Source organism: Schistocerca americana, chromosome 5, assembly GCF_021461395.2.
Source record: "Schistocerca americana isolate TAMUIC-IGC-003095 chromosome 5, iqSchAmer2.1, whole genome shotgun sequence".
Classification (NCBI taxonomy): Eukaryota; Metazoa; Arthropoda; class Insecta; order Orthoptera; family Acrididae; genus Schistocerca; species Schistocerca americana.
In genome coordinates, this window is record NC_060123.1 from 322216553 (window position 1) to 322288641 (window position 72089).

At 41.8% G+C, this 72089-nt stretch overlaps 1 non-coding gene across 1 annotated transcript; it reads left to right on the top strand.

The window, feature by feature from the left end:
- The first annotated feature begins 36693 nt into the window (after window positions 1-36693).
- Window positions 36694-36768, top strand: Trnat-ugu. The gene has a single exon. It is a non-coding gene; the product is annotated as a tRNA-Thr (tRNA).
- The last annotated feature ends 35321 nt before the right edge of the window (window positions 36769-72089 follow it).

Consider the following 72089-nt stretch of genomic DNA (forward strand, 5'->3'; position numbering starts at 1 on the left):
GATGCAGATGGCATTCGACAAGATCAAAACCTGTCGACGTCAGGCAATAATGTTGGCACATCCGGTTCCTCAAGCTCGACTGGCAATTGTTGTGGATGTGAGCCAGCAGTCAATAGGTGCAGCTCTACACCAGAAGATGGGAAACAATTGGCAGCCCCTAGGTTTCTTCTCCCGCAAGCTTACATCATCACTAGTAAAATGGAGTGCCTATTATAGGGAGTTACTGGCAATTTATGAAGTTATCACACATTTCCGACCGCAAGTAGAAGGCAAACCATTCACTGATTTCACAGACCACAAGCCAATTACCTTCGCCTTCAGTAAGAACAAGGGTGGTTGCTCACCACGACAATTTAGACAACTCGAGTTTATCGCCCAGTTTACAAAACCCCTGCAGCACATAAAAGGAACTGAGAACGTCGTAGCAGATTTCATGTCTAGGTTGGAAACAATCTCTCAGACTATTGACTACAAGGAATCAGCTGCAGCACAGGAAACAGACCAGCAACTTGCTAAATTCTCTCGTGATAGTACGTCCGGGTTACACTTGCAGCAAATACAACCTACGGGCGAATACTTCCGTGTTTAGTGTGACGTATCACAAGGGAAACCGAGACCCTTCGTACCTGAGAGATTGCGACGACAGTTATTTGATAGCATCCATGGACTGGCTCATCCGGGAATAAACGCCAGCGTCAAACTAATGACGGACAGATTCGTGTGGCCCGGTATAAATAGAGACTGCCGTAATTGGGCCATACCGTGCCTGGACTGTCAGGGGGCCGAAGTGGGACGACACGTTGCATGGGGGCTTAATTACATAAATATGAAATGCAAATACTTTTAATTTCTAGTAGTTGTCTGTCCGATTACGAAGCATCGTAACCGGTTGGCCCTGACAAGTTTTTGTACGCAATCTGGCTGCATAGAATAACAACAAGAATGAAAGAAAATTTTCGTTAACACAATTAATTAATTAAGTCCCCAGAAACTATAAAACCAACGAAACCAAAAATCAAGTGTAATTGTTCTGTGTGTGGGAGTGTGATTCAACGTACACATCTGGCACGGTTCGTCTTCAACAAGACAAGAAATTTTAAATACCATTTATACTGAAGTAATTAAAAAGAAGAAATACTATAATTGCGTAAGGAAACCAGAATCACTCTAATACAAGAACACAAGCCAGGTGCTTTGTTGACTGAACCTGTAATGACGCATTATTTAAGACAATGAAATAATGAAAAAAACAGGGAATATTTTACCTTCATATATATTGACGAAAAGCACTCTGATCATTACAATATCTCCATTCGAGCAACATCTGCTGTCTATCCCATCAAACAACTGCATAAAACATGGAACAAGCACTCTCCACTACGACTTCTCGACCAGCACCTTTCACTACGACATCTCAGCAAGCACTGTTCACTACGACATCTCGACAAGCACTTTTCACTACGACATCTCAACAAGCACTGACTACTACGAGTTCTCGACAAGCACTGCCAGTGGAGGCGGCGGAATAATACTCTTTGGCGCAATCTCTGGCGCTGTGGCTCAGTGTAGCCACCTTTCATATGCCCTTCCTCCACGGGCCAGAATTTGATGGTATTTTTGCCAGCATTGGTGGTGAAAATACCACCAAATTCGTCCACAAAAATACAGACAAAAATAAAAGATAATATTAATACGTAAATATCACATAATTAGATAAAATTTTGGCTTTTGAATGACCTTTCAATAACCTAATATATGAAATACAGTAAGCAATACAAATTCATTCATACATGTGACTTTACATAATAGTTTACACAATACACAAAAAATCAGTTTATACAAATGTTCACATAAAATGCTTTGAATGATACAAAAAAAAAAAAACAAGTAGTTGATAGTTCCAGCAGTAGCACCCAGCAATGGTCAACAGGTGCAGACACCAACAAGTGACATCATTTCAATAGATGCAGTCCATCAGTGGCACCCAGCAATGTTGAGTAGGTGCAGACACCAACAAGTGACATTATTTCAGTAGAAGTAGTTCCATCTGTGGCACCCGGCAATGTTGAACAGGTACACACAGTAACAAGTCACATTATTTCAGTAAAAACAGTCCATCAGTGGCACCCAGTAATGTTGAGCAGGTGCAGACACCAACAAGTGACATTATTTCAGTAGAAGCAGTTCCATCTGTGGCACCCAGCAATGTTGAGTAGGTGCAGAAACCAACAAGTGACATTATCTCAGTAGAAGCAGTACATTAGTGGCACTTGTCAATGTTGAACAGGTGCAGACACCAACAAGTCACATTATGTCAGTAGAAGCAGTTCATCAGTGGCACCTAGCAATGATGAGCAGGTCCAGACAGCAGTCCATAACATTCACTATCACTAATCACACTGTTCATCAGAGTTTATAAGCAGAAATTAAACATGTCCTAGTGGCACCAATCATGTAGAAAAAGTGCAAGTAACAGTCCATAATATTCACTATCACTAATCACACAGTTCATCAGCAGAAATTAAACATTTCTAAGTGGCACGCATTATGTTGAACAAGTGCAGGTAACAGTCCATAATATTCACCATCACTAATCAGACAGTTCAGGCATGAACAATAGTTTGAATGCACACACAATTGCTTTTACAAAATTATTCTCAATGCTCTTACACTAAACATACAAATTATAATAAACACACAAATCATATCAGATAATTGTGATATTAAGTATTACAAATACACAAATATCAGTAAACCTATAATATTTATGGGTGTCAGTGCAAGCCACAACAAGCAAGTAAAATAATATTTAGGAGGTAAGTCTGTACCACTTTTCTGGGATTAGGAAGGGAAAACACACAAAACAGACTCACTCATCTTTCATCCACATTAAGTACTACAGTGTATTTAAATAGTGTTAACTGTGTAAATGCAATTCTGTCAAAATTTGATGTTCATCATGTGTATCAAGTAGTAGTGGCAGCAATGTGTAACAGTCAATAATAGTACTTCCCACTTACCACACAACGTTTCACACATGTGCACCTGGACACCGTGGGACGCTTTTCCGTCGGAAGGATACCGTTATCTCCTCACTGCGGAGGACCGCTTCACCAGATGGGCTGAGGCGATTCCGTTATCAGATATTTCAGCAGAAACGGTGGCACGCGAATTTCTTTCATCTTGGATCGCATGTTTCGGCTGACCAGGGGCGTCACTTTGAATCGACGTTATTGTCAGAACTGGCCAACCTCTGCGGGTTCCAACATCATCGCACCACAGCGTACCACCCAGCAAGCAATGGGGTGGTGGAACGCTGGCGTGGATCATTAAAAGACGCATTATTGTGCCATGCACAATCTTGGTCGTCAGCGTTACAACTAGTGTTGGGACTACGCACAGCATTGGAAACGGATTTAGGTGAATCCACCACAGAATTGGGTTATGGTGAACCCTTACGACTGCCTGCAGAACTCTTCACCGATAAGGAAGGGGCACGACATTTACATTGGAAATGGTACGCGAGCATATGGCCAGACTTCGCCCATCTCCTGTCTCGAGACCTGGAGCGGTAAATACGTTCGTGCACAAAGATCTACGCTCATGTTCACATGTGATGCTACGGACGGACGCTGTCAAGTCACCGCTGCACCCTCCATATTCTGGACCTTACAGAGTGCTCTCACAGGATGAACATACCATGCAGATAGATATAAATGGAAAGAGTCAAGTGGTATCATTGAAACGGCTCAAACCTGCACATATGTTACCGACTGAAGAGGACACAGAGGTCAGGCACCAAGCGCCACCTTCCACACCGCTGGACCAGGATGACACCACCTCACCACCACAAGTGGAAGCGGTACCGTCTCTACCAGCAACAGCAGAAGTTCAACCAAGGCCTACAGTACACACAAGAGCTGGGCGTCGGAGCTCCGCTCTATCGGAGCGGGGCTGTGTGGGAGTCGCCAGCAGAACATCCGTAGACGCACAGTGAAGATAGCATTATTCTGTGGCGGCGCGAACAAGGGACAGATTGTTTATTCTTTGATTATATATAATAGTTCTGTTGTTATTGAATCAATGTTAATATGAGCTTTTCGTTGCAATAAAAAATAAAATATTACAGCCTAACTACTTCGTGAGTCTTTCTGAAGATTGTAGTAAGTAGTACGTGGTTAAACATTCTTTGGCACAATGCCTCACAATATGGGACAGAACTCAACGTCTCCCATATTTACCTGACCAACATCTGCGAAAATTGTTTTAAAATGGGCGACTTTAATTCAAGTTATACATTGTATTTGAGCAATTAATGCATTAAATTCACGTTTCTATCACGTCTCTTTACCCGGCCTCTGAACGTATGTGGTAACTGAAAGATTTCGTTGCTAAAAACATCGTTGTATGAAGAAAGTCCCTAGGATTATTGCGGATTTTGCTACATAATGTCTTCAAAAATGATGGTGGGAAATGATAGCTGTTTTAAGAAATATCTCGCTTTAATGGAAACACGAGTCTTTCGTAAATTTTACTTTATTCCAGTTCTTACGAGACGCGGATCCGAAAACGCTTCACTGCTCACAGTCTGTTGAAAAATCGTACCACTGGTGCGTAAGTGGCGGAATGGCGTGTAGACAGCTCTGGCGTGAATTATGTGAATATCGTTTTATAGGATTTGGGCATCGTAAAGAGTCACCGTGAAATGTTACGCAATGGCTCACCATGCTCAGCGCAGCCGCTTGGCATGGGACACGTCCTAAAGACATCTGTGGCCTCTCATGGTGCACCACGTCCAACACATATAAACGTGAGGGTCTTATAAGCCCATACAGCATCCAACCATAATCCAGCTGGTGCTGCACAAAGGCGCTGTGAGCTATGACCAATGAATTCTACAATACCAAAGCTTATTAGAGGTGACGTTTTCACCTCCCTAATCTCTAGCTATACAATAAGACTTAAGTGAAATATGAGGACCAGGCACCTCACCGCTTCTTTAAAATCCGCAAACTGAACTCGGTTAATCAGAACAATCAGTTAAAGTTTTGAGATGGAAAAATGAATCCTATACTCTCTACCCATTATTCCAGTCGGTTAGCTACAGTTAACGAGTTTTTGTGCAGTTTTGGAGGAGCAGTAAAAGACAGAAAAGTAGCCTATAAGCAAATTTATGTAATCCTCCGGTCCGAAACGTGACTAGAACCAGACAATTTATGCATTAAAGTCCTAGGTCAAGATCTGAAAAATATCTTCGTTGATAACTAGTTTTATCTCACGTATGTGCCATATTCAGAATAATCTGAAATTATTATTTTGTAAAGCGTATATCAGCCTTCAGGTATTATACAATGTCATAATCTGTTGAGCTTATTAAATTGAAATATATGTGTTGCCATAGGTTACCAGAATTTTTACCACACTGGCCATTTATATTATATAGGTCCAGTGTTCATACTGCCACACTTATGTAGTAATACAGAATGACTGACAGCTGTCCGAATGTGTGTGTGTGTGTGTGTGTGTGTGTGTGTGTGTGCGAACGTGCTGTAGTACGTCTGTCCACATGTCTTCGATAGGTTTTAAGTAGTGGAAACTGGCAGGCCAATCCATTCGCCGAATATCAGGTCGTTCCAACAGCTCCTCCAACTGCCCTGTTCGATGCGGTCGCGCTTTGTCATCCACGATAATTATGTCAGGACCGAACACACCCCTGAAAAGACGCACGTGGGGACGAGTATAGTGTCAGAATAGCGCTGAGTGGTTAGTCTGCCGTGGTAAAAGATCTGGAGGTCTTACGCCTTCCCACTCCGTAACAGCTGTCATCTTGGACAATGTTCCTGGGTGCATTACGTGTTCACACCTCTCACCATATGAGGGTACGTCCAGATCACTACTCAGACAGTATCATCTCTCATCCGAGAATACAGAGGGACCCCAATCCTCGTTGGTCCGGTCACTATGCTCTTGGCATCATTGCAAAGGGGCCGCAGGTGTGTGGGTGTCAACATAACACAATATACTGGTTGTCGGGCATAGAGACCACTCGTTTATACTCGCCGTGCCACCGCGAACCTGTTAAATGTGGTTGCAACTACGCATGGTGTTTAACGTCGATCCATACTTGACTGCTGCACAACGTAGTGGTCGTCTGCTGTTGCAGTTGGCTGTGGTTGACCACTTATTCGCTTTCACCCAGCATTACCTGTGACTCGGAACTCTTCCCATAGACGTGAAACAATGATGTCACCAATACCAAACTCCTGGGCTTCACTTATCACACTTCGTCCTCCTTCGTTTCCCGCTAATTGTTTCCCACGTGACGTCATCCAAATGTTGTCTCCAGGCCATGTTGAAACGAAGTACACCACCACAGCATATCATAATATCTTGTTGATTGAAACACTCTGCCTTTTCTCGTCCCTTCAACTGTCACGTGTTTCGTAGCCAGCCCCATTTGCCTTCATGGTCATGTTAATGTCACACCATGTGGCATCCAACTTTCTGTCCACTACTGCGATACCTCTGGTAACATGCTCCCGCAACTTCATTCATTTCCACAGAGTAGTTCATATGTCATGTTTGTTATGTTACGAGTACTTTATCTGTCTCATTCTAAAATTTTACAGAGTAGAGCGAAACGCCTGCTTAGATGTAAGAGAAGGCTTAATGTCCCAGTCATTCCAGCTCAAATAAATCAGTAAATAAAGTAATTAACCATAACGCTGGAGCTCTTGGTACTCTCTTTGTACTATTAAATCACAGGCCGACCTTCGAACATCTGAGTGCCGTTGGGTATACTGCCCTATTTTTTAAAATTTGTTCTTGTTGTTTGTACTTGTATAGCTTCTAGCCAATTTTTTAAAATTAGAGTTGTTTTGCTCTTAAGGCCTTCTGCCTAGTTTAAAGAACTGTTTCACGTAAGGCCTTTGGTATTGAAAAAAATTAATGTTATGGAGTTTTAAGTGTTAGGACATCAGTCGATTTGAATACTACTTGTTCACTTCAGCCTAACTAAAGAACTGTTTTAAGATAAGGATTGCCTTTTAAATTTATGATTATGCTTGTGTCTGTAAGTTATTGGCCCTCAGCCGTTTTTAAATTAAAGTGGGTTTCAGCCAGTAATTAAGTCCCAAAGATTAAAGCTGTGTGTTAGATATTTCTTTTTGGGCTCTTGTAATGTTTGATCAAGTAATAAAGTTGTAAGTTCGAGTGTAGCTGACAGCCCCTTATTTTGGTCCCTTTCCGCAATATATACTATATGTCCTATCCTGCGCTATTAGCAAGGCGTGTCATTGCCACATAGCATTAGAAAATAACACGAGAAATGCAGTAGAAAATTATGTAACCTAATCTTCAAAGAAAAAATCACACACCTCTCTTCTCTCCCCAAATCATTGTCTATTGTTAAAATGAAAGAGTTAACTACAATGGAGCGTAGTACGGGATGTAGTAGGAAGTATCATAGATGACTGTTTATAAAGAAATGCATCGTACACTTGTTTATCCTCTCCTCCAATCAGAGCATAGAATTACTATAACAGCGAAGTTCAATCTGCGACGTGCTCAACAGTATCGGAATTATTCATGAAAAACTGCAGCAAGTATCTGAATTACCTGAAAAACCGAATATGTTGTCAGCTACGTTTGCATTATAGACTTTTATGCACCAGTTCATCAATCACATCAGTAAATTTCATTTCAAGCTGTGCAGTATTGGAATATACATTAAAAACCATCATTTGCTTATAGCGTATAGTTAATGATTTAGCAATACACAGTAGCTAAATACGAGTTTTACATTGAATATGATTCTACGAAAACTGAAAAAGGAGAAATAGAATCAGCTGTTATTGTATGTCCCAGTTGCGTACTGTCACCAACAGATGGTTGTACTCTTATAATGTCAATTTTCGTATTTTCTACGATGAGCTGCTCGCTGACACCTACAGATGTCTCCACAGGTAAAAATGTTAAGTGTTCGATCTTCATACAACACTTCGAATAAAGACAACTGAGTTTTAAACCAGTTGTTTTCCATCTCTATGATGGTTATCAAATATTCTAAAATGTCATCAAAATAAGGACAGTCAAAAAGTTCCCGGAATTTCGATGTATCTACTTATTACTACAATACAGGTACACATTTACTTAATCTCTTTCAAAATGGTTCCTTAGGCACACACACACACACACACACACACACACACACATGCAAACACTGGAACGGGTATATTGGGGCATATGTGTATAAGACCGCAGACCCAGAGATACTGTTACTGGTCTGCGATTAATGTAGTGTCGGAATAAGACAGCGCTTGGCGCTCAGTTGTAGGTAGCTCTCTGTGAGGGAAAGACTATGAAGTAGGTAGTTTTTGGCTGTGCAGTGTGAAGCCAGCAAGTGTTAGATTATTAGGTATGGCAATATTGTTCAACTTGGGACCAGAAGTCTACATGCCAGCAACATAAATATGTTAAATAATTATGATTTTTGTTTCTGCCAGCGTGTTACTACAGATGAGCTGGCTGATAATTTGTAATTGTTGAGTAACCCCAGAATGTACGTAAACTGTTATGATAAAAATGCTAGATAGCTATTTCACCTTTGTAATGCTTCTAAGATTTGTTAACGATGCTGTATGTAATTTGATGATTTGCATTTATCTTGGATTAGTGAGGTTAGATAATACTTGCTGTTTAAATCTCATTGTTTGTGACGCAACTGTGAGTAATGTAACTTCAATAGTCAGATGTTTTTGAAAAGCCGAACTTACCTTGCAATATAATTTTGCTAAAGGAACTCAGTGTTAGTAATTCACCATAACCAGTACCGACTCCCTGTCCGGGTCATATATTTTTTAAAGAATTAGGAGTTTCTAAGATGTTGTCTTTTATAAGCCAAATGAATTTCATGTGCTTTTCAAAGTATTATGGCCAGCATTGCACACTGCTGAGCTTGTAGCTAGCATTTATATTTTTTTATGAGAGACGAGAATATATCGTCGTCCACCGTTGCTGCTCTTGAGGTAAGACAATTTAATTTATTTGTTATATGGACAGGGACCAAAGTTATCAGATTTGAACAGGGCCAGATGATTCAGTGCCTAAGGGGCTGAATGTATTTTATAGTGACTGTATTTCTTTATTGGAACTGGGAGTTGCATTGCCCAATCAATTCGTGTAAAGTTTTGCTAACAGTAACACAGAGTAAGCACAGCACTAGCAGTTACAAACCGCTACGTGATAATTTGAGTTCAGTATCCATACCGCAGTCCAGACATTCATTCAAAGTAATCGTAAAGTTTATAATTTCATTTTTTAAAGGAGTTACACTTGGCGACAGCTCTGACAGTCGTTCGCTTTGTGAAAACTTTGATATTAAAATAGTCAGATATATATATTCTGTTGTCTCAATCTCTCTGTAGCGATTATAGTAGCTAGATTTTTTTGGCGCACCGCAGTTTACTAACTTGTACAAAATTTTTCTACAGTTCATCAGCATTCTTATGTTCCGCCTAGGTTTTCTTCTTTTTTTATTGAATTGAGTTTGAATTCTTGTCTTTGGATTTGTACTCTGTATTTGATACGATGCCGTGCAAAAGTGTCAAGGTTCCGGCTCGTAATCAGACAATTAGAGATACCGAAATAGACAATTTTGCTGTTATTGACTACAATGTTGAGGATGACAGTAACCACTTTGCGGTGCAACAGTTGCAAAGCACCACAGAAAACGTGAGGTCCACTTCCCAGAGTAATGTTCAGTTTCCTGACAGTATGATTTCGCCTTATTTGCCATCTGTTCAGACTGTCGATTCCGATATAGCGGAATACGCTGAGGTAGATATCGCTAACACGCAGATGTCAGATCACGATTCTTTACCGAATCTGGTCAGTGAACTTCCCAATTATTGTACAGTCAATCAAAATGCCAACAGTATGTCAGAGCACACAGTCGTGCAAAGTACTCAACCTGTTTTCAAAAATCCGTCAGATTATGCAGACAGTGCAACAAACGTGACGTCCATGATTGTATAACGTCTCCACACCACAAAGCACGCTACAGATGACACCCGCCGCATCAGTTCAAAGCAAGATGGACGCGATGTTCCAAACTTTCATCCAGATGTTGAATGAACGGTTTAATAAAAATGATGAGCCATTTCCCATCATACGAGAAATACAAGTTGACACCACCACTAAGTTCAATGAACGATTTAATAAAAATGATGAAAAATTTTCCATCATACGAGACGAGCTTAAATCGTACACAGAAATGACTGATTACCGTTTCAAACAGGTAGATACAGACATTAAGGCCAGTGAAAAATTTCTTTGCGATAAAATTGAAGCCATAACCAGGCAATGCACAGACAGCACCAAACCTTTGAGACAAGACATTAATGCTTTAAGACCACAATGTAGTGGAACATATAAAAAGCTTGGAGGAGAAATACAATCAATGAAGGAATAGATCAACAAGACAGTGAATTAGATGCATGTCTTAAATTTCACACAGAGGCCTCAGAAAAGAGAGACGAAGACTTCTCCGTAAACACAGAGAGGAGAACAATCAGCTTTTACAATCATTAGCAGCACAAAGGCAAGAAATGGAACAACAGTTGCTCACTAGTCTTACAACCCATGTTGACGCTTGTATAGATTCCGTTACAGACGTTGCCACGTCGCAAACCTCATACTCTATTGAAAATTCCATCGACAATACTGAGCAATATTTTACTGAAGAATTAACCATGGTCTTTATTAAGCGGAATCAAATTGAAGTTTTTCCTCCAACGCTATCGTCAGCAACATCAGTTTGATAATCTCTGAAAACATTAATGTACCAATTGTGTCAACCAAATCTGATAAAAAAAAGATAAGTTTCCCTCGTCAGAAATTTCATTCCATTCCATTGTAACGACATTTTCGTCTGCAGTGACACGCATGACCGCTCTGTTGAGCCATCCATGCAGTCTGAAACGGTTGATAGTGAAGTTATCAGGTCCTTCATTAAGTATCAGTAGATACGTTTTCTGTCAACCCAAAAATGGTACACACAACGGCGCCTTTTGTCATCAAAACCTTTCATTCACACTACACCTTACCGCTTCATAGTGTGCAAACATTTTTGCTTCACTCAACCTATGTGCTGATAAATGCTGTTCCTCACCAATCGATTTGCAGACCAGATTCATACAACAACATCATTCTTCAACAAATAACGCTTATTCTCCTCAGATTAATGATGCGAACAATGAAACATCAGACGCCACATTCAGCCTCAACAAAGAACACAGTTGGTTTCCTTCCATGAGGCATACCAGAAATTTTAGATTGTCACTGCGTCACAACGCTAAATTTTTTGAAGAACAAGATGACTTCCCATACATTGAATCTTTGAATTGTGCAGTTAATGTTGCGAGAAAGCAAACTACGTATACCCCACACAGTTCACTGACATACTTAGCAGGACATTCCGAGAAGCAGAATTTTCCTAACAACACTTCTGTTCGATCTACTGTTGGGACGGATTACCGTGAAACCACGCTATGTATCTCCATTCTGTTTATCTCTTCCAAAGCAGTTACGTATAATCATGACTAAATACAGTCAAAACGCAAAATTAACAGCTACAAGAAAACGATGCCCATTATTACAGGAAATAAAACACAGCAAATTTGGGGAAGTCACATTCAGAACTCCAGCACGGATTCAGATGCAATTTTGAGCAAACAGAGTTTTTTTATCAGCGATAAGCCAGACTAATCTTATGTCACAACAGGTAAGAACGATGGCCACAACAGTTCGAACTTATTTCAACAGCCCGCTTCTAATTCTAACGAACAGCGTATTCACTCTGATTACGTTACAGAATTACAATTGAAAGCAGCTTTCATAAAAAAAAAAAACTTCTGGCACAGTTGACCTTACACTGTCAAGCAACGTTTGTGATATAGCTGATAAAACTCGTGAAGTCGCTCAGAGTAATACTTTTAGCACCAGTACAGAATAGCCTAAGCCACGAAAGCAACGTCATAGGAAACATATTCAGATCAGTATATATACAATGTCATTTTATGTGAACAGCAGTTTATTATCTACGATCAATGAGTTCTATCCAACAAGACAACTCGTCAGGATAATGTCGAAAACACTTCCCAATTATTTTCGCAACAGACTACCCAAGACGAAGAAAATATTTTATGTTCAATTCACCGTTTATTTAAAACAAGCAACCACACCGATTCCGATATACGGACCCCGCACAGTCATTCTGCACAAACTAAAAACCGTTGTGATAACGCTAAGATTTCTGAAATGCTACAAATTTGTCAGGGTCAAGGGCAATGGACAGTACAGTCTATTGGGACCACAGGAACTACGGACAAAGTTTTCTATCTGCAACAGGTAGTTGCCATGCCGTCCTTGAAACCAGCAGCGACGCGGCCAACAATACCATCGGGCCGCACATAGGCACGCGACAGCTTACAACAAAGCAAAGTACGGTTTCCCAGACTGCGACGTTACCCGCGATTTGACACTGATACACCGAATTTGTCCATGTTTTTACTCCTTTTGTAGCTATGCAACAGCTGAATGATACGTACTGAATTTCTATTTCCATAGAGTAGCAATAATGAGAAATTACTGAAATACCAACAAGGTAAGTTCTCGCGCGAAGAATACGGCTGCGATTATGAACGAAATTATACTAAAGCTTATTTCAGCAACAAGAATTTGAAAAGAAAATTGTACAGCATTTATTCTACGAAATTTATGTAACCAGTTACGTTATTTAGTCTACTGATATGCACCAATTTAGGGGACGTAAATTGTTTCTTCAATTTTTTAAACACTTTTTAATTTTGTATAAAAATTTTTGCTACTGTTCAGGTAAGTTGGTACTTGAAGGAGTCGCTATTAGCATTCCCAGTAAATCTCAACGCTTGTTTTGGCTCTACATGCGAGTCCACACACTTATAAAACATGTCATACCTTTTCCTTGAGACATTTCCCATCCTTATACAAATTCTATGGGTACCTTGTTTTCAAGATTCCTCGATTATTCAGCATTTTATTAGGTGGCAACGTGCCCGTTATGGAGAATCTTACAGGTCGGTTATCTTACCGTAAGCTTAGGCCTTAAACAATTTTCTTTTTTCATATGCATGTGCATGAAAACAACAACTGAAACAGACACCATTTATTTTGACATGTGTCGAGAGGGTCAAATCAACTGGGTGGTCTGACCACTGCAAACTGTAGCTCAAACATGTTTTTTTAAATAATAAGAATTTGTGTCCTTTGTGTATTTAGCCTCTATATATCTGATGTTCATTTATTTCTGATGCTACTTTGTCTTTACTAATTCCATGAAATCTGCCATCTTTTGATGCTATGTTACTCCACTTTGCCATTATTGCACACCCTAGGCAAGATAGTATGACAACTAACATTTATGCTATTGTCTGATCAATTATTATTACATTTGTTGTTAGGTAACCCACTCTTTGCGCTTTATGATGTTGCCATGTTTCATTTATGCCCAGACTTGTGCTCTAATTTGCTGCATATCTCTTGTACTTGATGATGTCACTAGTTTAATTGCTTTCACCTATGTAGATTTCAGAAATCAATGTACTCTGTAACTCATGTCCATTGCATATACTCATCCACTTTGTATATTTTGCAGAACCAATGTACTGAAGTCTAATTGTATCCAAACCAGACATTATGCTGATAAACAGGAGCACATGAAAGTGTACGAAATGCAGTACATAGAAAGTAGCTCAGAAACAACATATAAGGAATATTAAACGCCACTGACACTTCTCACACTGTTTCCTGTCAGGCTTTTATAACCATTTTTCTGTTGGTGTACCAGGTAAATTAGGCAGACTGCCTGTAAAGATTTACGATTAAGGATATTTTTTTGCTACATTTTCTGTTAGGTATAAAAGTATTGTTAGATCTACTGAGTGTTCATGCCACATGATGCACCAAATTTTTTGGAACAGTGAGCGAATATTGATGTTTAATGAGTGCTCATGCCCTGAGCTGCACTCCAATAATGATGATTCTATTGATATATTGATGATTTTCTATAATGATTTTGTATGATATTGATGTGTATTTTCTGTATGTTGTGTCCTTTATAGGGAAGTCTGTCTTACCTTGTGCCAAGTAATTGGAGGCGTTTTGGGGAGACTGTCAGAGAAGCTTTACACCTAAACATTTTTTCACCATTCCCTATGAGATTGCATATGATACTGTCTTATGTTAGCATGTATGACTGCTTTTTTTCTGGTTAATGATCACGGTTATAGGTTCCACTATTTCTGCAATTCACCCTCATCTTTGAATATTTGATCATACAATGTAAGCTTTCACGGCCGGTATTGTTTTCACTTCAAACTTCCGCGCTGATAGGCAGTGGTCGAAGTATGAAACTCTCCCCTGACGTTTCGTCTCCGACTGCGGGAAACATCCTCGGAGGTACAGCGGCGAACTGCAGCTGTACCTCCGAGGACGTCTCCCGCAGTCGGAGACGAAACGTCAGTGGAGAGTTTTATACGTCGACCACGGCCTATCAGCCCGGAAGTTTTAAGCTTTGAATATTTATCTCATAATTTACTGTGATATCTTAAATTTACCTTTAGTAAGTTATATTCCACTAGATAATCTTGTCTTTATGCTTTCATAGAGTATAATCGACTCAAGACGAATGATTGTTAACCATTTTCTTTACAGATAAATTGTACTGCCCTTATCAGTTATTCCCATATACTTCCCTGTAGATATGCGCATTGTGAGCGATATAATTGATTTAATAGTTCGTTTTATAAAGCCCCAAGGTTATTACACAGCCTATAAATACTGTTTTTTTACTCACATGATACTATACTTTGATTCTATGAATCTATATAATATGTATTCACACAGGCCATATATAGCCATAGTTTTCAATAATACTGATGTTTATGCACCTTGTTCTTGTATTCTCATTATGAATTGTGCATAGCCCTCTGAGTGCCATATAAAGTTATAGGTAAATGATATTTTATGATAATTTCTCAGCTTTGATGTTTTTGCTATGTAAAATCTATGCCACAGTGAGCTAGAAAGTTGTTTTCTGTCACATTTGCTATTAGGGTCAACATTTACTTCATAAAAAGCCAGGCCAATGTGAGCCTCAAAGAAGGTTATTGTCACCTTTTAGTTATTAAGGTCAGCAATTACTTAATGTGAAGCTAGACTACTTCAAGCCCCAATCATTTTACACCTATTAAGATCAGCATTAATGTATTTAAAAAGGCCAGTGGAGACTCTGATCGATATTTTCTCTACAACTGTTTTAGTTGTTAAGGTCTGCATGTATTCCAAGTAAGAGGTCACCTGGAGCTCTTCAATTCTTGACTTTACTGTTAGGTTTTCTAATGTAATTATTCTCGATATTACATATACAAGGCCACTGGGAGCCACAGTACAATGTTACGAACCACTAATGTTCTGTGTAATGTTTGGTTATACCATGTCTAATTGGAGTCCAATGGCACACTTATTCATGTTGTACTATTCAGAGTTAACTTTCACTTTTGCCTATTCACTCTGATGTAAAGCATAGTTACTTCATCCAGTCTGTAATTTCATTAGGATACTGAACTTTTTCTGATCAGATAGAGTACTCTATGTTGACATAGATAGAAATGGTCATGTTCAACTGCCTTACCTCTGCTACCTTGTCATGCCTTCCATTATCTGGTCACCTACCTCTGCTCATGGTATTGGAGCAATTTGTTACTTGCATTCATATTTCAACATATTTGACTGTATATGTGTTTGGATCTCAGACGAATCTCTACTATGAAGAGCAGTAATGATGCTAGCCACCACATTACTGACATTATGATAATCGGCATCTATCGTTGTTGGTAAATTGTTGCTGAGTACCTCTTGTATCTGTGCACATGACTGAGGAAAATTATATGGAGTTCAGATGTATGAGCACACTGAATACAATCCACAATGGTCATCACTAAGTTGTTGCACCAGCGGAAAACGAAATGGACTTCATGATTCAGTCATTTCGACATGCTCATTGGCTTTTCAGCCAACATTCTTCCTTTCCATTGCCCGATCCTATACGACTATCATGAACTTTAGGATTTTATACTGATTTTGCTTTACATGAATTACTTGTCAGCTACCTTGTTTACGAAACAATTTTGTTATAATATTACCAGATTATGATATATACTAGTGCACCTGAGGACTTTCAACTCTTTCCAGTATAATGATGTTATACAGTTAGATAAATTTACCACACATTTGTCATACAAGGTATTTCCAAATATGTGTCAAATTTGTTAAACCCCGCTGGAGGGTTATGAAAAGAGTATACTGGGGCACATTTTTATAAGACCGCAGACCCAGAGGTACTGCTTCTGGTCTGGGATTATTATAGTGTTGGAGTAGCAGAGTGCTTGGTGCTCAGTTATAGGTCGGTGTCTGTGAGGGAAAGACGATGGAGTAAGCAGTTTTTGTACTGATCGGTGTGAAGCCACTGAGTATTAGATTAATTTAGGTACGTCAATATTGTTGAACTTAGGAATAGAAACCCTCATGTACGCAGGGTAAAGATGTCAAATAATTGTTGTTTTTGTTTCTGTCAGCTCTTTGGTATAGATGAGATGGCTGATAACTTGTAATTGTTGAGTAACCCCAGTAAACTGTTTTAATAAAAATGCTAGATAGATAGTTCACTTTTGTAATGCTCCTATGGTCTGTTAACAAAGCTATATGTAATTTGATGATCTGCATTTATGTTGAATTAGTGAGGTTGGATAATACTTGCTGTTTAAATCCCATTGTTTGTGAAACAGTTGTGAGGAAAGTAACTTCAATTGTCAGATGTTTCTGAAAAGCCAAACTTACCTTAGAATATAATTTTGCTAAGAAAACTCAGTGTTAGTAATTCGCCATAATCAGTACCACCTCCCTGTCCAGGTCATGTGTTTTTTAAAGAATTTATATTTTCTTAAATGCTCTCGTTTACCAGCCAAAAGATTTTCATGTGCATTTCAAAGTATTATGGCTATCATTGCACACTGCTCAGCTAGTTTTTTCTGAGAGACGAGCATATATCGCGTTTCACCGTTTCTGCTCTAGAGGTAAGACAATTTCATTTATTTGTTATGTGGAGAGGGACCAAAGTTATCAGATTTAAACAGAGCCACAGTATTCAGTGCCTAGAGGTCTGAGTGTATTTTGGAAGTGACTGTATTTCTTTATTGGTATATGGAGTTGAATTGCCCAATCAATTCGTGTAAAGTTTTGCTAACAATAACACAGAGTCAGCACACCAATTTTAGTTACAACACGCTTGCACGATAATTCGAGTTCAGTATCCATTCCGCAGTCCAGACATTCATTCAACGTAATCGTAAAGTTTATTATTTCATATTTTTAGAGAACATTACAAGACACACGCACACGCACACACACACACACACACACACACACTTGTTCCACCGCTCCTGGCATTGCTGGAAACGATGGCGTAAATCCTGTTTTGGTATCTTCTGTAGTTCAGCTGTCGTATTGGTTTTTATGTGCTCTATGGTGCCAAAATGACTACCTTTGAGGCACTTTCCGCTTTTCAAGAAGTGCCAGAAATCCCACAGTGCTAAATCCGGTGAGAACGGAGACTAGTAAAGGAGAGGAATATTCGTTTCTGTGAGCCATATCCCGATATGGGGCCGGGATTATAAACACAATACTGTGTACATCCTTCTTGATATTGCGCGTGGTGTTTACTTCATCTTGTCTCCCTCAGTCATTACAAAACCTGCACATCGAAAGGGCCGCCACCAGGGTATCGACCACATACAAGCTCATACTGCACCACACAGTTATTTTCGAAATATGCATGAAAATCACTTTTGTTTCCGATTTGCTGAGATGTCATTCCTTTGGTTGAGGAGAAGACGTTGTGCGCAATCCTAATGACTGCCTTTCTCAGAGCCAGTATCTGCTGAACGAACTTTACGTTGACATGTTCATCTTGAAATCAACTTACAGCATTTCTTGAATGGATCATGAGAGATCAGCAATTCTTTCACCACTTCGTCGATGGTCAGTCGTCGGCATGATCTCATTAACTGTTTCACTTGATTTATCACTTCTCCGTTTCTGTAGATTGATGGTCTTGTACCACAGTGTTCGTCTTCTAGCGAATCCTATCATCCATAAATCTTAAAAACCACCATAAGAGGCTGTTTCCTTTAAGTAGATGTCTCCGTAAACAGTTCTCAATGCTAACCAAATCTCAGCAGCCGATTTCCGAAATCTGAACATGAATTTTGTGTATTGTCTTTGCTCGAACTGTGATGCCATGCCAACAGACCAACACACCATCATGCATGTAAAATAACTGCTGGTGAATTTGGGACATAATCTTGTCCAGTGTGTCATATGTGATTGTGAATCCAGTGGTCTTGATTTGAGAGGTGTAATGTGAGCTATCTTGGCAGATGTTGGTTGGATATCTAGGGAGTCAGTAGACTTCATAGTTAATTGCCTCATGCTGTTGATCACATAGAATCAAGGTAGTCCTGCTTTGCATCACATAGTAGTTTATCAAAGATTAAATATATAGGGTAATGACAGTCACCCATCACATCGATCCACTAATTACTATACAGAAAATAGTGTTTATAGAAGGGGAATTAGTGGATACCTAGGTTAAAAGTTGAGGATTAGCTATTTTGTACTGCATATCTTGCGCCGGTTTTTGATACTGCGATCTGAATTGTTTGGAAGAAGAGGGGTAGGGTATAAAGCAAAAACCACTGGTTTCTTTCCACCATCTTGGATTTTTAATACTGTGCTATGATTGGTGGGAGATAGGAGGGAGGGCAAGATGGTTTTACAATTTCCGTTAACACAATTAGACCATTCTTCTCATATCATATTTTTAATAACGTGCTATGTTTGGATTGAAATGGGATAGAGTAGATGAGGGCGAACAGAGGTTGTGTTTTTCTACTGACCTTGATGACGTCTCTCATAAACGCAGTGACATCACTGACAAGATAGTGAAATCACTAGCTCCTCGGAGCATCAGAGTCGCCAGTGTCAAAAATGTGAATCAAAGATGCTATACGAGTATTGTGTATGTGCCTGTTTTACTGAAAACAGTTCCTTAACTCAAAATTTGCTTTAATAACAAGATCGCCTCGCTGACTCCACAGATGCTGCAGAACAGGTGGCGTTCATTGGATTATGGCCAAGAGAAGTCATATGGAACAGTATGTAAAAAATTTTGAACTTTCTTTTCTTTCTCCGTAATTCTTATGTGATTATCGTTGTGTGTTAAATAGCTACGGGCCTCTGTAATCGATGTATTCATTTCGAATTGCACTGTAGATACCAGTAAACTTTTTCGTGTCAAGTTTGCACATGTCACCTAATGTCGTCGGACAACTCCGCGAATGGGGCTTCAATGCGTGAACGACGGAGTTGCTTGTGGCTTATTTCAAAGTCTTAGGCTAGGGATGGCCCAGATCTCCATCTTGGTTTCTCCAGAGGCGTGCAGCTATTTTTACTCAACAGACACCTAAGGATGAACTGAGGATTGGACAATAAAAATGGTTCTAAGTGTTAAATCTTACATTTTTCAGGAGAAACAAATAACAAAGTATCTTCCTTCATTCATAACTTTTTGTATAAAAATCGAAGCATGTATTTCGATATTATAGAATTCATCTGGCCACAAACAAGGAAATAACGAGGCAAATTACAAAATGTATAATTCATTAAGAACGTTCTAAATGGCACATCGGGAACCTGACTGGCTCTACGTGACGAAAAGGGTATTATTGTTTCAAGTGTCGTGAATGCAGAGACACTATCTTTTGTTTGTTGCAATACAGGTACAGAAGTAGTCCGACAATATTTGTACTAGTAGAGCTCTGCACTACAAACAATATTTTCTTTTATCTTATAAATTTATTACAAGAGGATAGCAAAATTAAATTCTGTCAAAAGTGCATGCAGCATTGATCTCTGTTCCGCAGGAAACACCATCCTTGAGATCGGATGTTGCAATGTTTTCTGTAAAACTTCCTGTGCTCCTGAGGAAGAAATGGCAGTGTCGTCAACAGGTATTTCTATTTTGTAGCTGATCTTTCAAATGAAGTAGGGCATGGCATACATCAGCCATGGTCTATCCTTCTTTGAATATACTTACTTATTTCTATTTGTCTGCTTCAGAGTAAAAAATTTTAATAGCTATTTGAGATGGACGAATATGACGGACTTTATCATAATGCGTTTGGAGATGTTACACCGCGGTTTGACAACAATGTTGCAGCAGTACATTCATAGACAGAGAAATCAGTTTTATGAACTGGAATTATATAGAACGGTTTCGTAGCGTTAGCTGACTCAAGAATCTTGTGTAAATCTTGCTGAACAAGGAGCTTACTTACCTTTCTTCATTTCTCTCTGAGTAGAAAGGCACGGAAGGAACTAAAAAAAGGTGTGTTCCGTAAGTTTAAAAGCTTGTGTGTAATCTTTTCGCCGGCCGGAGTGACCGAGCCGTTCTAGGCACTACAGTCTGGAACCGCGCGACCGCTCCGGTCACAGGCCCGACACCTGCCTCGGGCATGGATGTGTGTGATGTCCTTACGTAAGTTAGGTTTAAGTAGTTCTAAGTTCTAGGGGACTGATGACCTCAGAAGTTAAGTCCCATAGTGCTCAGAGCCATTTGAACCATTTTTTTGCAATCTTTTCAAACCGTACCAGGTGAAATCGAGGAGACCTTGATGCATAGGATATCAACTGCACAAGGAAGCACTGTATGACACCTAGAGAATGTGCCATCGATTAACGCATATTCGAAGCAGGATTTGGCATCTGGATCAAACCTAGTAACATGCATCATAGTACTGGGTACATAGTACGACTGATAATCCAGTTGGTGGAAAAATTACACTTATTTTCAGTATCCATTCTTCAGTTCATTCCCAGTTTAACTTTTAAGTCGTTGTTTTATACAATTTCAGATAGTCGTCATGATTTGAATGCAGTGCAAAATAATGAAGTATGTGTGAAATCTTATGGGACTTAACTACTAAGGTCATCAGTACCTAAGCTTACTCACTACATAACCTAAATTCTCCTAAGGACAAACACACACACCCATGCCCGAAGGACGATTCGAACCTCCGCCGGGACCAGCCGCACAGTCCATGACTGCAGCGTCCTAGATAGCTCGGCTAATCCCGCGCGGCAATGCAGTACAGTCTCGTGGTTCGAAGCCATGGGACATCGTTGGTTGTTCAGTCGAACCTCACCTTTCAGATTCGCCTTCTCAAGATCTATTTAGAGTGGAACTACAGGCGATCCTGAAAGTACTAGACCACATGAGCTGTTATCAAAGCTAATTTTTCTTTTTTATTTTCACTCATTCCTTAAGAGCCCTTTAAACACTGCAGCTAATGTACGTAACAAAAAGAATGAACTAAACAATACAGGACAAACTGCTACATTTTCAAGAGCAAAGGAAGTATCATTTCTGATGAGTACTAGAAACGGTGGAAATCTAAATGAATCTAAAGTCGCTTTGTTACGTGACCATTTTTTAGTGCTGCCATGTACTACCGTCGTACTTCAATGAACTAAAAAATTCAACCAATGTAACTAAATCCCAAACTAGGAACAAGAGTACAGTTACCATTAATGTCAGTGATTGACATGTATAGTTATTGTATTCCAATGATAAATTCTTTTGCTAAAGGTCTGTTTAAATACAGCTGTGAGTCTCATTGCGTACAAGTTGCACCCAGGTTAACCAAGAACGGGACAATCAGCTTCCGGCTATTAAGAGGGACCACAGACATTTTCAGAAGACAAATACCAAACTAGGGAGAGGAAAAAGTAGGAAGAATGCTGGGTCCAGTATACTGTGTCTATGCTAAACTTTCCCAAAGAGGAGCGTGACAAGAAGTCTCAGACCGCGTCGCAAGCCCTCGCGACCTGGACATTTATGTTCAAAATCGTGCACAAACCTCACACGGTAAAAAATGGAGTAAAGATTGCGTTTTCTTGCTGCGAGTGCTCTGTGGAATTTAATTCCATCCTAGAGTCGCCAACGGACGCTTCAGCTGAAAGATACAATCTCGGGTAAGAGGGAGAGCACGCTTTGGTGCAGGAAACAAGACACAGGATTTTCGGCTACCAAAGCCGCCGTTCGTAGGCATCGCTAACACTAAATTAGATGAGCAACTCGTGCATTCGTAAACCAAATGATAGGATGCACACTGAATTTTCGTATTTCCGTATGAGGTTCTACGTGTCTAATTCAAGTACATTTATTACCAATTTCGAAATAAACATTTGCTCAAATATGATAATGGGTGCGTGAATGATTCCGCATGTAACTGTTTCTTGGCTCTCTGATTAATATTCGGCAGTCACTATGCGACAACAACCACCTTAATCGATCCCCTAAATACTGCGTGGTGTTTAACGTATTCACTTGAACCTCGTTACCTGATGTTTGCCAAGGTGTTGACATTTTAATTCCGTTGTAACTTTTATTAAAAATTAATTCACATAAGGATCTCATGTAGGGGGTTGTGCACTTGTGTTTATCTTGAAGTCCGTAGTAAATTTGTATAAACACACTGTTACAGTAACCATCGTTTCATTCAGCAGTTTAATGAAACCCCATACTCCACAATCTTTTGACTTACAGCACGCATGACTCATTTATGCTGAAGCCAACACTGTTTAATAAATTAAATTTACTATGTTAACCTTTGCGTGACGCATATAATTCAATTCACGTGAATCTATGACGAGCTATACGATTGTCGCTAAGTTCAACCGATACACATATTTCTGAACTGCAGAGGGGTATATCTATGCATTAGCAGTAACCTGACAAATTGTATATTTTGTAAGCCTCAGAGTAAAGGGTTCTTAATATTCGAAGACGATTTTAACCAAAATCTCGCAGAAAGAGTATGCACTGTAGCTTAAGTGGCTAATGAATTTTTATTGTATGATTATATGATAGCGGAACAAACACTGGCAGCAGTTACTTCTGTAAAATATCTGGGAGTATGCGTGCGGAACGATTTGAAGTGGAATGATCATATAAAATTAATTGTTGGTAAGGCGGGTACCAGGTTGAGATTCATTGGGAGAGTGCTTAGAGAATGTAGTCCATCAACAAAGGAGGTGGCTTACAAAACACTCGTTCGACCTATACTTGAGTATTGCTCATCGGTGTGGGATCCGTACCAGATTGGTCTGACGGAGGAGATAGAGAAGATCCAAAGAAGAGCGGCGCGTTTCGTCACAGGGTTATTTGGTAACCGTGATAGCGTTACGGAGATGTTTAATAAACTCAAGTGGCAGACTCTGCAAGAGAGGCGCTCTGCATAGCGGTGTAGCTTGCTCGCCAGGTTTCGAGAGGGTGCGTTTCTGGATGAGGTATCGAATATATTGCTTCCCCCTACTTATACCTCCCGAGGAGATCACGAATGTAAAATTAGAGAGATCAGAGCGCGCACGGAGGCTTTCAGACAGTCGTTCTTCCCGCGAACCATACGCGACTGGAACTGGAAAGGGAGGTAATGACAGTGGCACGTAAAGTGCCCTCCGCCACACACCGTTGGGTGGCTTGCGGAGTATAAATGTAGATGTAGATGTAGATATTTATTGGGCAATGGAATCTAATCAAATGTTTCAAATTTTTGGCAAACATCTTTCACGTGACGCAAAAATGATACTATTACATTGTCATCCAGTATTTCGTCAAAGTTTCAGAATGGCGGAAACAGCTTGTTTCTATGATCTGCAGTTGTGTATACCACAACTGCACTGTGTTAGCGTTTGGAAGAGGAGAGGAATTGAAGAGGGGTATATCGATGTATTAGCAGTAACCTGACAAATTGTACATTTTGTAAGCCTCAGAATAAAGGGTTCTTAATATTCGAAGACGATTTTAACCAAAATTTCGCACGAAGAACATGTGCTATAGCTTAAATGGCTAATAAATTAGCATATTTATTGGACAATGGAATCTGATCAAATGTTTCAAATTTTTCACAAACACCTTTGACGTGACGCAAAAAGATAGTAGTACATTGTCATCCAGAATTTCGTCAAAGTTTCAGAATGGCGGAAACAACTTGTTTGTATGATCAGCAGTTGCGTATGCCACTATTGCTCTGTGTTAGCGTTTGGAAGAGGAGCGGAAGTGAAAGAAGCGTTCTTGGAAAAAACCGTAGGTTTCCCGACGAGGTACTAAAAGCGTACAATAAAATTCATTACGGAAACTGCAAGCCGAAGCCTTAACTCGTATGAAAATTATTCCGAATGGACAACAGTACATCTTAATATGTTCTCGGGAAAGTGGCTCCTCATATTACTATGTAAAACACTCGCCTCATAAATACTATATCCACAAGACGCATACTTAATGTAACAATGCGACTTATTACGACAGTGGAAAGCTCATCTAGTTTACAGTATAGTACTCGAATACTGCAGTGCACGCTGGCGAAAATAATACCAGAAACGTGTGAAGCTATTTATAAAGCACTGAAGATGGAACACTTAAAGACATATACTATAGCCATTAAAAATACTTTTATTTCTACAAAAGTCGAAGATTTTGTCCTTTATATCCTCGGTCCTACGTCCTGACCGTACGTCATGCCTAATGGCCTCCGCTAGTTTTCTTATAGCTCTCGTTTCTTCTTGTTCTACTTTTGTATTCGGCATATCGGAAGCTACGCAGTGCTTCATCTGCCTTGTAGATTTCTACCAACTTCGTTGGAGATGCAACGCACCATGTACAAGGGCTATTCGGAAACTAAGGAACGACAGGTCGCGAAATGAAAGCCAGAGTGAAAATCAAAACTGTGTAATTTTCTACAGTTAGCTACAAATTCAAGCTACCTATCTCCATAGTCGCCGATCCGACTTTATGCCCTCATTATAGAAGATAGCCGCCAGTGCTTTCAGCCAATTTCTTTCGCTGGCCTATAGCTCGTTCTCTGTGCCAAAATATTGTCTTCATAGCCAGATGTTCATTTGAGAAGAGAGACGAAACTCAGAAGGAGACAATTACTGGCTGTATTGTGGGTAATTAAACATTTCCAATTGAAAAAGGTGCAGGAGCATCTTTATTGTCCCTGCAGAATGCGACTGAGAACTGTCTTGAAGAAGAAAATGCACGACAGTTATGTAATGCTGGCTGCATAGTTTCAGGCGAAATTTCTCACCAGGCCCTCGTACTCGGCGGGAGGCACTAATGTTCTAGGTATATTTATGTGCTCCCTGTGTGCTCAGAACTAATAATAACGACATAGCGCGATCGATGGGCATACTAGAGACACTGGCCAACACATCTGTGCAAAACGTAATCGAATTTTCGCTGTGGTTTCCATTTCGCGACCGATCGTCCCTTACTTTCCGAATAATCTTCGTAGGTTTGGAAGCCATATTGATAAACATTAGACGTCAGAAAGTTTGAGTGATGCTAGCACTCCTAGCCGTTACATTTCTGATTGCAGTAAACGGAAGACGAACGTTTTTTTTTTTTTTTTTTTTTTGATCATATCTAAGGCGAGGCGCGAGATTGGATCAAATAAATTGGACGAGACTCGACATTTCACAAAAGTTCCCTATTTCATTAAGTCCAACCAACTGGACAAATCAACTTTGCCCAATAAATGTTGTAGTGTAACATCGGCCTTAAGTAAAATTTGTAGACCATTTTGAGATTAATTTCAAAATTGATAGACTGCAAGAAATCTATATAAAATTTTTCGTCTCGACTTCCCCTATCCCATTGTAGTGCTTAGTTTACACCCTGTATATCTAACGTGTAATCATTAAGAGTTAGTCGGGCTGGTGGTGTAAGTAGCTCAGAAGTTGGTTCGCTGTATTCCTCGCACAGAGGTAAGCTACCGGATCGCTAGCAGCTCCCGCCCTCCATTAACGTAATGCGTGCGCGGGTCGGAGCGCCGGCTCTGGCCCCTGGCCAAAGACGGTCGTCATAAACCTGTACTCCCCCGTCTCTTCCCCCTCCCCCGCGAAACCATTGAATTAAATCGACGGTGCAGCAGGCTGTTATCACGCGGGCGGTACTGGCGAAGGCGTCCCGTCTCTACGCAAAAAGGGGTCAGGCTTTATGGCGCGAGAAATCTGTGATGCCCCGGGTCTGCGACTCGAAAAGGAATTCCAAGTGCCTTTTACTTTCGCTGGAGGCGGGATCCGAGCAGGCTGCAGATAGCGACCACGAAGCAGAGGCGTCTAGGGAAGTATATAAAGAGAGCACGTTGCGGAAGTTGCGGAAGTCGTCGTAGTAAAAACTGTGTCTGGAATAAGGAATGTCCTCGTCTCAAACAGTAAAATTAGTGTTACAGGATTTCCAAAGAAGTGAAGGATTACATCTGCTTTTTGACTTTTTCGTGAGACGATTAAGCATTCCATGAATCTATAACTCTGTAGCGGGTTGCAATCTTTGACCATCCTTTCAGGACGTTCATGGACTTTTGCTACAACGAGACATAATGATTACGTTATAATACCGTATATCCCAGAACTTAAACCAGCTGCAAATGCAAGACGATCACCCACTTGTATAGACATATTAGGTTTAATTTTAAAAACTTACAAATGAATTACTTTACTAGGTGCAACTAAAGAATATAATACAAGGAACGGTACACAGAAAATAAAATCAGGAAAAGACCTCCCTCAGTCAGATGCTGATGGCATTTAGTCATCCTCAACGGAATGTTCTACGGAGTTTATATAGTCATTGCCACTGTCATGGTCATCTTGAATTTATTCGAATAGTAGATCGTCCTCACTTCCCTCTAATGCATTTGTTACAAAGCATTTCATTAAGCCTTTCACAACTGATGCACTGCATATGTGAGTCCAAGCAGTCCGGATCCATTCTGCAATTATACTGAAGGCTCCATCACCTTTCCTGCAGAGGTCAGATCCTGCACACCTTAAAGTTACCAGTTCCTTGCCCAGCTCCGTAAGATGGTGTTTAAATGGCTTATTCACGGTCACATTTAACACTTGTAGTTGCGAAGTCATTCCTCCTAGATTGACAAGATCTGTTGTAAAATTTAAAAGTTCCCCGTCGTATCAACTGTTCAAAGAGATTTCTGTGTTGTAGCCAGTCGTTCTAAATTACATTTCACATTATTTCGGTTGGACAACTGCCAGCCATTTTCAGGTGGGCCAGACGAGGACTGACGAAGACGTTTTTTTTTTTTTTCCTTTATTGATTTTCAATTCCCCCTGAAGGGGGCGGGCTGGCAGCAGCTTAGTACGCTGCTCTACAGCCTACAGACTTTTATTTTAAAAAACGGAAGAAGAAAAGAAACAAGAAAAACAGGCGATAAAACGGTGATGTCAAGTGTAAAATGGCGGAAAAATGCGGAAAGTTAAAACAGAAAGCAAAAGGGGTTGGCAACGTTAATGAAATACACAGGATTCAGGCAAGTAACATAGTACACACACAATTAAAAAACACGGCGACAGTCTGGTTTCTGTTCGCAAGAGACAAAAGGCACACCCAGCGATAGTATGATGGCCGTTCGCAACACTTCCCAAAAAAACACAACACGGAACACTCACTGTAAAACACTCACTGTAGAACACTCAATGTAGAACACTGCACGAAAGTGGCGGCACAAAGATGACACTCCCGAGCCAAAGGCAGATGTGGGGGGAGCGGGGATCTGGAGGAGTGGGAAGAACAAGGAGGGAGGAAGGAAGAAAACGAAAAAGGGGGGGGAACCAAGGAGGGAGAGGACCAATAAAGGGGGAGAAGGGCAGACGCGAGGGAGAATGAGAGGAGGCAGAGGAGGGAAATGTAAAAGGACTCGGGGGAGAGAAGGGGGCAAAGAGAGGGGAGGTGGGGAAGAAAGAGGATGGAAGGGGGGAGAGGGAGCCCGGGAAAAGGACAGAGGAAAGAAGGGGGAGTGAGGATCAGAGTTGATAGAAGGGATAAATGGGGGGAGAGAAGGCATCATCTGGGAGGGGGAGTTGATGCAAGCCACCATGGGAAAGGAGATGTAGGATGTAGAGATGGAGGGTAGGGGGGACACAACAGTGAAGACGTGGCAGGGGGCGGGGCTGGGAGAGGAGTGGAGCAATCAGGGGGTGAGGGGGTAACGAAGACGTTCTCCATTCCATCTTATATAGTGCGCTGATGGTACTGCTGCGCATGCGTTAAAGTCGCAGAGATAGAAGGACGACACCGCCCAGCGGCCGCGCCCTCGCTGGTGGAACTGCAGTACTCAGCTGCCGTCGGTATTTTCGCTGGCCTCAGCTATCGAAGTCTTCTGGCGTCTTCGTCTCGAGCAAATTTCAGAGATGACGGAATTCTACGCATTATATAGTTCGTAATCAGGCTCACTGTTCATTAGATTCTCCACAATGCGAATTTCAACGGATTCTTTGATAATGGACTCCCAAAAGACTGTTGCTGTGGCCTAAATCGAAGTTTTGAATGTCCATTGGAAATACAGTGTTCTGCAACTGCAGACTTACTGGGTTGAGGTAGTCGAGTGCAGCATTGATGTTCCGTACAACGCTCTTCCAATGCATGCATTGTCTGTCCTGTACAGGCCATACCACAATGGCAGGGCATTTTATAAATTCCAACCTTCTGATGTAACAAATCATCCTTCAATGATCCCAGCAGATCCAAAATCTTAGAAGGTGGACAGAAACCCACTTTCACATGAAAATGATTAAGAAAACCTAGGGACTTGTTTGGCGCCTTCTCCTCTTTATCAACTTCCTGGTTCCTGGCTTTAGTTGAGAAGGCCCCGTTAATTTGCCAGGTCGAGTATCCATTGTCTCTGAACACCGTCCTCAAATGTGCAAGTTCCGTTGGTAAATTCTCTGCATCCGACACCATATGTGCCCTGTGTACAATGGTTTTAAGGACACTCATGGTTTGGGATGGGTGACGGCAACTTGAAGAATGCAAGTGCAAATCAGTGTGACTGGGCTTACGCAGAGAAGAATATCCCACAGAGCCGTCACTTTTCCGTCTAATCAAAACATCCAGGAAAAGGAAGGCAACCATCTTTCTCTAGTTCCATAGTAAGTCGAACATTTTCATGGATTGAGTTAAGATGATGAAAAAACCAATTATCTTTTCTTCTGCATGGGGCCACACTATGAAAGTATCATCGACGTATCTCCAAAAAACAGTTGATTTACGAACCGCTGATTCAAGTGCTCTTTCCTCAAAATGCTCCATAAGAGAGTTAGCCACCAGAGGAGACAAAGGGTTGCCCATAGCGACACCGACAGACGGTTCAAAATATTCCCGGTTAAACATAAAATAGGTTGAGGAAAGAGCTTGTCGAAACAAAGCAGTGATGTCCGATTCAAACTGTTGACCAATTAGCGTCAAGGAATCCGCAAGTGGTACTCTCGTGAAAAGGGAAATTACATCAGAACTCACTAGAAGATCCAAACTACTTAAGTGGAGAGCCCCAATTCTGTTGATAAAATCAGCAGAGTTCTGTATATGGTGTGAACATTTGCCAACCAATGGTCTCAGCAAGGAAGCTAGATGTTTGGCTAAATCATATGTGGGTGCGTCAATATTACTTACTACAGGCCGTAAAGGAAGACCTTCTTTACGTCCCTTAGGAAGACCATACAGTCTCGGTGGTATGCTGCCATGTGATCCTAACCGCTTGATGGTCTCTACAGCTAACGAGTAAGAGTTCAATAGTGCACACGTTTTCCGTTGCACACGTGCTGTTGGGTCTTGATCAATCTTCCTGTACATAGTATCACTAAGCAGACTATGCATCTTCTCTAAATACACTCCTGGAAATGGAAAAAAGAACACATTGACACCGGTGTGTCAGACCCACCATACTTGCTCCGGACACTGCGAGAGGGCTGTACAAGCAATGATCACACGCACGGCACAGCGGACACACCAGGAACCGCGGTGTTGGCCGTCGAATGGCGCTAGCTGCGCAGCATTTGTGCACCGCCGCCGTCAGTGTCAGCCAGTTTGCCGTGGCATACGGAGCTCCATCGCAGTCTTTAACACTGGTAGCATGCCGCGACAGCGTGGACGTGAACCGTATGTGCAGTTGACGGACTTTGAGCGAGGGCGTATAGTGGGCATGCGGGACGCCGGGTGGACGTACCGCCGAATTGCTCAACACGTGGGGCGTGAGGTCTCCACAGTACATCGATGTTGTCGCCAGTGGTCGGCGGAAGGTGCACGTGCCCGTCGACCTGGGACCGGACCGCAGCGACGCACGGATGCACGCCAAGACCGTAGGATCCTACGCAGTGGCGTAGGGGACCGCACCGCCACTTCCCAGCAAATTAGGGACACTGTTGCTCCTGGGGTATCGGCGAGGACCATTCGCAACCGTCTCCATGAAGCTGGGCTACGGTCCCGCACACCGTTAGGCCGTCTTCCGCTCACGCCCCAACATCGTGCAGCCCGCCTCCAGTGGTGTCGCGATAGGCGTGAATGGAGGGACGAATGGAGACGTGTCGTCTTCAGCGATGAGAGTCGCTTCCGCCTTGGTGCCAATGATGGTCGTATGCGTGTTTGGCGCCGTGCAGGTGAGCGCCACAATCAGGACTGCATACGACCGAGGCACACAGGGCCAACACCCGGCATCATGGTGTGGGGAGCGATCTCCTACACTGGCCGTACACCACTGGTGATCGTCGAGGGGACACTGAATAGTGCACGGTACATCCAAACCGTCATCGAACCCTTCGTTCTACCATTCCTAGACCGGCAAGGGAACTTGCTGTTCCAACAGGACAATGCACGTCCGCATGCATCCCGTGCCACCCAACGTGCTCTAGAAGGTGTAAGTCAACTACCCTGGCCAGCAAGATCTCCGGATCTGTCCCCCATTGAGCATGTTTGGGACTGGATGAAGCGTCGTCTCACGCGGTCTGCACGTCCAGCACGAACGCTGGTCCAACTGAGGCGCCAGGTGGAAATGGCATGGCAAGCCGTTCCACAGGACTACATCCAGCATCTCTACGATCGTCTCCATGGGAGAATAGCAGCCTGCATTGCTGCGAAAGGTGGATATACACTGTACTAGTGCCGACATTGTGCATGCTCTGTTGCCTGTGTCTATGTGCCTGTGGTTCTGTCAGTGTGATCATGTGATGTATCTGACCCCAGGAATGTGTCAATAAAGTTTCCCCTTCCTGGGACAATGAATTCACGGTGTTCTTATTTCAATTTCCAGGAGTGTACAACCTACGAGGTAGCAAAACGGTAGAATTACCTTTATCAGCCTTCATAACCACTATATAAGGATCTTCTCGAAGTTTCCGCAGTGCAGCCCTTTCTTCGGCGGTTATATTACTGCGTTGTGGAGGAGGTTTCAGGAGAATCCCACCAGTTTCCCCTCTTATTTCTTCAGCAGCGTCCATAGGAAGGCGACGTACAGCTTGTTCAACACCACTTACGCATGCGTTGAAGTCGCGGTGACAAAAGGACCACACGGCCCAGCGGCAGCGCCCTCGCTGGTCGAACTGAAAGACTGGCATTAACGCGCATCTCCGTTCCATCGGAAAACACTCACATCACGGCGATTGGCGATTTCTCACCGTGTGTAGTGCTAACCGATACACTGTTGGCACCTTCCTGTTCAGTTGTTGTACTGGATGGGATGTCGAAGTAAACAGAAGTTTCGTCAGCGTTTTCCACTTGCCCTATCGGCATGCCCCTTCTCGGTCTTACAACGTGTCCCTGATATTAGACCAACTTCTCCTCGTACAACGCTGGGAGACAATGATAAAAGGATTGTTTTAGGTTGCAACACAAGTCCATTGCGTAGTTTGATGCTTGTGCACCTCCCAGAGATGGCTTTAAATAGGGCCCCGTGTTCCTGGGCCAATTCAAGAGCTTTATATCGTACGATATCGCTCGAAACTGCGATTTTTTGTGTACGTTTTTCGGGCGCAAATGTCACTACTTCCATTCCAGTGCTTTCGAAACATTCACTATTTCGACTACTGAAAGACTTTCTAGTCGACTTTGTGTATTTCAGACGTTCTTTGTCCTTTTTGCTACTTCTGAACATTGGCTTGTGTGACTCCATACTTCCTCGAAGTCACACAATTATTTATTGCATCTGCATGCAGAACAACCTTGATTCTGAAACTTGCATTATAGTAATGCCTGCATCCTCTTGGAAAATTTCGATGTTGAATGACTTTGCTTAGCATAGCGATCCATTATACACTTAACTACGCTGTTTGGAAGTTTGATCTCCAAACAAACACTTCCTGCTACCATACAACAACGCTCTAAGCGGATGTGTACCTTCAAGGTTAAAGCGGTAGGCGCGGCAGAGAGTACAGTTGCAGCTTAATTGAAGCTCGAGAGTCTATTCAATAATGAAAACTAGACCACATCTTATGCCCCTACTTCTTGGAGCAATACTTCGGGAAAAAGCCTCGTCTTGGATTCGGAGATAAACGGTAAATGAAGTAAGACGTTAGAGGACTTTAAACTGTAGAAGACATATGCTAAGACTTGATGCTCTAATACAGAGACTGTGGGGTTCTCTAGGTGGAGCATATCGGGATGATGTGTCCGCTTAAGACAATAGTCCGGATTCGATTACTGGTCAAGCACTTAGCTTTTTTTAAAAAATATTTGCTTATTCAAAACTGGAAAGAACTCTATATTACTTTATTTATTTTCCTACACACTGTACCAGAATGTACGTTTCTATAAAAATTGCGACCCAAAACCTCTGGGACCTGCTTCTGGTAAGTAAAATTCTGCATAAGTAGTACCTTATGCTGGCGGAACCAGTATTTCGCACATGATCAGCTGTCCAAAATAACGAAGCAAAGGCTCAAAATCATTTTCACCTTTCTAATACAATTAATTACTGTAACGATCTCTCATTACGATTCCATTTCTCCCAAAAGCACTAATACTTTGACAATCCCAGCTGCACTTTTTATAATTTACTTCTTATTCATCCATCTGCAATGGTATAATGCATGTATCAATTTGGTATCTTTACGAAACATGATACAAATAAAAATGTAGTAAGTTATGTTAAGTAAGACGAAATGAGCAAAAATTTAGCGACGAGTGAAGTTGTAAGACCAAACAAAGTATTAGGTACTGAAAAGTCTACACAGGTCATTCGGAAAACAAACTTGCGAGACTCAGAATTATTGCTCTCTGTGTTAACTATCAAGGGCCTTTCAGTGGACCAGAGCATTAAAAACATATCACGTAGAAGTAGCAGCATAATACATCTGCTGACTAAGTGTTAACTGAAGTGGATGTTGTTGTGTTGATATTTCAGTGCACGTTAACTCAGGTGTCCAGATGATGAATTGATCCAGAGTGCCAGATCTTGTGAGGGATATCTATTTATATTTGAAGTGGCACTAATAGCTGCCCTCAGTAATAACGTAAGATTCCAAATCCTCTGATCCTGTGCATAAACTTATCTCGTGGCCGTTGGCTGCAAGGTCGTGTAACCATTTTATATTTGAAATGATAGTAGTTGTTGTTGGATGTAACAGATAAAAAATTGCGTCATTCTTTGTTCGTCGGGCTTTCAAACATACATAACGAAACAAGTGAAATGTTCTGAAAAAACTCGTTCCATCATTGTCGTCCCCGTTCACACTAGGAAAAAACACTAGAATGCCATCTTGAAAGCATGCTTGTCTGTAGATGCCAAAACATGCTCGTAGGTCCCGCCGATATCGTTCCGAGATTCTCACCACAATGTCCTACCTTCAGCAGATCTTTCATTCTGACACGTTGTGATGTAATTCCCACGGCGTCGAAAAAGTCCTACAACAGATTTACGACGATCATCACGAATCAAATTAAGCTTCATATTTTTTTAGTTATGCTGATCGCCAATTATGTCGATAATGAAGTTGACACTCAGAGTCCCTCAATGATGGAGAGTTTGTTCGCTTGCAAATCGTCTTTGTAGTGTTTTGATTGAACAGGCATGAAGCGGAACAGGGTGGCCTAAAAAAACAATCGTTGGAAGAATGCTAAAAATCAAAGAGAATATTGTTGGAGTTGTATCAAACGATTCCATTTTATCAGATCACTACAAGACTGAACTTGGACTGTGTCTTCACAAAATCTTACGACAGTTACCAATGTACCGTTACCGAAGATTTAATTAGCTAATAGTAATTAAAACATGAACTTTTAAGTAAAACTATTTGTCAGAGGTATTTTGACCTTATTCTTCGACTGAAACACCTCAGGTACGTGAAAATGCACTCCTAAAAAAAAAGTGACAAAATTAAGATGAACTCGTATCAGGCTTCGTGGTTCATGGAGGTTACCGGTCCCCCCTTCCAGAAAATAAATAAATAAATAAACTTGCGAGTAACGGCCAGTACAGGTTATCAAACCCGTAGTTAATTTCTGGAAGAGAAAAAAGTGGGAAAACTTAAATCACAAGAAGAAAACTGGACTAACTTTCACTACGTAAAATTTGCGCTACACTGTTAAAAAGATCTTTCACTTGAAACAATCCAGTAGATGTACGTCGAAGATTGGAGGACTGTCTTGGACTGACAAAGGAAGCAGATATTTCAGTAGAATCACATCGCACATGAGGTAAATCCAGTACGCTTAGAACACTGGTTTGTGTCTAATTGAGAGACACTGCCCTGAAAAATTTAAGGACGAGGAAGATAAAGTAGTACAACATATTAAAAACTTGGTGGAAATGAATAAAACTACGGGAGAATATTGCCGGTGGTCTCAGTATGCAGAGAATGATGGTCGTCTTGTGGCGTAAGATGGGACTACAGCACCAAATCCGGCTGGCCTGCAACACGAGAGAGTTGAAGGAAAGTGAAAGGACCGAAAAGACTGTACGTGTGTCCATAAGCGAGCAACTAAGATGCATTTTGATGGTTTCTTCAATACAACATGACTCAGAGACAGCATTTGGATGACTTCAAACGCGGAAGAATCACCGGAAACGAAGAAGGACGACATGTGACGAGGAGTTTGGTATCGCTGACAGCATTCTTTCACATGCCTGAGGAGCGTTCGGCACTTCAGGCACTGCCTTCTGAAGGAGTGGGGATGGTCGACCACTGCCAATTCAGCAGCAGATGACTACGACTTTGTACAACGGAAAAGAAGGGACTCACAACAAACAGTGCTACGAGCTGTGACCTCATTTAAGAGGCCTGCGAGGCATGCATTCTCACGCTGCATAGTGGTACGTTGTGTTGACATATGCACATAGGCGGCGCCGTTTCCCATGTTCTCAAGAGCAAAAGAACTGGACCAGTGATGAGTGGGTTCACGTGCTCTTGTCGGATGAGAGCAGATTCAGCCCGAGTGGTGATTCTGGAGAGAGGATGGAACACACAATGCACCCAAGAATGGGTTCGAATATAACCGTTTGGTGGTCCGTTATGGTGTGGAGAGGCCTAATGTTGCATAATCTTTGAATATTGAATACGATACAGTCACCGGTCAACGTTAGTGTGTTGACGCGCACATCTGGCCACAACTTTTTTTTTATTTATGACGATGCGTGACCATATCCAATAGCACAAGTGGAGCGGTTCTTAGAACGAGAGGAGTTTCTGCTTGGTATGTTACTTGGAAGAGATACATGGTGTGAAGGTTATTTTCGTCCTCACGTCCTGCACACTAGTGTAGTACTGCATAAGCTCGACGTTGCGACAATACTGCACCATTGTCTTCTTTGTATTTTTTCTATTAATTTGTCATCAGACTTCACCCATCATCGACATGAAATCTGAAAACGTTTGTTTTTTTGCCTGCTGTTGTGCTCTGAGCAGTATGTTTCACAGAAATGTCAGTTTATTTCATCTGAAGGAAAAATTTTGGCAAATTTTTACACGGAAGAATACTGAAGGAAAGATTATTGCCATGAAATGTAAATTGTGAGGGTATACGTGCCTGGTTACTATTGGAAAAAAGACTGTCTCTGAGTTATAATGATGATCGTCACTGACTTACGTCCGAGCCTTACGTTACCAAATGAACAGAAAATGACAAACACACAACGCCAAATGTGCCTTGAATAGAGCCGTGCGTACGAAATGCATTTATTGTACTGTGGTACGATACGTCACTGGGCCTTCATCAGTACACATATGAAACGATAACCTGAAATATGAAGATGGCATCCGTTCTTTCGGACAAGTCCGAAAGAACAGGTCCATTCGTGACCGTGCAGCTCTATAGAATGAAATTACAATTAATTCAATACCATTAGCCGCTGACAGGCGTTGATATACATCAACGTCGACAGTTCAAAATATGTGCCCCGACCGAGACTCGATCCCGGGACCTCCGGCTTACGTATTGATGTATATCAACGCCTGTCAGCCGCTACTGGTATTCATTTAGCTGTAATTTAATTCTTCAGAGCTGCACGGTCATCAATGGCACCTGCTCTTTCGGACATGTCCGAAAGAACAGATGCCATTTTCATATCGTTAAGGCTAACCGGCTGATAACCTTGTTCAGTGCCGATTCACACGAATTGCCTGAACTCTTACGGGACTCTATTGATTGACGCGAGCGTACCGCTGATAAGTCTCTGCAGTCGCACTATTCTCTGTGCCGCCGGTGGCTCAGTTGGATAGAGCATCTGCCGTGTAAGCAGGAGATCCCGGGTTCGAGTCCCGGTCGGGGCACACAATTTCAACTGTCCCCGCTGATGTATATAATCGCCTGTCAGCAGCTAATGGTATTGATTTAATTGTAATTTCATAACCTGAAATCGTCACGTACAGCATGAACAAAGCGTGTTACTGAAAACTTGAAGACAGAAACGTAACGTGAGACGGATCTATGTGCAGTCGTGGAGCACTCTTTGTTTCATCGAACTCGACCGTCGTGCATTGTTGTTGTAGCCTAGAGAACGAATGCTATTTTCTTTCACTGCATGTCCCTACATCTCTGAAGCTATTGCACACTAATTGCACTTCCTCCAGCTTGTTGTTATTAATCTTCGGTCTTTCCCTACCGTTTGTAGTTTTTCTACGTTCCACACAACTCTCTGTTTACAAATTAAAATTGTTTGGTCTCTCAGTGCGTATTCTGTCAACTTATCCGTTCTCTTAGTCTCCTTGATTCGATTATGCACCTCATGATTAGTTACCCGATTTACGCACCGAACACTCAGCATTCCCTGTTTTATCAGATTTTAAAAACCTTTAATTTCTGCTTGTCTGAAACGCTTACCATCCAAGTTTCACTTCCGTATGGGGCTACACACCATACAAATACATTCGAAAGAGATTTCCCAAAGCTTAAATATATATTCGATGTTAAATAATTTCACTTTTTCAAGAAATTCCTTCTTGGTATTGCTAGCCTAAATCTTTCTTGCTATTGCTCCCTGCTTAGCGCATCCTCTTCACTTTCTCCAGTATCACTTATTTTGTTACTCAAATACAAAAGTCATCAGTTGTAATTCCGTTAGCATCGCATAATTTGATTTGTGTACATTTCAGTACAGGTATTGTACTTTTATTCATGTTCATCTTATAACATCCATTCAAGAAATGTTCCATTCCGTTCAATCGATTTCACAGTTCCTTTGGTGTCTCTAAAGCAATTACAATGTCATCTGTCATATTTTAATCCCTTAAAAAAACAGAATTTTCTTCTAAACGCATTGAATAATTTCATCATTAATCTCTTCGTGCAATTTTTTCGACCTTTTCATAATTTTGGAATTAGTAGGAGTTATATTGGTTTTACTGTTTAGGGTCATGGCTTTCAAAATTCGTTAGCTATTCTATTTACAGAACCTGACCTATATTTCTACTTACCTGTTTCAGAACAACCCTTGGGTTATACATATTAGAATAATTACTGCTAATTTTGCAACATGACCATAAACCTGATATCTCATGTAAGCATATCACTAAGTTCCACTCTAACCAACTTCAAATTATAAGTAACTTTGTAAATTCCTTAACTTATGGTATCTTACATTTCGCGACCCGACCACTGTAAAATTCAAATTTCCTTTTCCCGGTAATGGCATCCGAGAAATCCACGCCCACAGCTATTATTGGGGTACTATTTTACTTGAACTGTTTTACTTCCGGCAAATATAACCTAGGAAGATGTCATTGTTATTAAAGGGTGCAGTGTAATTTACGTGCTCGAGAAAAATAGTTGCTGTATTTTGTGCTTCCTTTCAACTATCTGTCCACGGTAATAACAAAGCCATTTCAGTTAATAATACGAAGTCATATCAATGGTTCTTACGGTTGATAAGACAACAGTTAGAGAGAGGCGTCTGCATATTTTCGAGATTCATATGTTAATTTAGCGTATAGGAACATGAGACTACAGAATATGGTCGACGGGTGTATATGGAGGAACAAATGTGCTAGATTCCATGTAAGAAAAGCGAGCATTCTTCGCGAGAAGCGACAGCTAATTTATGGTACATGCATAAACCTGTAAATGTTGTGTCTATGAGAGATGATATGCGTCATAGGACAGGTGCAATGGACGCTACAAAGTGGTGCTCTGTTGACGCAAGGTACACACACACAAACACGGTGTGCGTCTTGCGGCTGAGGGGCTTCCACGTTGCTGCATCGACCGCTACTGACTGTTATGTATGCAAATAACACCGGATGCCGAAGCTTATCTAGGTGGTTGAGTAACTGCGCACGGAAGTGGTAGGAGGAATACACAAACCTGTGGAGCTATACTAACTGCGTACAACTACAAGCGCCCCACAGCTGCTAAGCAGACATGTTGCGGCACACTTTCTCTTATTATGTGGTTCTTCCTAGAAAAGCGTAACGAACTCGTTTTAATAGATTCCAAAATCAGCTGCTTGTATTTCTAAACAAAGTAGATTTTGCAACGAAATAGATTACGACTTTATATCATCTTTACTATATCCTAAGGTCGCGACGCTTTTCATCAAGCCGGCCGTGGTGGCCGTGCGGTCCTAGGCGCTGCAGTCTGGAACCGAGCGACCGCTACGTTCGCAGGTTCGAATCCTGCCTCGGGCATGGATGTGTGTGATGTCCTTAGGTTAGTTAGGTTTAAGTAGTTCTAAGTTCTAGGGGACTGATAACCTCAGATGTTAAGTCCCATAGTGCTCAGAGCTTTTCATCAAATCTATTAACAAGACAAGAATTTCCTCAGTAACGTAATTAGGCTGTTTCCTCTTACTTAGAAATCATACATTACACAGTGCATGTCTCCGCTTCTTCTGTCTTTGGCGATGATTAGTCTACCCACCTTTCACACAAAAAGTGGAACATAGGATAGAAAATCTCGTCAGTAAATTCATACCTCCAAAGGTAATTGCACACATGTTGTGAAACATTCGCTCGGATTACAACTGTGTACTCGACTGGAGCACTAACTCAGAAGATTGACTCTCGTGACCAATGCTTTTACCGAGTGAGTTACTGGTACAAAACTCACGATTCACCCTGAAGGCTTTACTTACAAAAGGGCGATGGAGTACTGAAAAGTAATGTCTCCGACTTTTTATACGAAAACTCTTGGAGCGTTTTAAATAAAGCAAACAGTCTACATCTTTATTCTTCATGTCTACATATTCACTTCTCAGCATAGTCAGCCGGGCGAGGAGCGCATTTGTGCCAACGAAACGCAACTTCGTCGACGCCATTACAGTACAATGTTTGACTTTGTTGACAGAGCCACAAGCTCATCTCTGCTTGCACCTCTGTATCACTATTACGGTGTGGCCCTAGCCTGTTTTCTTTAAGTTTTGGAAACAGATGACAATCGGGTAGTGTCAAGCAGGAACAAGGATGAGACCTGAGTTTCTCCTGGCGTATACAACTTTCAAATAACTCCCGGAAATTCAGCCAGGTAACACTTTCAGCGACCGCCGATATTTCGGCGGGAGAACGCCCCGCGATTTTCAAGGCAAACTGCAACGGATAGGCGGCGTACATGCAAATTTAATACTTCGGATCTCGGACAGAAGCAGGAAAGGTAACACACACACACGCACACTGAACACTAGTGCCACCAAAGATGACCAAAGTCAGAGCTATCGATACTGAGACTATGAATTCGCAGGTGAGGCAGCATTGACTCTGTTCCTCTGTTTTTTGACAAGGGAGAGAGCCGGATTCCAAACAGAGTTTAAACAGAAACCTCCATCCCTGTTAACGAGGTTGCTCGCTAATTTAAACTGCTTGCCTAATGACACTGTCCCAATAGCTGGACGTGCATGCCAAAATCTCGGTGTTATTATATAACATGGGGTGACCAGTATCCAAGCAATGTTCGGCAATAGCAGATCTATTTGGCTGCTGTAATCGTGTGTGCCGTTTATGCTCAGTACATCTGTCCTCCACGGTCCTGATAGTTTGACCAATATATGCCATGCCGCAGTTACAAGGAATACGATATACACCCGCCTTACGCAGTCCAAGATCATCCTTAACGGAACTCAAAAGTGCTCTAATTTTAGATGGAGGTCGGAAAACACATTTCAAATCGTATTTCCGTAAAATACGACCGATCTTATTGGACGTGTTTCCTACGTAAGGCAAAAAGGCAGTAGACTTAGGTGTTGCCTCAGAATTATCATCAATCACCCGATGTACAGTTGGTCGATAGCGCAACGCACGTTCAATCTGTCTATCACTATAACCATTTTGACGAAATGTAACTTCAAGATGGGACAGCTCAGCTGGCAAACTCTCAGCGTCAGAAACGACATGTGCCCTGTGTACCAAGGTACGAAGTACCCCTTCACGCTGAACCGAATGGTGACAACTATTAGCTTGTAAGTACAAATCGGTGTGAGTACGTTTCCTGTAGACTGCATGTCCCAATGATCCATCATCCTTCCTCCTAACCAACACGTCGAGAATGGGAAGGCAGCCATCCTCTTCCACCTCCATCGTAAAACGAATGTTCGGGTGGATTGAGTTCAGATGTTCTAGAAAGACATTCAAATTCTCCCCACCGTGAGGCCAAACAACGAAGGTATCGTCGACGTATCTAAAGAAACAGGCGGGTTTTAAAGGCACCGACTCCAATGCACGTTCCTCGAAGTCTTCCATAAACAAATTTGCGATCACAGGAGACAACGGACTACCCATGGCATCTCCATCTGCCTGCTCGTAATACTGGTCATTAAATAAAAAGTAAGTGGATGTCAACACATGCCTAAAGAGATTAGTTAAATTAGCACCAAACCTGGCTTCAATTAACCGCAACAAATCAGATAGAGGAACACGAGTGAAGAGAGAGACCACATCGAAACTCACTAAAATATCAGAGTCATTCAGCCTCAGTCCCTCCAAACGACGTAAAAAATCAGCTGAGTTCCTGATATGATGTTCACACCGTCCTACTTGTGGACTCAACAGAGAAGCAAGATGCTTGGATACAAGATATGTCGGAACACCGATGTTACTCACTATAGGACGGAAAGGAACCCCTTCCTTATGAACCTTTGGAAGGCCATATAACATAGGGGGAACGGCACTAGAGGTGTTAAGCCTCTTGATTGTGTCCTGCGACAAACCACTTTTCTTCAGGAGGCTGTTGGTCTTTCTCTCAACACTTTTCGTGGGGTCAGCATCGATTCTGCGATACGCTGAATCAGATAGTAAACGTTGCATCCTTTGTACATAATAATGTTTATTTAAAACAACGGTGGCATTGGCCTTGTCAGCAGATAAACTAACAAAACTGGGATCAAGTTTGAGAGAGCGTAATGCAGCCCTCTCTGCTCTGTTTGGAATCCGGCTCTCTCCCTTGTCAAAAAACAGAGGAGCAGAGTCAATGCTGCCTCACCTGCGAATTCATAGTCTCAGTATCGATAGCTCTGACTTTGGTCATCTTTGGTGGCACTAGTGTTCAGTGTGTGTGTGTGTGTTATCTTTCCTGCTTCTGTCCGAGAACCGAGGTATTAAATTTGCATGTACGCTGCCTGTCCGTTGCAGTTTGCCTAGAAAATGGCAGGGTGTTCTCCCGCCGAAATATCGGCGGTCGCTGAAAGTGTTACCTGGCTGAATTCCCGGAAGTTATTTGAAAGGAACAAGGATGCACGATGACAACTGTGTGTCGGACCGAGACTCGAACTCGGGACATTTGCCTGTCGTGGGAAAGTGCTCTGCAAACTGAGCTACCTAATTACGACTCACGACCCGTCCTCACAGCTTTAATTCCGTAAATACCTCGTCTCCTAACTTCCAAACTTCACATAAGCTCTCATGAAGATCTTGCAGAACTAGGACTCAGAAAGAGTATTGCGGAGACATGGATTAGCCACAGTCTGCGGAGATGTTTCCAGAATTAAATTTTCACTCTGCAGCGGAGTCTGCGCTGATATGTAACTTCCTGGCAGATAAAAACTGTGTGTCGGACCGAGACTCGAACTCGGGACATTTGCCTTTCGCGGGCAAGTGCTCCACCATCTGAGGTACCTAAGCACGACTCACGACCCGTCCTCATAGCCCAAATTCGGCCAGTACCTCGTCTCCTACCCTCCAAGCATCATTGAAGCTCTCCTGCAGACACTGTAGAACTAGGATTGCCTGTGGATAAGCCACGTCTGCGCAATATCCTTTTTTCCATGAGTGCTAGTTCTACACGGTCTGCAGGGAAGTTTGCGTGAAGTTCGGAAGGTAGGAGGCGAGGTACTGGCGGAATTAAAGATGCGAGGACGGGTCTTGAGTGTAATTAGGTAGCTCAGCTGGTAGAGAACCTGCCCGCGAAAGGCACATTTCCTGAGTTCGAGTCTCGGTGCGGCACACAGTTTTAATCCGCCAGTGCGTCGAGGTTAGAACACTTGCCCCGACTGGCAAATGTCCTGAATTATCTAGGTTCGGTACACTCGTTTAATCTACCAGGAAGTTTCATATCAACGCACACTTCGGTGCAGAGTGAAAATTTTATTTTGGCATGATCGATGACAGTGAACCTAAGGCGCCGGACTGTTGCAGATTCCGCAACGCACATGTGTTCTGACATAGTTATGCTGAAGGAAGGGGTAGTGTCATGTGTGGGCAACCTTTTTGAAATCTAAACTCTATTACAGTACGCTGTTTCTCATTCGCCGGCATAGTTATGTTACACATCAGCATATTACACACTACAATTTGAAGCCCTACAGCGACAGAAGGCTGCAAATGTTAGGGAATGAATAGTAAAGAAATAGAAAGTTGATAACGTTTGTTTTATTTAAAAAGCTTTAAGAGTTTTCAAATAAAATAATCGGGAGGCGTTAAGCACACTCTCTTACCCTTTCCCTGCCCTCCAAGTGCAACAATCATAATTACTTTATTATAAAGTAGAGATATCGTACAACTTGAAACAAGAAACAGAAAACACAGTTGGTAGCTAAGAGGCGTATTTGTACTGTTCTCCAGTTGTATCTGCAAAACACTTTTGACCGTAAAATAGGGACCATAAAACTGCCTGCGTAGCGCATTTCCCTTTAAAACTAGATGAAGAATAACACAGCGGAGTTCCGTTACGCCATAGTGTATGTCCGACTTTGAAAACCCCATCAAAAGCCTGCTGCAGCTCCTTCAGCTACTTTATCCATCTTGGAAGAGTGTTGATCGTAAGCCATCAGGGAATCAAGGAGACTCAATCTGACTATGGATAGACACAAATTATGACGAAATTAATACTGAACTCTGAATGATTTTGTAGGTGTTTAACGCATTGAACACTACCTGGTACCATATAAGACGCTCAAAAAGTAACGTTTACAAGCGAACGTCACAAAGAGAACATACAAATTAATCAAGCGAGCTCTAGAGTCTCCGGTATGACGATAAAGATTAATGGATAAACTGATGCCTGTCATATTTAAGGCGGATATCATAATTAATTGCAACTTCAGGATCGTATCCCGTCTGCTTTGAATTACAAAGTAATAAATTATCTATCTGAAAGCTCAACTGATTCGAATTTTATTACATTTGCTCCTGATCGGCTTTTTAATGCGGTGAATCACTTAGTGCCTAACTTCTCTCCTCAACAATGTCTCAAGTTGCAATGTTCGATATTGAACGGTATTAAGAAGTTGAGTGAAACTGCATTACTTTACCTTTATTTTTCGAACACTGTTGTTTGAAATGAGAGTACAGGTTGCATTTGCAGAAACCACTTACCAGTTAACTTCATAACAAAATGTATTTGATGCATTTGATTCCAAAAACTACAACGCCAACAACAAAAAATAGTTTGTGGTTGGCAGATAGCAGTTGATAACTTTAACGAAATCGGTCTTAACCTCGACGATTTTAAAAGAAATAAACACCTGTGAATGACATAAAAAGAGAAGTTAGCCGTGCGTACCACGGTTAGATTTTGGTCGAAAATTTGTTCGTTTTGTACAAACATTCTTCAACTCAAGCTTACTGAAAAATGAGTAACAAAGTGCTGCACATTGTTTTGAACGGAAGTTGAGGATGTGATCGCAACGTAGACAACTTTTCTGTAACTGCGCTAACGTATCTGGATTCATGCCGAAAATGAGTAAGCTATGACGTAAAACACACATTGGTTCAAATGGCTCTGAGCACTATGGGACTCAACTGCTGAGGTCATTAGTCCCCTAGAACTTAGAACTAGTTAAACCTAAGGACATCACAAACATCCATGCCCGAGGCAGGATTCGAACCTGCGACCGTAGCGGTCTTGCGGTTCCAGACTTCAGCGCCTTTAACCGCACGGCCACTTCGGCCGGCAAAACACACATTGTGTTACATAAAGTCAGAGGACTATTTACCTTCCTCTAGCATTAAATTTGAATGCACGAAAAAGATGAGAAAAGTTGCCAAGGTGTTACAGACGAGATAAACTACAGCCCGTATTTGCATGAATAATTGCTACAAAATTTTTTGGGGCTACTTTACATACTGTTAGTGTATCAACAGCATAAGTTTATGCGTTAGAAATTCGGTCAGTGTTAAGGTTCTGGGTAATAAATAACGGATGTCGGGAAGAAATTAGTGTGAAATTTTAGTGTTGATAAGGATACAAAAACATTAGAAGTCATATATACCTCAAATAGGTATCAAATAAATGGCTTAATTGCCTTCTACAAATCACTAACAATAATATTTCTACAGTTGTTGAAAGCGTCTGTTCACAAACAATTGTTAATCAGATCAGTTTTAGCTCGTCGGAATCCTGTTATCTCGCAAACACAATCGTCAATTCGTACGATGTATGTTTACATGCACGAAATGCTAATCACGTAGCTGCGTGATTAAAGTTGTTTCGCAATCAAATTACGAACTCAGTTCATTCTGGTCAGCTGGCTGTTCAATAATAGCAGTGCAACACACTTCCCTTAGCTGTCATAACATGTGGCTAAATAGAAAAACAGGCGTCATATGGCTCATTGAAGTTCAAAGAAATTTTCCCACTTTCACGAATCATTACCATACAAAAAAGGAATAAAAGCAGTAATGACCTTCAAATTTTAGACTAACATAGAAATTATGTACGGGACTGTAAAAGCTAAGAAAATTTCCGTACTCGTGGAGTGTCGTCGTTGTTACTTCGAGTACACGTAATTCTGCAGTCTAAATGGCAACACCTGGCTATATTTTCAGCACTACGATTCCAAAGTGCTCCGCTCTAAACAGATAATATTCCTAGTTGATAAACTCACAACTTTTCAGCTCAACCTTGAATTACAGGTACTGAGTGATAACGTAAGTACAGACCTTTGATATATATTCATAAGTTTAAGCTCTTCTAAACTCAGATATCCCAACAGATTTCCAGAGCGAAATATTGTACGACTTTTGCCGTCAGTATAGACAGATAAAGAATTAAGAGCGATCTAAGTAAAAAACAAACATGATAACTTAAACAATATAAATATTAGTAGCATTTCACCCTCCAAGCTTTTCGTGGGGAGGTCTGCATATGCGTCTTGCCGACAGCTGGCCACTCGGTGGCTCTGCAACGGTACTGCACCATCTACGCAGGGGCAGTAAGTAGCTGTGCATCGCTGTTCAGATGTTCTCCTGCCAGGCATTTAGATGAGCCACAACTAAGCAATATTTGTTTCTAGGAACACACAACTGAAAAAGGTGGCGACAGCCGCCTACCTATGATCACTGCCACCAATGCATATAATTGGTCATTGAGTTGTGTAGCAATTTAATACCGCTGATATGTGACTCATCAGTAAGTCAGGTATTTTTTTAACAAGGGTAACAGAGTTTGAAAAAAATGCGATACTGTCGTGAAGAGCCTATAAGACGTTTCCACTTGTAATTTTTTTAATGCAAACAGTTGTTTCGTATATATCCCAAGTGTGTTGCTTAGGGTTCAGACCAATCGTATTTGTGTCACAGACATCAACTACTATACTTCTCAAACGACAGCAGTACGATTTTGGCCTTGTGACGCTAACAGTTACTTTCAAACTTCATTCTGGAATCAATTCCCCAGGCTATGACTAATCCATGTCTCCACCATATCTCTTCATCCACGAGTGCTAATACCCCAAAGTATGCAGGAGATTTTCTGTGAAGCTTGGAAGGAAGCGGGAAGTAAAGCTGCAAGGGTGGGACAAAAATCTGAGTGAAATTTACGAAGATGAACCTGAAGAGTTGTGATGTGACATCTGCACAGACGACGTAATGAAGAACAAACAGAGAGATAAACAGATATATGTTCCAAATCAGTGCACACTCTGCTACAGAGTACAAATTATTCGGTTATGCGTTGATACCACCCCACAGGCATCTTCAATGTTGGTAATGGAATTGCAAGTTTCCCTCAAACGCCGACAGCGCTCGCGCGAGATCTGGAGGAGCCAATGGTGCACACCTGCTGAGCCAAATCTCCATGTGGATCCATACTACAAGTGGCCTCTGCAGTGGCAACATAGGACGACTGGCGGCACCCACTAAAGCCCACTCGTACTTGGAACCTTATCGCTACGACATCATCATTTGTGTTGAGTACAGCCAGCTTCATCCTAGTTACTATTGTATGAGCTGGACGCTATTTCTTGCTGCATTATTTGTAATGAGTCTTTGTACACTTGGAGAAACATAATTAAATATTTTTTGTTGCTGTTGTGGTATCCTGTACGCTAAAGATTTCTACTCCTTTCCAGCTTTTCTACGACTACAGTTGTCACACGACTCAGCAGCCCACCTCTCCTTACCATTGTGTACGAAGTTGTGCGCAAGAAAAATTCATTCTGGAATATGTCGTAACCACTGGGGAAGACACTGCGCATAAGGGCTACGTGTGGTCCACAATATTGTGCACGAAATCTGCAGCAGATGTCTCCCATTACCGGAAAAAAGCAGAAGAAAAAGTTACGGGAAAATACGGGCTTTTCCACGCAACTTTTAATGAAATTAAAAGCAAGGGCGATAACATTTACCTAGAGTGCAACGGGAATTGCATTTTTAGATGCAGAGGAGAGAGCAGATGCGTGGAATAATTACAATGAAGGCCTCTATGAGGGATGTCTTGTCTGATAACGTGATGGAAGAAGAAACAGAAGACGACCGGGAAGATATAGGGAATATGATATTAGAATCAGAAGTTAATGGAACTTTTGAAGACTTCAGATCAAATGAGGTAGAAGGAATAGATGACATTCAATCGGAATTTGTAAAGTCATTGGAGGAAGTGGCAAAAAAAAAAACGACTATTCGCGTTGGGGTGTAGAACGAGTGAGACCTACGGAAAACCATCATTTACACTGCTCTGAAAACAGCCAGAGCAGACAAATGCGAGAATTGTAGCACAATGAGCTTAGCAGCTCATACATCCAAGTTGTTGACAGTATAATACAGAGGAGAATGGAAAGCAAAATTGACAATTTGTTAAATGACGATCAGTATGGCTTTAGGAAAGTAAAGGCACCAGAGAGGCAGTACTGACATTGCCTGCGATAATGAAAGCAGGACTGAAGAAAAATCAAGATACGGTAATAGGATCTGAAAACCTGGGAAAGGCGTTCGACAACGTGAAATGATGCATGATGATCGTAATTATGATTAAAAAAATGAGAAAGCTCTTGGGAAAGTGGGTTATATACAAGAGATACATTGAAGAAGCAAAGAAACTGATATGCCTGCCTAATACCGTGTACGGCGCCCGCGAGCACGATGAAGCCGCAACACGTCGTGGCAAGGCCTCGACTAATGTCTGAAGCAGGGCTGCAGGGAATTTACACCATGAATCCTGCAGGGCTGTCCATAAATCCGTCAGAGTACGAGAGGGTGGAGATCTTATCTGAACACCACGTGTGAGGCCCCCCAGATATGATCAATAATGTTCATGTCTGTGGATTTGTTGGCTAGCGGGGGTGTTAGAACCGATAAGAGTGTGCATCAAGCAATTTTGGACGTGTAGAGTGTCGCATTGTTCTCCTGGAATTGTCTACGTCCTTCAGAATGCACAACGGACATGAATGGATGCTGGTGATCAGAAAGGATGTGTAAGTATGTGTCACCTGTCAGAGTCGTGTCTAGACGTATCAGAGGTCCCATATCATTCCAACTGCACACGCCCCACGCCAACACAGAGTCTTCACCAGCTTCAATAGTCCCCTGCTTACATGCAGGGTCCATGGATCCATAAGGTAGTGTCCATACACGTACATGTCCATCCACTCGATACAATTTGAAGGGTCACTCGTCCGACCGGACAACATGTTTCCAGTCATCAACAGTCCAATATTGGCGCTGACGGGCCTAGGCGAGGCTTAAGGCATTGTTTTGTGCACTCATCAAGGGTACAAGTGTGTGCCTTCGGCTCAAAATCTAATATCGATGATGCTTCGTTGAACTGTTTGCACGTTGACACTTGTTGATGGCCCAGCACTGAAAACTGCAGCAACCTGAGGAAGGGTTGCACTTCTGTCACTCTAAACGATTGTCTTCTGTTGTCGTTGGTCCAGTTCTTGCAGGATCCTTTACCGGCCGCAGTGATGTCTCGGACATGCTGTGTCCCATCGCTCGTGCGCTGACTGTGTCACCACGTTCAGACTCTCTTAAATCGATATAACCTGCCACTGCAGCAGCATTAATTGATCTAACAACTGCTCCAGACACTTGGTGTCTTCTATAGGCGTTACCGACCGCAGCGCCATATTCTGCCTGTTTACGTATCTCTGTATTTGGATACGCGTGCCTGTACCAGTTTACTTGCCGCTTCAGTGTGTAAGAAGCAGGAGAGAATAAGAAGAGTGGAAGACCAAGAACGATGTGGTTGGATTGAAAAGGGTGCAAGACAGGGATGTAGTCTTTCGCTCGCATCGTTCATTCCGCACATCAAAAAAGCAATAACGGAAATAAAAGGAAGGTCAAGCAACAACGGAATTAAAATCCAAGGCTGACGACGAGATTCGCTGATGACAATCCTATCTTCAGTGAGAGTGAACAATACCTACAGGATTTGTGGAATGAAATGTACAGACTATTGCACGAGCGGTCAAGAATTCGGCTCGTGGTCAGAGGCCGGCAACGAGTGTCATAGAGATTTACCTCGCTGACACAATTTCCCCACCAGCGTGCTACGCTGTCTGGTCTCCGGGGGGTGGGGGGTGGGGGTGGGGGGGGGTGGAGGGGGAAACCGTGAACGAGCCGCATATAAATGGCAGTGCAGTCGCACTGCAAACGACGCATTTTATATTTTGCATTTATCAACAGTACAGATGAAAGAAATTTTCACTATTATTTAATGTGTTTTGGAGTGAAGCAGGCATACAATTTTTGACTGGTACAAACTATCAGAATAGACAGACAGACACAGTCAATTGCACAGACTTTTGCATTTACGTTGCCACGTAATAGTTTCATTACTGAAAAGAAGTCTGATACATAGGTACATTGGTCGAAATACTGTGACACCTTTGCAACCCCATTATGGAAACGTGAAAACCCCACCTGAAGAAAGCAAGGTAGACGTCCTGGACGCCTTTAATGTTAAAGGAATTTGTCCTTAAAACGGGAATTACGTTCCAGATCAATCAGTTACATCTGCAAATGCACAAGGCGCTTTCAACTAAAACGGCCAAGTGTCTCAGAAACGGCTCGAAAAGAAATGTCAGAGTGGCAGTGTGCTTAAAACGGATAGGAAAATATCCTTGTAATTCTTTCGAGGCCACAATAAGATCTTCAAACCTCTCACGCTCTATAAAACCTACGAGTTTGGGAACTGCACTGTGCTTTTCAGAGTATGTCTCTCCTACAACTAGATTTTCTTTTTAAAAGCATACCCCTCAAATCATGCAGAAGTCGTTCCTCACCTTGCAGTGTCTTGCTGTGGGCTGTGTGCAGTCAGGTTCACTTAAGATGCGAGGGCTGCAATTCATTCCAGAGATTCTAGTTTTCGTCCTTGCACTCATTTTTCCTTCCTAAATTCAACAATAGCGAGTTTTAAATCGCAAAATCGTTCCAGGAATATACCTTGATTTAGCCAACATACTTTTCGATAACATACAAGGTCGCCATACTCTTCGTTCAGTTCCATGGAAAATTGTTGATACTGACTGTGGAATAATGCGAGCGCCCTTGGATATTTTACTGTTCGTACTACCGGTTTCTTCATGTGTTGCATACTAGCAAATTCAGCATATGCGGTTCTAGGCGCTTCAGTCTGGAACCGAGCGACCGCTACGGTCGCAGGTTCGAATCCTGCCTCGGGCATGGATGTGTGTGCTGTCCTTAGGTTAGTTAGATTTAAGTAGTTCTAAGTAGTAGGAGACTGATGACCTTAGATGTTGAGTCCCAGAGTGCTCAGAGCCTTTTTCTGAAATTTAGCATAGAGTGCTTTTTGATGCACGGAACAATGAATCCCGTCTGTTGATCTTTGTAAGTTTTTGCTGTTTCATTGTCAACTAAATCCTTAAATTCTTGCTGGGTGGTATTATGATTTCGTTTCTTAGAAAATTTGCAATTATGCGACTGCATAATATGTCTTGACGTTCTCGCCACTCTGTTCCATCATTCCCATTCGTTTTTAATTGCTTGTGACCATAGATCGCTAGACCGTCTCCTTTTGTGCAAACAGCACTGGACCTGTAAGCATCCTTCATAATACGAAGTAATTAGAGCTGTCACCACTATTCTGCCTAAATGAACATAGTTTTGAAGGCTGGAAAATGCTACACCGTAACACTCAATGATATTTCGATCTGTTCCGAGAAGGACCGAGCAAAGATGAGACAGCCCAGGACTACACCCGCACAACGCCCGCAAGCTCTGCACGCTTGAAGTTACTCATGCATTGGGCGGCACTGATCTAATCAGTACGAGAATATGGTTACTTACTGAATTTGCTAGTTATATGTTCCATGGATCATCTTTCACCGTAGATGGTAATGATAAGGAATCAATCTTTTTACATTCACATCGAAAATTAATTTGTACAGTTTCATTCCGAAAACTTGTAAGTTTCTTGTAAAAGATACACAGATGTAAGTTAGTAATTCCCAGCCATCGCAGTTTGCACACAACAGTAACAGAAATTCTTCTACAGAATACATGGAGTTGTCAAGGAAAAACTTTCTGAGATTGTTTTAAAATTTTACTCTGCTGTCTTTCAGATACTTTATATCAGTGGATAAGTGATAAAATATTTTTGTTTTACCATTGTGCACCGCTTCTCGTTCTGGAGACGTCATTCATGTGGAGTAATGAGTGTCATTTTTTTCTTCTGGTACTGTAAGTATGTACATCACTGTTCGTTTTGAACTGTAGTGGATTATTTAAAACAAACTTTACGAGAGAATGAATATACTGTGACGTAGTAATGAGAGCACCCAGCTCACTGAACAGATGTCTACAAGGTGATCTTGAATGAGCACCACATATGATTCTTACGTTTTTACGCAACAAAGACATTCTTTCTTACAGATGAGTTACACGAGAATATTATCCATATGAGATTATTGAATGGAAATAGGTCAAATATGTCAACTTACCGCTCTGTCTCTCTTCAATATTTGTAATAACTTTACTTGAAAATTTGGCTGAATTAATCTGTTTTATGAGCTCCAAAATGTGCTTTTTACAGTTTAAATTCTCGTCAGTATGGGAATCTAAGAATTTTGAAGTTTCCATCCTATCTATTATGTGTCCATTATGTGTTACACTTATAATTGGTGTTGTATCCCTTGATGTGCTGAACTGAATATGTTGTGTCTTTTTAAAACTGAGGGTAAGACCATTTGCATTAAACTAGTCAATGATACATTTAGGAACTTTGTTTACCATTTCTCTTTATTTTTGTGTGCATGGATTGATTACAATACTAGCGCCATCTGCAAAGAGAACTGTCTCACCTTATTGTTCATTAGATGGAAGATGGTTTACATATTTGAGGAACAATACTGGACCTAAGATCTAGCCTTGAGGAAACCCATATGTGAGTTTTTGGCAGTCTTAAGTATGTCCTCGGACTATATGTGTTGAATTACTAAGTACAGTACAACTTTCTGCATTCTTCTGGTTAAATATGCTATTATCCATTGGTTGGCTACATCACCATCCCATAAAACTTCAACTTATCTAGCCAAATACTGTGATTCGTAAAGTCATGTGCCTTAGTAGGTAGCAAAAAATACAAACCGACCACGTTTTATAATTCTTGTAAAATCTGGTGAGTGGTCAGACAAATAGCATTGTCAGTAGAGCGACCCTTCCGAAACCCAAACTACGATTTGCAGAGGATATTCTTACAGATGAGTTACACGAGAATATTATCCATATGAGATCATTGAATGGAAGTAGGTCAAATATGTCAACTTACCGCTCTGTCTCTCTTCAATATTTGTAATAACTTTACTTGAAAATACATCACCTTTTCAAAATTTTTCGAAAATAATGTCAGCAGTGAAAGAGTTCGGTAGTTATTGACAGCTGCGTTATCACCTTACTCAAAGAGAGGTTTAACAACGGCGATTTTCAGTTCCTCTGCAAAAATAACTTGAGTTGGTGACACGTTATACAGGATGGTCCCTTGATCGTGACCGGGTCAAATATCTCAGGAAATAAGCGTCAAACGAAAAAACTAAAAAGAACGAAAGTCTAGTTTGAAGGGAGAAACCAGATGGCTATGGTTGGCCCGCTAGAGGGCGCTGCCATAGGTCAAACGAATATCAACTGCGTTTTTTAAAATAGAAACTCCCATTTTTATTACATGTCCACCCCCGGTAGCTGAATGGTCGGCGCGACAGAATGTCAATCCTAAGGACCTGGGTTCGTTTCCCGGCTGCGACGAGAGGCTACAGTCACACGAATTTTTTTTAAATTGCATATTCGAGTAGTACGTTAAGAAATATGAATGTTTTAGTTGGACCACTTTTTTCGCTTTGTGATAGATGGCGCTGCAATAATCACAAGCATACGGCTCACAATTTTTGACGAACAGTTGGTAACAGGTAGTTTTTTTTTTAAATTAAAATATAGAACGTAGGTACGTTTGAACATTTTATTTCAGTTGTTCCAATGTAATACATGTACATTTGTGAACTTATCATTTCTGAGAACGCATGCTGTTACAGCGTGATTACCTTTAAATGCCACATTAATGCAATAAGTTTTCAAAATGATGTCCGTAAACCTCAATGCATGTGGCAATACGTGTAATGACATATCTCTCAACAGTGAGTAGTTCGCCTTCCGTAATGTTCGCACATATATTGACAATGAGCTGACGCATGTTGTCAGGCGTTGTCGGTTTATCCCGATAGCAAATATCATTTAACTTTCCCCACAGAAAGAAATCCGGGGAAGTCAGATCCGGTGAACGTGCTTCGACGACCAATCCACCTGTCATGAAATATTCTACTCAATAACGTTTCAACCGCACGCGAGCTGTGTGCCCGACATCCATCATGTTGGAAGTACATCGCCTTTCTGTCATGCAGTGAAACATCAATAGTAACATCGGTACAACACTACGTAGGAAATCAGCATACACTACACCGTCGATTAAATGGAGGCCAATTTTATCGTTCCTTCCTTAATGGCGCACCATACATTAACCCGCCAAGGTCGCTAATATTCCACTTGTCGCAGCGATCGTGGATTTTCCGTTGCCCAATAGCGCGTGTTATGCCGGTTTACGTTACCGCTGTTGGTGAATGACGCTTCGTCGCTAAATAGAACGCGTGCAAAAAATCTGTCATCGTCCCTTAATTTCTCTAGTGCCTAGTGGCAGAACTGTACACGACGTTCAATGTCGTCGCAATGCAATTCCTGGTGCATAGAAATACGGTACGGGTGAAATCGATGTTGATTCTCAACACCGACGCTTTTGAGATTCCCAATTTTCGCGCAATTTGTCTGCTACTGATGTCCAGATTAGACGCGACAGCAGCTAAATCACCTACTTGGGCATCATCATCTGTTGCAGGGCGTGGTTGACGTTTCACATGTGGCTGAACACTTCCTGTTTCCTTAAATAACGTAACTATCCGGCGAACCGTCCGTGCACTTGGATGATGTCGTCCAGGATACCGAGCAGCATGCATAGCACACGCACGTCAGGCATTTTGATCACAATAGCAATACATCAACACGATATCGACCTTTTCCGCAATTGGTAACCGGTCCATTTTAACACGGGTAATGTGTCACGAAGTAAATACTGTCCACACTGGCGGAATGTTACGTGATTCCACGTACTTATACGTTTGTGACTATTACAGCGCCATCTATCACAAAGCGAGAAAAGTGGTCCAACTAAAACATTCATATTTCTTTACGTACTACACGAATATGTGATAAAAATGGGGTTCCTATTTTTAAAAACGCAGTTGATATCCGTTTGACCTATGGCAGCGCCATCTAGCGGGCCGACCATAGCGCCATCTGGTTTCCTCCTTCAAGCTAGGCAAGTTTCGTTACTTTAGTTTTTCTTTTGGCGCTTATTTCGTGAGATATTTGGCCCGGTCACGATCAATGGACCACTCTGTATACACTTCGGATAAGACTGGGATTATTATGTGGGAACAAGTCTTTATTGCTCTAAACGAAACTTCATCAAAAGAAGATAAGCTTTTATTTTCGAGAGAATGTGTAATTTTCTTGATTCCAGAAGGAGACGCTGGTGATACATTCATAGGATTGAATTTTGTGACAGTTACTTTTTCAACAAATTGCTGTTACTTTTCTCTTGAACTATTTGTCCCTAAGCTGTATACTACATTTAAGAAATGATTATTAAATAAATTTTCTACCTGTGACACATCATTTGTAGCCTTTTCATTCAGTTCAACAGTGACGTTACCTTGTTTTGTGCCTGGTTATGCTATCTCTTGTTTCAATAGATTCCATACAGCCTTAAGTCTGTTGTCCGAACTCTTCATATCCGACATTATGTCCATGTCCCCTGAGTTTTAATAACCTTTATCAGTAACTTTTAGTAGTGTCTCTAGTGTAAACTGCTGTAGGATGTCTACTTGTTCTTGCCAAAAGATACATTTCCCTTTTCCTCTGACAAAATACGTTAATCCCTGTAGTGATCTATGGTTTCTTACATGGCTGTTGAGTGTCCTTTCTGCTTAGCTTGCATGGAAAGCTATTTTCAATTAATAGTGTAAATTTAGCGTGGAATAAATTAAATTCTATGTTAGCATTTGGTTCACTAAAAATTTCATCGCAGATCATCTCCTGTAAACTGTACTAAAAAACATTTTTCCTGGAGTCATTAATTATTCAAACTGATTTGCACAGCCATCAATCAAGTATAGTCAGTACCGCAAAATTTTACTTGCGGGACAAGCGTTAAAGTATGTGTAGGTGTTATTCGTTCGTAGAGACAGTACTATAGTTGTGCTATCCAGTCTTCGGAAATTTGTGTCCATTATTTTCTGCATTAGATTCCATTGTGTAAACTTGCATTGGAAGACAAGAGCATTAGAGTGACTACTGCTGCCGAATAAAAACCAGAAATTGACATGTTTTCATGGTAAGACATTGTTTGTGGGAAACTGCACATCGATTATAGGCTAATATCTGACAACAAACGAAGCTAACAGTCACGGTGTGTTCGCAATGATAATGTACTAGTGAATACTTACAAATGACGTTACTTCCTTCGTTTTCAAACTTCAACCAAAGCATCAAGGAGAAAGCATACAGCCGGCAGCCGGCCGCAGTGGCCTTGCGGTTCTGGACGCTGCAGTCCGGAGCCGAGCGACCGCTGCGGTCGCAGGTTCGAATCCTGCCTCGGGCATGGATGTGTTTGATGTCCTTAGGTTAGTTAGGTTTAATTAGTTCTAAGTTCTAGGCGACTGATGACCTCAGAAGTTAAGTCGCCTAGTGCTCAGAGCCATTTGAACCATTTGAAGGCAGCATACATTTTTGCAGCCCGAGGTTTGAATGAAACTAATGACGTTCCAGAATTGATAAACATACGCGTTACGCGCAGCGTGCAATGTGTCTGTGCTTGGAGGAGACGCAGTTTCGTTTTTAGTCAGAAATTGGTGAGTCACAGAAGAGTGGAGGTGTTGCCGAATCGCCGTGTTGCTGCGTGGTGGGTACGATGTGTGCGCTTTGGTGGTGATTTTCGTCTGGAAGTTGATCATATTTTTCAAGTGTGGAATTTTCTGTAAAGTCACCTGTAAAATGCGGTATGGGGTTGGCTTGAGTGGTGATGCTGCGGTCATTTATGGAATTCAGAAGGGGCATTCCTAGCTCTTTACCGGCAAAGTTCACCGTCACATTTCACTTCACATATCGTAATCCTGATTCCTTTTCTTCACTTTTCTCGGCTGCGGCACACAAGCCAGTTCTGACGAACCAATTTCGGTTATAGAATGGTGACTATTATCTTCAGTGATTCTGTGGTGTCTGAGACTTTGTGATTAGGCGGATGTACATCCATGTTCGGCCTTCTCATTCAGCCTAATCCAAACTGAAGGATTTCCCTTTCTCTACAAACTCTGTTGTTCAATCCCAAGCAACAAACTTGTTTAGGACGCAACAGCACCTAAAACCCTAATCTTTCTCCCTTAGTGGAACCATAGTGTTACGATTATATACATGTTACATTTTTGATGCAGTTCAGAAGTAAGCTCCACTCTGTAAATAAACGCCCAATTGGTTTCAATTTATTTCGTTAAACTTTTCCCCAATTTGCATACCATTAAGCTATGAATTCTTATTTACTTCGTAAGAAAAAGTTACTAGGAAGTATTTGGCAAAATTCAATCGTTGAACGATCGACCTGAAGGCCGCTAGTTACGATTGTTTTTAGATAGGACCTAGGGCTAAAATCAATTAATAAACTGTAAGGGAAAAGAGATCCATCGCGAAGGAATTCTCGAATGGGACGGAAATCAGTAGATATGATGGTGCGTGAACGATCAAACAAATGGTTGCAAGTTCAGAAAAATTGGATGATTTATTCAAGGGAAGGAACTTCACAATTGAGCAAGTAAATAACGCATTGTTCGGGCTCTGGTCCTTAGGCATTGATTGACATGGTTTTGGGTCTCCTCCTGAGGGATATCGTGCCACATTCTGTCCAATTGACGGGATAGGTCGTAAAATTTTCGAGCTGGTTAGAGAGCCGTGCCCATCATGCTCCAAAAGTCGTCCACTAGAGAGAGAGAGAGAGAGAGAGTCGGCGACGTCGCTCGCCAAGGTAGGTATTGGTAAGCAAGGAGACAAGCAGCAGGAACATTAGCCGTCAGATGACGGGCATTATGTTGCTGAAACGTAAGCCCAGGACGGTTTGCCATGACGAGCAACAGAACAAGACGCAGAATACCATCGGAGTACCGGTGTGCTGCAAGGGTGCTACGGATGCAACCAAAAGGGTTCTGTAATGGAATGAAATGTCACCGCGGACCATCACTCCTCATTTTTAGTGAGATGCCAGGCTAACGTGCCCTACACTACAGAAAATAGCGATGTTGGTGCACAGATCTCAATGGTAGACGGCGCAAGGGGCACCGTGACCTTAGCCCCCGTTCTGTGAGTCACCTTTCAATGGCACTTGTGAGCACAAAAGTACCATTTGCCTGTCGGATCGTTTATAATGATGAATCGGGGACTGTGAGTGCCTCCACGACGATTGCTCAGTCATTTCGTTCTGTCGTCTCTCTAGGGGGGGTCTCATCCGAGAAGTGGAGGAGGCTCTGCCGGCGGCGATAGAGAGCACTGGGTGCACCCGACTGCAAATTGTTGCACATGTCGGCACCAATGACTCCTGCCGTCTGGGTTCAGAGGTCATCCTCATTTCGTACAGGCGGTTGGCGGAATTGGTGAAGGCGGAAAACCTCGCTCGCGGGGTGAAATCAGAGCTAACTATTTGTAGTATCGTTCCCAGAACCGATCGGAGTCCTCTGGTTTGGAGCCGAGTGGAACGCTTAAACCAGAGGCTCAGACGATTCTGCGGAGATCTGGGGTGCAAATTTCTCGACCTCCGCTATCGGGTGGAGAAATGTAGGGTCCCCCTGAATAGGTCAGGCGTGCACTACACGCCGGAAGCGGCTACAAGGGTAGCGGAGTAGGTATGGAGTGCACATGGGGGTTTTTTAGGTTAGAGAATCCCCTCCCTGGGCCCGACAAGACGCCTCCTGAGACGCAGCAAGGTAGGAGTAGGCAAAATGCAACAGGGAATAACAATATTAATGTGCTAATAGTAAACTGCAGGAGCGTCTACAGAAAGGTCCCAGAACTGCTCTCATTAATAAACGGTCACAACGCCCATATAGTACTAGGGACAGAAAGCTGGCTGAAACCAGATGTAAATAGTAATGAAATCCTAAACTCAGATTGGAATGTATACCGCAGAGACAGGCTGGACAGTGAAGGGGGAGGCGTGTTTATAGCGATAAGAAGTGCAATAGTATCGAAGGAAATTGACGGAGATCCGAAATGTGAAATGATTTGGGTGAAGGTCACGGTTAAAGCAGGCTCAGACATGGTAATTGGATGTCTCTATAGGCCCCCTGGCTCAGCAGCTGTTGTGGCTGAGCACCTGAAGGATAATTTGGAAAATATTTCGAGTAGATTTCCCCACCATGTTATAGTTCTGGGTGGAGATTTTAATTTGCCGGATATAGAATGGGAGACTCAGACGTTCATAACGGGCGGCAGTGACAAAGAACCCAATGAAATTTTTTTAAGTGCTTTATCTGAAAACTACCTTGAGCAGTTAAACAGAGAACCGACTCGTGGCGATAACATATTAGACCTTCTGGTGACAAACAGACCCGAACTATTGGAAAACGTTAACGCAGAACAGGGAATCAGCGATCATAAAGTGGTTACGGCATCGATGATTTCAGCCGTAAATAGGAATATTAAAAAGGGTAGGAAGATTTTTCTGTTTAGAAAAAGTGACAAAAAGCAGATTTAAGAGTACCTGTTAGCTCAACACAAAAGTTTTGTCTCAAGTACAGATAGTGTTGAGGATCAGTGGACAAAGTTCAAAACCGTCGTACATAATGCGTTAGATGAGTAGGTGCCAAGCAAGATCGTAAGAGATGGAAAAGAGCCACCGTGGTACAACAACCGAGTTAGAAAACTGCTGCGGAAGCAAAGGGAACTTCACAGCAAACATAAACATAGCCAAAGCCTTGCAGACAAACAAAAATTACGCGAAGCGAAATGTAGTGTGAGGAGGGCTATGCGAGAGGCGTTCAATGAATTCGAAAGTAAAGTTCTATGTACTGACTTGGCAGAAAATCCTAAGAAATTTTGGTCTTATGTCAAAGCGGTAGGTGGATCAAAACAAAATGTCCAGACACACTGTGACCAAAATGGTACTGAAACAGAGTATGACAGACTAAAGGCCGAAATACTAAATGTCTTTTTCCAAAGTTGTTTCACAGAGGAAGATTGCACTGCAGTTCCTTCTCTAGATTGTCGCACAGATGACAAAATGGTAGATATCGAAATAGACGACAGAGGGATAGAGAAACAATTAAAATCGCTCAAAAGAGGAAAGGCCTCTGGACCTGATGGGATACCAGTTCAATTTTACACAGAGTACGCGAAGGAACTTGCCCCCCTTCTTGCAGCGGTGTACCGTAGGTCTCTAGAAGAGCGTAGCGTTCCAAAGGATTAGAAAAGGGCACAGGTCATCCCCGTTTTAAGAAGGGACGTCGAGCAGATGTGCAGAACTATAGACCTATATCTCTAACGTCGATCAGTTGTAGAATTTTGGAACACGTATTGTGTTCGAGTATAATGACTTTTCTGGAGACTAGAAATCTACTCTGTAGGAATCAGCATGGGTTTCGAAAAAGACGGTCATGTGAAACCCAGCTCGCGCTATTCGTCCACGAGACTCAGAGGGCCATAGATACGGGTTCCCAGGTAGATGCCGTGTTTCTTGACTTCCGCAAGGCGTTCGATACAGTTCCCCACAGTCGTTTAATGAACAAAGTAAGAGCATATGGACTATCAGACCAATTGTGTGATTGGATTGAGGAGTTCCTAGATAACAGGACGCAGCATGTCATTCTCAATGGAGAGAAGTCTTCCGAAGTAAGAGTGATTTCAGGTGTGCCGCAGGGGAGTGTCATAGGACCGTTGCTATTCACAATATACATAAATGACCTTGTGGATGACATCGGACTTTCACTGAGGCTTTTTGCGGATGATGCTGTGGTGTATCGAGAGGTTGTAACAATGGAAAATTGTACTGAAATGCAGGAGGATCTGCAGCGAATTGACGCATGGTGCAGGGAATGGCAATTGAATCTCAATGTAGACACGTGTAATGTGCTGCGAATGCACAGAAAGATAGATCCTTTATCATTTAGCTACAAAATAGCAGGTCAGCAACTGGAAGCAGTTAATACCATAAACTATCTGGGAGTACGCATTGGGAGCGATTTAAAATGGAATGATCATATAATGCTGATCGTCGGTAAAGCAGATGCCAGACTGAGAATCATTGGAAGAATCCTAAGGAAATGCAATCCGAAAACAAAGGAAGTAGGTTACAGTACGCTTGTTCGCCCACTGCTTGAATACTGCTCAGCAGTGTGGGATCCGTACCAGATATGGTTGATAGAAGATATAGATAAGATCCAACGGAGAGCAGCGCGCTTCGTTACAGGATCATTTAGTAATCGCGAAAGCGTTACGGAGATGATAGATAAACTCCCGTGGAAGACTCTGCAGGAGAGACGCTCAGTAGCTTAGTAGGGGCTTTTGTTGAAGTTTCGAGAACATACCTTCACCGAGGAGTCAAGCAGTATATTGCTCCCTCCCACGTATATCTGGCGAAGAGACCATGAGAATAAAATCAGAGAGATTAGAACACACACAGAGGCATACCGACAATCCTTCTTTCCACGAACAATACGAGAATGGTATAGAAGGGAGAACCGATAGAGGTACTCAAGGTACCATCCGCCACACACCGTCAGGTGGCTTGCGAAGTATGGATGTAGATGTAGATGTAGGCCGGCCACTTCCTTCTCCTCGCTGTGTTTGGCCGTGGTTCATTCGTTACCGCCAACATGGCGGATTAATGAAATTGCTCGTTTTCAAACCTCTAGCTATTCTCCCGTTGTTCCAACGGACTTGTTTCAGCCCTACTACATGTCCTGTCTTAAATGCTGACATCTTTGTATATTGTTCAAGCGCCTGTCTGCGACCTATAGTCACTGCAGAGATGAGTACACAGAATGAAATTCATAAAGGCATTATGTCCTTTTATCGGCATGTCCCCTGTTTACTATTATTCCCACCTGCTTGGCGAAATTTCGCTGCAGCGCACACAGTCATCCATCGGTCTCCAAAGTTAATAATTTTACATTTTCCGTCGGTACCTGCATGAAAGTCCACTTGTGACCAATCTGCATAATTCCTTCTTAGTTTTTCCCTTCTTTTAAAACAGTGGTTTCCGGGACTTCAGATGACTTGTCGCGCGGGTAAAGAATGTTAAAAACTGTATTTCTTCAATAGGAAGCTCGTAGCTAAGTCTCTGTTGCAGCGTAAAGGATTTGCCCATCGATGAATTAACTACCGACATTTAGACGTTTTTCTGCTCTTGTTCACATTCTGCGTGTACCTTCTTACTGCCTGTCATAGACACTATCATTTGACTGGTACCGAGGAGTACTTACTATTTATTTAAATTTTCATTGGTATGTCCAACACCCTCTTATAATCCATTCAGTGTAGGTCTTTGTTTAATTGGAGCGATAATACGCTTTATCAATATTATGTGGTGCAATTTAGCTAAATTCAGTCGTTAATGAAACCAGTCATTCCATTGTAGGACTAGAATATCTATCATTCGTGTCACCGTGAGTAACGTCTATTCCAGATCGTTGCCCGGCTGAGATATCCCGCAAGTGCGCCATCAAACGAGATATACGGCGCCAGTGATTTAGATGGCTCCCCCGCGTACGATTAGCTTCAACAGCGAACTGCCTCTGTGTGTCTCCGCAACGCCATTACTTCCAGTCATTATGGTAATGAAATTTAAGACCAACAGATGTTCTCTACGTGCTGTTAGACCCCAGAACGTATTTCAAACTCACAATTTCAGGCTTCAGTATTCTCCGGCCTTGTTCGATACGGATCAGTCCCAGTCTCCAATCAGTATCGGAAGTTCCATTTCAATTTCCAGTGATATGGTGAAGATATTGTTGGTACCTTCCTTCTGGTGACAATGGAGGTAAGGCATTCACGTTGCATTGCACAAATATAATAAACATGTCAGTTCCGTTGCAATGAGGCCTACGACACAAGAATGGCAGTACCAGTTAGAAATCAATCAAAACATGAACAGATGCTATTCGTATTATGTTATACAGGGCAGGCAAAGGACATCAGCAGTGGTGGCTAAATAACATGAAAATTTGCCACCTAGTCCAACAACCACGGATACATTGTTCTACTGTTCTATTTTTCAGCCATTAACACCTTTTTTGTGTCTTGAAGATGGGTTGATACATTTGACTTACATACATGATGTAACTCTTCCCTTGTTCTCATATTGTTGAAAGATTTCTTTCGCTTTTTACGTGTATCAGTTCACAGTACAACAATAAGCAATGGTTTACCATCTGCGCTTATCAAAAGCTTTCAGACATGATACATGTGTTTATTTTTTTTTCGTCAGATATCCACTCGCAATCGTTTGTGTGGCTCTGTGTGTGCACTGTAACGGTCAAAACATCTACGAACATATTACGTATTGTACAGAATTATGTCATTTTCTAATTAATTATTTTATTTAAAAACTGCTAATTTCATGCTGACTACGTCAAGTATCATCAGCCAAACGAGTCTTGCGATAGTAACAATCCTTACAAATCGTCTGTAAGAATAATTGTAGAACAGGACCCAATTGCTACGAATATTCCTTCCTCTAAATTTCTTTTCATATCCAACAAAAATTTTGGACTTTGCTGATAACGATGTCTATTAATGGTAGGAAGTCAAGTTTCTGAAAGTGATTCGCCGTCCACAGTTTTTTATCTAAAGTGTTTCTAAAATTTTGTTACGGTGATGCTGACTCAGTTTTTGAGGTGCCCGAAATTTAAACCAAACATCATAACCGTGGTCCTGTTGCCAGATGAGAGAGTGTGTAAAGCGTTTGCATAGGGTGCAGTGACGTGAATGGACAGCCTAGCACCAGCTTTTTACACTGCGAAACAAAGTGTATACAGTGTTCGGTGCTTCGTGTCGAGAAATGAACGAAATTTATAAATTAGGTTCTCGCAATATAGAATAATTTCCTTTGAAGTACACACAAGAAGAGCATACTCTACACTAGGGATACAGAGAATGAGGTTGCGCTGGTTTAACAAGGAGTGACTTGAATTCGGGAGAACGGACGCTTTCTTCCCTACCCATTTCTATGATTTAGGTTTGCTGGGTTGCCAGTGAATTAAAATGGTTCAAATGGCTCTATGCACTATGGGACTTAACATCTTAGGTCATCAGTCGCCTAGACTGACAACTACGTACACCTAACAAACCTAAGGACATCACACACATCCATGCCCGAGGCAGGATTCGAATCTGCTACCGTAGCAGCCGCGTGGTTCCGGACTGAAGCTATTAGAACTGCTCGGTCACAGCGGCTGGCTCCACTGAATTAGGACAGATAAATTCCACCATTATTCCTCCTATAAGTACTATATTTGCCATAGCAATTTTGTAAGTATCACATACATCATATGTAGGCACACTTCAGTATGTAGGATAAAAACAGTGTACAATTATAATACAGCTGTATAATTTACTTAGGGTGTTTTGCCTCCTTTTACATGCTCTGAAGTCAACTGCCTTTTAATTCATTGGCAGCGGAGGCTCAGGTCGAAAAAATACCGTTGCACATTAAATTTTCCCAGTTTTCTCTCTTTTTTCAACCCACGTCTTTTTTACGATGAATTAGTATTTCTTTTACTTCATCTCACTTTGTGAGAGTTTGAGTGTTTTTGTGTATAGTGTATTACTGGACCTATTGTTGTCGGTTTTCGGTACACAGGCTAATTGTGATTAAAGTTTCAAACCGCTGTAGGAATAACACCACTGGTTAGAATGACGTCAAATTGCAAGGAAATATTATCGGAGAAGGGGCAAAATGTATGACAGAAGAAAAATAAATAGTTACAAAATGTAGCAATAGATGGCGCTGTAAGCATCATAATTTAATAGTGGTCTACTGTAAATGACAAATGATTCACACAACAATGCCTAAATGGTGCGTTTGACGTTACGTAAACTGTACTACTCAGTGTGCATGGGTGTACAGGTGTGTTAGTGTTAATTACGTATGCCCATCCACCACGGCTAGGTCTTACCACACTGGATGGGAAAAATCCCTTTTTAATGGCCCTGAGGCCCAAAACAGAATAAAAAGCATCAATCAAAATCAAATCGGATTGTCAATGTGACTGGTGCAAAACATGTTCAACCTGCTGTCCACCGTTTTCTGCAACAAGTAGAAATCGAGAAAGAGCATGTCCCACAACTGATCGAAGTGTTCCTGGAGGCTACCGAGCCGCGCGGGGTAGCTGAGCGGATTCAGGCTCCTTGTCACGGTGCGCGTGGCTCCCCCCATCGGAGGTTCGAGTCCTCCCTCGGGCATGGGTGTGCCTGTTTTGTCCTTAGTGTAAGTTAGGTTAAGTTGGATTAAGTAGTTTGTAAGCTTAGGGATCGATAACCTCTGTAGTTTGGTCCCGTAAGACCTTCCCACAAATTTCCAAATTTCAGATAGGCCCACAGCCAGAAGCCATATGGATTAAGATCAGGTGATCGGGACGGCCAGGCTGCAGTGAAATTGCTGCTGATAATTCAAGCAGTTCCGAAATGGCGCTTCAGCACCTGCTTAACTGAATTTGCAATGTGCGGAGGTGCGCCATCTTCCATAAAAATGATCCTTATCCACACATCCACGCTGTTGGAGAGCTAGAATGACGTGGTTGCACAAAAGACGCTCATAGCGCTTACCAGTGACGGTACAGGTAACAGGACGGAAAGCACCTGTCTCTTCGAAAAAATGTGGACCTATGATAAACGATGCTGCAAACCCGCACGACACAGTGACCTTTTCAGGATGGAGTGTTACTGCCTGAGTTGCGTGTGGATATTCCGTTGCTCATATTCGACAATTCTGTGTACTGACGTATCCTGTCAGATGGAAATTGCCTTCGTCTGTCCACAAAATCTTCTAAAGCCAATTATTATCCACTTCAATGCGAGCAAGAAATTCTTAACCAAAAGTCTCTCTTGCTGGCAGGTAAACAGGAAGCAACTCGTGCACATTGGTAATTTTGAATGGATAACAAAGAAGGATGTTTCGCAAGATTTTACCCACTGTGCTTACGGGTATGTCCAATGTTCGAAGAATTCTCTGTGCGCTCTGATTGTTTCCTCCTGTATTGCTGTGGCCACTGCTTCACTGACGTCGAATCAATTCATTTCCTCCCTCTACCAGGTTGCACATCAGAAGATACCGTTTTTTCGAATTTCCGATTCATCTTCTCCATACCAACGGCTGTCATGGGACCAACGCCTTTTTTCAAACCCTTCGGTCCGTGCGGGTCCCCCCCGTCGCAGGTTCGAGTCCTCCCTCGGTCATGGGTGTATGAGTTGTCCATAGCGTAAGTTAGTAAGTTAGATTAACTATTGTGTAGGCTTAGGAACCGATTGCCTCAGCACTTTGGTCCCATAAAACCTTAGCACAAATTTTCAATTTTTATAAACCCTTCAGTGTCCGATACTTCTGCAGAGCAACATGTGCTCAGTCATCGCTCTTGTAATACAGCTTTACAAGCAGAGCGCTACCTTCCATTGACACAGTCATGGCGAACATCGGAGAGGCGAAAGGAGGAAAATCCATGTACCCGGCGTGTTTATACCAACTTCAATGGGTCGTGCGTATAATAGGTATTTTCATTTACGTATTCTGACACATTACAACACCATCATTTGATCGATTTTCATATATGTTTTTTATGCCATACGTTTTTCCCTTCTCCAATAATATTCTGTTGCAATTTCACGTCATTCTGAACAGTGGTGCTATTTCTACAGCGTTTTGATAGTTTAACTTTAATTATAATTACTCTGTACTGTCGAATATGTGTTGATTGTTCAGAATCTCGATGGTAATATTCCAAAAACTAAACTATATACTTTTTTCCAATGTAAAATAAGAATTCGTACTCATTCTGCCGACCGACTAGCAAACAGGGCGGGGGAGCGGACAGAGGTTGAGGGCACTCTCTTGTTCTTGGTGGTGGGAAACTGCCGCAGAAGGTGGAAGAATAAGCAATGATCAACAGCATGAGGATGCAGAAGGCAATGGAAGCCGTTGTATTAAAGACAGATACCGTCTATTCAAAAGACATGTGGCCCGCAGTTGAAAAAGTGTGATGATGATATCTCCATTGGCAAAAGTTTCCCTAATAGCCACCCATTCGGACCTCCGGGATGAGACTGCCTAAGGGGAGTTGACCATGAGAAAAAGATTGAATAACCAACGAAAGCACAACGTTTTACGAGTCGGGGCGCGGATTGTCAAAAGCTTTAACGTGGTTGGCGAACTAGAAAATCTGAAAAGGGAAATGCAAAGACTCAGTATAGATATGGTACGGGTCAATGAAGTGAAATGGAAAGAGGACAAGAATATAAGGTCAGACAGGTCAATATCAACATCAGCAGAAGACGGTATAATCGGAGTTGGATTCGTTATGAATAGGAAAGTAGGGTAGAGAGTGTGAACTGTGAACAGTTCAGTGATAGGGTTGTTCTTATCAGAGTCTACAGCAACAAACACCGACAACAATAGTTCAAGTGCACTTGCCGACCTGTCAGGCAGAGGATGAAGAGATAGAGAAAGTATACGAGTATATTGAAAGGGTAATACAGCACATAAAGGGAGGTGAAAGAACTGGAATTCAGTTGGCTAATAAAGCCTGTAATAAATTTCAGCTAGTAATAGGTAATACTCCGTTCAAGAATGACAAGAGGAGGAGGTGTACTTGGAAAAGCCCGTGTGACACGGGAAGCTTTCAGTTGGATTACATCACGGTCAGACAGAAATTCCGAAGTCAGATACTGAATCGTAAGGCATACCGAGAGCAGATATAGACTCAGATCACAGTGTAGTGGTGATGAAGCGTATCCTGAAGTTTAAGAAATTAGTCAGGGAGGATCAATATGCAAACAAGTGGGATACGAAAGTACTAAGGAATGACGAGATATGCTTGAAGTTCTGTATGATTGTACATACAGCAATAAGAAATACCCTAGTAGGCAGTACAACTGAAGAGAAATGCACATCGCTAAAAAGGGCAATCACAGTAGTTGGCAAGGAAAAGATAGGTACAAAGGAGGTAACTGCGGAGAAACCACGGGTAACAGAAGAAATAGTTCAGTTGATCGATGTAAAAGTAAGCTCAAAAAGTTAATGGAAATTCAGGAATACAGAAATACACGTCTGTGAAGAAAGAAATAAATAGGAAGTGCGGGAAGCTAAGACGAAATGGATGCATGAAAAAGTAAAGAAATCGGAAAAGAAATTATTATCAGAATGAGTGACTCAGCATATAGAAAAGTCAACGTAACTTTCTGAAAGTTATTGCAACGGTGGTAACATTAAGAGTGCAACGGGAATTCCAATTTTAATTAATGCAGGAGAGAGAGTGGATAGGTGGAAGTAATACACTGAACTCCTGGCTGAGGGAGAAGATTTGCCTGATGTGACAGAAGAAGAAACAGAAGTCGACTTAGAAGAGACAGAGGATCAGTCATTGGAATCAGAATGTAAGAGAGCTTTGGAGAACTTAAGATAAAATAAGGCAGAAGGAATAGGTACATTCTCTCAGAATATCAAAAGTTATTGGAGGGAGTGGCAACAAAACTACTATTTACGTTGATGTGTAGAATGTATGAGTCTGGCGACAAACCATCTGACCTTCGAAAAATATCTTCCACACAATTCGGAAGATTATAGAGCTGAAAAGTGCGAGAATTATCGCACGGTCAGCTTAACAGCTCATGCACCCAAGCTGCTGACAAGAATAATATAAGGTAGAATGGATAAGAAAATTGAGAATGTGTTGGATGACGACCAGTTCTGCTTTAGGAAAGGTAAGACTATCAGAGAGGAAATTCCGATGTTGCGGTTCATAATGGAAGCAAGACTAAAGTAAAATCAAGACATATTCGTAGGACTTGTCGACCTGGAAATGCATTCGACCATGTAAAATGGTGCAAGATGTTCGAAATTCTGAGAAAAATAGTGGTAAGCTATAGATGGTTGATATTTACGGGCGCTCAATGCCGAGTATATCAGCGCGGTAAGCTATGAAGAGAGACGAGTAATATACAGACGAAATTAATGCGAAGCAGCAGAAATGAGAACAGCGGGAAACTTAACATCAGTATTGATGGTCAGGAAGTAGATGAAGCAAGGAATTCTACTAACTAGGCACCAAAATGACCAATGACGGATGCAGCAAGGAGAATATCAAAAGCAGACTAGCACTGGCAAAAAGGGCATTCCTGACCAACAGAAGTCTACTAGTATCAAACTTAGGCCTTAATTTGAGGAATAAATTTCTGATAATGTACGTTTGGAGCACAGCATTGTATGGTAGTGAAGCATGGGCTATGGAGAAACCATAACAGACGAGATTCGGACCACCTGAGATGCGGTGCTGCTGAACAATTTTGAGAATTACGTGGTCTGATAAGGTAAGAAATGAGGATGTTATGCGCAGAATCGGAGAGGAAGCGAATATGTTGAAATCAGGATGTTAGGACATCTGTTAGGACATAAGGAAACTACTTCCACCGTACTAGAGGGAGCTGTAGAGAGGGAAAACTGTAGAGGAAGATGGAGATTGGAATATTTACAAGAAATAATTGAGGACGCAGGTTGCTTGTGCTACACCGAGATGAAGATATTGTCACAGGGGAGGAATTCTTGGCGGTCTGCATCAAACCAGTTAGAAGACTGATGACTCATAAAAGCAATTCATACAACAAAAATTCCGTCTTTGATAAGTACATTGAAAGAAGACAGCTTGCTGATTTATTCTGATTTCTTGGACGATTCAGAATTATTTTATGGGAAGTTAATTGGCGTACTGAAAATTTATTTCCCCGTTTCATGTGCTGCAACCATTTAAATGGGTTCAGCTGAAACATCCTCTTACTTGAAATTCGATTCAGCGGGGTTTTAAGACTTTAGCTGAATTTGATGAAAATATTCTGAGAGAAATATGTGATATGAACATGTTGAAGAAGCGAAACATGCAAAAAAAGTATGCGAAGTCAAAAACCATGATGTAGGATCTGTTAGCGTGTTGGTGAAACATGCTCTGTTTCATTCAACTTCCTTGCATCAGAAGATATATGCTGCAAAAAGCGTCAGCTCCATTTCGGCGTTTATGCGCGCTTCATCTGGCACTGATGCAACTGCATAATTTCTTCAGCACAAATGCTAAATGGCCTGATGAAAATAATTGGGTTAGTCTGGAAACTGATAGGGAAGCTGGAGGTCATTTTCATTATACTTCATGTGTTCAGTTTTATAAATTTCTACATTAAAATATCAGACTCCTAACTGACATATAGTTCTTTGCTAAATATAACCACAATGTTTCTAAGAAACTATCCATGGCAAATATTCCAGGCCAAGTGGGAGTACGCCAAATGGGAGTGTGCAATAAGTAACCTTTGTAGCGAATAGTCTGTGTATACCGTAGTTAAAGACCTCGATGAATTAAAGTGGTATGTTACGTTTGCATGAGGTAACAGTAAAAGATTAATTGTTTACTGTATTAATAACGCAAGGTATTTAGAACTGTTTCTTGTGCGAGTTTTAACGAAAATGTACACTGATCCACCCTACGTAATTTTGCCATAAATCAAGTGTTTTAACACAAATTCAGTACCTAGTAATGGTATTAATGAATGCTTCCACAAAATGACGATGTAATTCAACTTATAATTTGTGTCCATCGCACACTAGGATTTATTATAATTTATTCCCCAGTTTTTTTTTTAATTTCCTTTCTTGACATTCAGAGGACTCGCTGATTAACGGCACATTTAAAACCAACACCTGTGTCCGAAGTAGGACTCGTAACAGAGACCTTCACTTTAGTAGAGGAGTGAGCGATGAGGCTGCCATGTGAGGCCCAAATCGCGGCGAATAGGAAACGAGCAGATAAATCAGCCGGACGCGTGAGCCCTGGCGGGCCAACACACCGGTTACCATGGCAACAGAGCGTCCGCCGGACGGCCGCGGCGACACGCGACAAATAACGCTCGGAGCAGGAGAAAGACGCAATAAGCGAGTGCAGACACCATAAAGTCCGCATGTTGGTGTTTCTCGCCATTTCTACCGTTTATCTCCGATGTGATGGCCACTGTTTCGAATTACCGCTAATTCTATATTTGCACAATCACATTAAAGCTGCTAGTCACGAATCTACATTTTTACCGTACGCTGATGCTTTTATCTTGGTAAAATACGTATATATGGGAAGTTGTGTCACTGGTAAGTCATTCGTATTACCCACTGGCGAATAACTTTTTTGTCGCACAATGGAGACGATAGATTATAAAAGTGATCGAAAAGCTTAAGGAGATCTTTTTCTTTTTGTTTTCCAGGAGGCACCCATAATTTACAAGGCTTCTTTCTGGCTGGTAAGTTTCAGATCAGCCTAATCATAGTAAAAAGTGTCTCTTCGGATAGAAACAACTGCAACTGAATTAAATAATGAATCACTGCGCCATTTACTTTCTCTCGCCATGCTTGGTTCGACGCGTTTCCAGAATTTATTCCCATTATCAGCTGCAAGTATTTATATAGATATTTTATACGATGCATTCTGGAGTGTTCTGCTGTCTTAGCCTGCAGTCGTCTTCTTGAGTTTTTAAGGTACTGTCCGTCCGTCCACACACACACACACACACACACACACACACACACACACACACACTACGACTCTCACTACTTTTGTGGAATCAAAATATGGTAGGATCGCGGGAATGCGCCTCGACTGGCCCACGAAATCTCCTCATCTTAATGGTTCAAATGGCTCTGAGCACTATGGGACTTAACATCTGAGGTCATCAGTCCCCTAGACCTTAGAATTACTTAAATCCAACTAACCTAAGTACATCACACACATCCATGCCCGAGGAAGGATTCGAACCTGCGACCTTAGCGGTCGCGCAGTTCCAGACTGAAATGCCTAGAACCGCTCGGCCACAGCGGCTGGCCTCATCTTAATCCCATAGAAAATATCATCGAGTGATAATTGAAAACCGCTCATCGTCTTGCACGTCCATTATTCTTTTTTTGTCGAAACAGCAAAAATCTAAATACTTTGGGTGGATTGGGATTGTATTCCATTGCTACTGCCCATAGTAAAATGTATAGAAATGCAGCATTGTTAAGGTCAGGTTCCGTTTCGTTGTACTGTGATGGGACAGATTCGTTTCACAAATGAGGTTTGCGATTATCGTCAGCTCTGGCTGCATTAGGCCGCTGTAAATATCATTTATATGCTGATGAC